General features: G+C 43.2%; 2 protein-coding genes across 2 annotated transcripts; one reads left to right on the plus strand and one right to left on the minus strand.

Annotated features, from left to right (window-relative positions):
• Window positions 1–24399: 24399 nt before the first annotated feature.
• Window positions 24400–45493, minus strand: KLHL42 (kelch like family member 42). Its single transcript, XM_012739491.3, has 3 exons — window positions 44367–45493; window positions 34527–34720; window positions 24400–29582 (listed from the first exon to the last, which is right to left on the minus strand). The coding sequence occupies exons 1-3, from the start codon at window positions 45236–45238 to the stop codon at window positions 29131–29133; spliced, it is 1518 nt and encodes a 505-aa protein (XP_012594945.1). The 5' UTR covers window positions 45239–45493; the 3' UTR covers window positions 24400–29130.
• Window positions 45494–53202: 7709 nt separating this feature from the next.
• Window positions 53203–59825, plus strand: MANSC4 (MANSC domain containing 4). Its single transcript, XM_012739585.2, has 3 exons — window positions 53203–53933; window positions 56757–56891; window positions 59152–59825. The coding sequence occupies exons 1-3, from the start codon at window positions 53705–53707 to the stop codon at window positions 59823–59825; spliced, it is 1038 nt and encodes a 345-aa protein (XP_012595039.2). The 5' UTR covers window positions 53203–53704.
• Window positions 59826–60948: the final 1123 nt, after the last annotated feature.

Here is a 60948-nt window from a genome sequence, read left to right on the forward strand (position 1 = left end):
AAAGAATTATCCTCATGTAAATTCTCCAGGAGGGGAAAAGAAAGAAATGCAAACATTAACTACCCGGCAAGTGTTCAGGTATGCAGTCCACCAAGAAAGTCACTGTGGATACCAAGAGGGTTGGTAGAGGAAGGACACTAGACTGACCCAAATCCCTTTCAAAATGAAAAAATCAGAGCAGCAGAAAGATGACCCAGAGTTCCATGCATTAAGTGTGGAGCACACATCCTAACCTAAATTACATCTGAGCTTCTTGTCGCCAGACCTAGCAACATGTATAAGTCACACAGTTAAGCCCCACTTCATGAAGGCAAACCAATTTCCACCCTGCTGCAATTCTGATGATTCTGATTTTTCTCTTGTCCTTTTTTTTTTTTTTCAATCGGGTTTATTACTTTAAGAAAAACCAAATCAAAATGAAAACTGGGTGGTCATGAGACATTTCAACCCCTCACTTCTAGTTCTCCACTGGTGTCTCTCTGACAGCTTTCAAGGCCGGGCCCCAAATGCTGCATTTCGTCCACATGGCTCCTTCCAGACCCAAGCTCTGAATTTACACACCAGGCAGAAGTGTTTCTCCGCCTGGGCATTCTCAGGACGCCAGGCTCGGCCAAATGGGAGCAGCCTTCCTTCTAGACCACAGTCTTGTGGCCCACCTTGGAGGCTGAAATAGAGCTACTGTACTCAGCCTCGCAACCTCACCCAGTGCTCACTAATAACATCTGCTTTATAGCCATCGTTCCTGCAACCTGCTCGCGCCTGGCCCTCTCGCCCTCTCCAAGAGGATGTGCTCTACTATGCGGCAGGTCTGGTGGAAAGTTGACAGTCTCCAAGCCAAGAGCACAAGCAGCCAGCGCTGGATAAATGACTTGAAGTGCTTTCTCCAGGGACCCTTTCCAGGTACAGGAGCCCTTCTTAACCAGGTCCGGCCGGGGGCTGGCAGACAGCCTCGTGCAGGAGCACATTAAAAACCAAAATACAGACACCGTTTGGAGAGCATAGAAAGCTCGACTCTAACATCTTATGTATTAAGACATTGTTACATAAAAATGACCGCAAAGCTCCAAATTCATACTTTCCTACCTTGTGAGACCAGTTGCCACCAAGAATAAACCTGTGAAAGTGTGAGGCCGACTGTGGAGCCTCAAGAGGACTGGGGAGGAGGCCGGAGCCACATTCCAGGCCCCCGGGGGCGAGATCAATGCCCTGGCCCTCTCGAGCAGCCCGGGCCGAGGCGAAGTGGGTGAGCTGGGGCTCTCCTCTCACCGCATGAGTCTGGGGGCAAACACCAGCCGGGGCCAGGGTGGAACCGATAGTCTCTTCCGAGGCCCCCTTTCATCCACCTCATAAAGCCCCAGACAAATTGGCACAGCTCGCAGTTTTTAATGAAGCGTGGGCTCCGGGCTGGAGCCAAAGGGGCATTACAGACACAGAATGAGGCTCTTTCATACCTCGGAGATGGCGACATAGGAGGCCAGACTCCTGCAATAGCTTTCTGCTGAGGAACCCGATGCTTGTCACTTCATTTTCTCGCATCCGATCCTAGTGACATGCAGGATGGAGCCTTTCCATCTTTGTTTTGAAGCAGATCTGCAGTAGGGCCTTGAATAATTCAGGGGGCCAGCCAGGACTGGGGCTAGGACACAAACGTCCTGAGCACCGGCTACTGAGTCCAGTGACGGAAAGCGAGGCAGAGGCGCTGCTAAACTCTTGTAGGCGTTGCCTCGTTCAGGCATGACAATGGCCCCGTGAGAAACCTGCCATTTCCCCCTTTTTTACACATGAGGGACACCGAGTGCAGAGAATTTAAGGTCCCTCCTCAGTAAACGTAATGCCTTTGACATCCGTCCAAATGCCAGTGAGTAAGATGCGTTGTGCGTGTTTGAACACTCAGAAGATAAGTTATTTTGGAGTCAGTTGGAGCTTGCTGAAATCCTGACTCGAACACTTCTTAGCTGTGTGATCCTGAGAAATCTCAGAGTTTGTTTGTTTTAAAATGGGGGCATCTTCTAAAGACTCGGGACCCCTGCACTGGGCAAGACAACACAATAGAATACGATGTAAACGGTGCCATCTGGAACTGTGTGGTTTAATGTTTCCGCCAAGACTTCAGTGATTCCACATTGTTAATAAATTCTGTTTGCCTTCTCTCCTCCAGAGACAGCATGGTGTCATGAAAGTGACACCATGAAAAGAAGAGGCATTTTGGTGTCAGGCATTCTTGGATCTGAGTCATGGTTCTTCCACACACTGGCTGTGCCCCTGAGTCACAAGCCTTCTGCACCTCCCTTTCCCAATCTGGAATTGGGAATAAATTGGGAATGAACAAGCTCATCTGGAAGAATTGTCGTAAAGATTTTGGTTCTTGTAAGTGGACTATCATAACAAAAATCTAAAATGTGGGAATGGCTTTAGAACTGAGCACTAGAAACTGTTAGCACTAACAGAAACAAATAGAAAACTGTAAGGACTTGGGGGAGAACGTCACTGAAAGATTAAAATACACTGAACACATGGCTTATATAATTCTGAACTTTAGCTATTGGTGAAGATTTAAAGGAAATTGAGGAAAATCATATTGGAAACTAGAAAAAGGAGATCCTGGTTATGTCGTGGCAGCAAGTTTAGTGACACTGTCACTTGCAATTATGCAGAAAGTAGAAAATACACCCAATGAACTAGATGATCTAGCAGAGGATATTTCCAGCCAGAGCGTTAAAGTGCCACCTGGTTTCTTCTAGCTGCTTGTAAGAGATAAGACTGTTATATAAAAGACTGTTGAACTGAACAAGCCAAGAAACCAGTAAAACCATCAAATACAATGGTTTTGAAAATTCTCAGCACCTTCAGTTGACACACACTAATAAATTTTAGAAAGGGGTTTCAAGCAAAAATAGAACCAGGACACTTCCAGGAAGACATTGTGCCTCAGGCTAAAAACCCTGTAAAGATTTTAAGGGTTTGAAGCATAGATTCATTCAATTAAACAATTGGACTTTTAACAAGTTTAAGGACATTGTCCCTCAGAAGAAGCTTATGGTAAAATGGGGGTGTCTCTTGAAGATATTTATGTATTTTTATCTAATAGGGTAAGTAAACCCCAATAGGATTCATAAAATGTTTAAAAGAATGAGATCAGCAGAAACACACCTGGCTTTGACGGAAAGGCACAGAGAAGATGACAAAATGAAAAGAGCCACTGGACTCCAAAAATTCTATAGAGAAGAAGCAGATTGAGAAAAACACTCAGCTGTAAACATGCACTAATTTTCATGAAAGAAGGATGAGTCAGGGGACAAAAACAAGAATCCAGAAGGCAGAGAGCCAAGAGGACATAGAACTTCTAGTCAGAAGTACGACAGAGACCCAGTCAAGGAACTTCCAGGTGTGCCCAGCTGGATTCCAGAGCTGGTAGGGATTGCTGTGTGCCTCCCACTCTGCCCGTCTTTTGGCAGGAATATCCCGTGCCCATCAAAACACTGTATGGTGAGTGGGGGCGGGGAGCAGATGATTGTCTTTGTCCCCAACAGGTCTACAGATAGAGAGGAACAGCACTCAAGGGACTGTTCACAGGACACCAGACCTGACAAGCCTCATCTGCACCCAGACCTGAATAAGAGGCCAATATTCTAGACTTTGAGCTTATGCATAATGCGATGAGACTTCAGAGGAACTTATGAGGGGTTGAGTGTATTTTGCATGTGGAAGGGATGTGGATCATTAGGACCCAGAGGATGGACTGTCGTAGCCAGCCTCCAGGATGGCCCCCTGTGATTCACACCCTTACTGATCAGTCTGTGTGATCAGTAGAATACAGTAGAAGTGGTGTTATCCCACTCCTGAGATTAGGTTATAAAAGGCGCTGTGCCTTCTGTCTGGTTTTCTCTCTCGGATCACTCATTCTGGAGGAAGCCAACTGCCATGTCCCGAGCAGCCCTACGCAACGGTCCACATGGTGGAAAACTGGAGCCTGCATCCAACAGCCACGTGAATGAGCCCAGAGGTAGAGGCTCCAGCCCAGCCAGGTCTTCAGACAATTGCAGCCCCAGCCAACACCGTGACTGAAACCACACAAGAGACTCTGAGCCCAAAATCACTCAGCGAGGTTGCTCCTGGTTCCTGATCCTTAGAGAGTATATGAATAATAAATATTTGTTAAGCTAAGCCTTGGGGTAATTTGTTACTTGGCGCTAGGCCACGAACATATAGCTGATATATATATTAAAAAACTTCTTTAAAGTGCTACATTAATGTGGTTAAAAACAGCAAATGTCTGTGTGGCTAAACGTGTATATATTTTCAATATAAAGATGAATTTTAGTAATAGACATGGAGTATGATAATGAAGGCCTGTTTGTCACATGTCACCATATACATGTAAAGGACATCGACATACAGAAAACGCTTTCGAGAGTCAAGGTGTACCAACTGGAGAAAGGAGCACAGACCTACAACATATTAGTCATTAGGGAGGTAAAAATCTTTTGTTTTTAACGGTGTGCCAAGAATGTCTCTTGAATAAACTCCTACCAATATACACTGGGTGCCAGAACAGCTCTATAATTGGGAGGAAATGATAGTGTTTATTATTTTGCATGCTTCCCACCTAGGAGTAAGGTGGTACTGGATTTTAAGCCACTTAAAAGAGCCTAAAAAGACATAGGAGTACAGGGTTTGGGCATTTGAGTTACCATAACTCAAATATTGGATCCCCAACCTTGGAAAATGATTTTCAAACCCAGAACAGTCCGGGTGGAGCCCGGGACAGCAGAGACAGGGGGCTGGAAGAACCTAAAAAGAGTAAATTCTGTAAACCAAAGTTTCCACGCTATTGAGGATAACTGAGGCATCTCCCTGGCGTCTGACTGTGACAAAACAAGCTGGAACTGACTGTAACTAAATAAAGCAACAGGAAAGGGAGGACGTTCTTGTCAGCAATCCTCAGTTTCGGCGAGATGTTTTGACTACAGAGCAAGTAGCGCTCGTCACTGAGATCTGACAAGAACTTGTCTTCTTCATAGTCAAAATACAACTCCTTGGGTTCTTTTATTTCAGAAAACTCCACCTCCTGCTTCATTCTGACCACATTAGAACCTGGGGTCATTGGACCAGAGTTATTTTGACCCTCTCCAAGGAGCAATTTAGATGTCTTTCTTTTTCATTACTCTCTCTCTTTCTTCTGAATGTGAGTTTAGTGCCAGTAAGAGGGGCCAGATGGACACTAAAGCTCTGTGTTTGTGACTGAACAGGTACACCACAAACAGCAGAGTAAATGTTCCACCCCGCTGCCTCCCACACACCCAGACTGCCCCAAACCCCACCTGGAAGGGCCAGCTTCTAGCAGGGGGATGATGGTTCCATTTCTATGCTCCTTGAGCCTGGCAATATTTGCTTAAGAACAACATTTGAATAGAGGCCCCTCAGAAAACTCACATTTCCATATTTACTGGGGGACTTTTGTTTATTACCAGTGAAGTTGAGAAACCATTCTATATACTTGCTAAGTGAAAAGAAGCAAGCTACTAAAGACCATGCCAATAATCCTAATACCCATTTTTTAGCATTACTATACATCAGGACCTGTGCTAGGCACATGAGTATGTGAGATGGGTATTGGAAATCGCCATCTTTCAGAGGAGAGAATGAGGTACAAAGAGGTGATGTAACCAACCCAGCTGATGATAGCTACCTCTAGGGAGTAGGGGAGGGGTGCAATGAGACGGATCTTGTCCCCATTTATACTGTTAGAAATTTTTTTAACACAGGCTTATATTATTTTGAAGCATTTGACAATATGTGGCAAGAAAATAATTGCTCTAAAAAAAAAAAAGCATTTGCCTAAAATCACAGAACTAGTAAGTGACCCAGCCAAACTTCAGAGCCTGGTTTACCCATGTCCCCAGCGTAGCTCTTCCTCACTGTATTGTCGGAAAAAACATTCTCTAGCCAATATGTGCACAGAAGTTACCCCTGGGAGGCAGAACTAGAGACTCTCTAGTAATAGAGTGACTACATAACCTATCACCCAAACTGGGACACTTCTGAGAGTGAAATGGTGCTAAGTGGACTGGCACTGTCTTAGGTACACTAAGACGAGCAGCCCGATTGTGGGTGACTGTTTTCATCATGCTGTGTACGGACAGTCCCCAATCTGTGACGGCTCTACTTACAATTTTCCAACTTGATGGTGCAGAAGTGATACTCACTCAGTAGAAACTGTAACTTCACATTTTGAACTTTTGATCTTTTTCCGTAGCTCTCAATAAGCAGTAGGCTACTCTTTCATGAGGTTGGTTAGGGGCAGCAAACCACAGCTCCCAAGCAGCCACCTGATCACGCAGGTCAACAAGCAAGACTCCAGGGCGCTGTTGCCAGCAGTTTTCTTGGATATTGTGTCTTCCCATCCTATCATATCTACAAAATGCCCATCTATGGTACAGTATTCAATAAATCACATGAGATTTATTTGTATACTTTATTGCAAAATAGGCTTTGTGTTAGATGAATTTGCCCAGCGGTAGGCTAATGTAAATGTTCTGAGCGTGTTTAAGGTAGGCTAGGCCAAGCTGTGATGTTTTCCACATCAGGTGTACTCAATGCGTGCTTGACTTATGATATTCTCAACTTACAATGAGTTTATCCAGACATAACCCCACTGTAACTTAAGGAGCATTTGTGTATCAAATGTTCTGCCTTGAGCATGCATTACTTTAAGAAGTCGAGGGGCAGCACTGCGCATCATTTGTTTTTTAAAGAAAGAAACCTGTAGTTCTAACTCCTGTGGGTCTCTATTCTTTCCCTTCAAATCATAAAGCAAAGTTCACATAATTCAAATTATTGACCACCACAATCGGATAGTGCTGACAGCCATACGTGTGACGATAATTCCTATTGAAATGCTTACGTTTAATTTATCGGGCATCGGGAGGGGGGGAGGGGGGAGGGGGGATGGGTATAGACAACCAAACGAGTAAGATGTGCAACGTTTGGGGGATGGACACGCTTGAAGCTCTTACTCGAGGGGGGAGGGTGGGCATGGGCAATATATATAGCCTTAACACTTGTACCCCCATAATACGCTAAAATTAAAAAAAATAATCATAATAAAAATAAAATAAATAGATGAAAAGAAATGCTTACGTTTAAAAAAAAAATAAGTGCTTGGAGACCACTCTGTAAGAGACCCTCACCAGCAGCTGGGAAGCGACCCTGGAGACGTAGTTTTTTCGCTGGACAGGTGGCAAACCCAGAGATTATGTAACAAACACCTCCCCGGAGGTCACCCTGCAAGTTAGTCAGCCTCTGCCCCACCTACTGCAGACTTCCGCCGCTCCCCCGAGCTGAAAGACACTTTCCAGTTCTCTGTGGCTATTCATAACTTTCTCCAAGAGAATAAAACGCCAGCTTCAGAAGAACATATGTGTTACCTTGGCCACACCGTGGGCCGATACACAAACAGCGCTCACACCCAGGCAGGACTATCAGTAAATAATGTAACTTGACTCAAAACAGAGCATGAACATTTCTCAGTAGGGGCAGCCTCGTCTGGGCCAGTGCAGATGACTAAGGGACCTCAGGAAGTGGACTGTGAATCAGAACGAGACCTCCTTTTCCTCTGACTCAAGACTGAGCTCATGAGCCCAGGTGGCATCAGAGGATACTGTGTTCCTGGAGGTGCCGGCCGTCTCACAAATAGACAGAGACTAAGGAAGAACGTATGACCTTTGCCCCTGACCCATAAGCCAGGCTCTGCGATCACATTGTATTGATTGCTTTGCCCATATTACTTACTCTCAGAATAGTATGTGTCCCAAATTATTACCCCATTTTAAAGATAATGCAACTGAGGCTCCGAGAGCTTGCCAAAGTCCCACAGCCAACTTTGTGCATTACCAGTGCTCTGTTGGCATTATACATTAGTATTAATTACACTGTCTCCCAACGAGAAGCAATAAGCAGGAATTTAAATGGTATAAAGCCTTCTGTGAGCCTCCTATTCATAATTTTTAATATGGTCCCATTGTCACTTCAATTTATTAATAGATAAGCTCTAGCAGTAGTGACGGAGCTTTTAAAAACTTATTTCGTCTCTTCCATTCTATTTGCAAACTTGGGGAAGTAGCTACCACACAATCTTGAGTACAGGTACGATAATTAGAGTATTATCTATTTTTTCCCCACATACAGACAGGTCTAACACATGTGAGCGAATTAAGAGGGAAATGAAGAGCCTACTTTTTCAGGAGGGGTATGAACTCCAGCCTCCAAGGCAGTGGATGAGTAGCCCATGTTTCTTTGGGTCCGCTGAACCCCCATAGGAATGATAGAGCTGCAGATGGCCACGCGTGGCCCCTGTGGGTTAGGTCGGCTGGAATTTGTCTGGCTAACTCCTCAAAAGCGGTTTGGAGCCTCTCAATTTACGTGCAATGCTTGCAATTTGGATTTTTACCACTAGGGGGATGGTAGTGCTTTGTATATTGATGGTTTTGCTGAATAACTAGTAAGCTTTCCCCAGCAACTGATAAACATTCAAGTTTATAAAGACAGTTAGACCATCCGTAATTAAAGACTATAAGCTCCACTGAAAAACAAGACTTTATAATTTAAATGAGGGGAGAGAACAATAAAAAACATGTGGTATAAAAAGTTTAATTTATAACACAAAATCCCAATTGAATTATGCTATTTTGTAAAAATAACCTCTTTCTTTCAAAAGCCTAAGAATTAACTAATCTGATTTTGGACAAAGAGAAACCTTTTTCAAATTGCTATAATTTGGTGCTTTTCTCACTAAAATTCAATTACTACTGGTTATTGCTGAATCTAATCTTGATTTTACTTGTGCGATTTTTAAGAGGGAAACTTTACAATTTGTTTTCCTGTTTCCTTTTTTTTTTTTTTTTTTATAAGTTGTCAGGAGAATCTCAGACTGCAAATGTGACTGAAGTTATAACCTACAACAGCTTCTCACGCTGCAGCTGATCCATACCCTGCACGTTCCTGGAAAGATCTTACTTCCCAGTTCCTCCCCAGCCTGGTACAGTTATTGCGTGGTGGGAGACTTCTTAGAGAAGAAATAGGTGGCTCCTTGATTTGTTCCACTTCCTGTGACTATCCCCACAACTGTCCTTTGCCAATCATTTCTTTCTGCAAGAAACTCCTTTCCATTCTAATTCCTAGAACTTTAAATAATAGAACCAGCATAAAACTATAATAATAATAAATATATTAAGTAACCCATTGCACTTAAGATAAACCAGTCACTATATTAATACTAAGTGTTTATATATATATATGCACACACTTCATTTTAAGCTACAACACACCAAATATTAAAGATGATCAGGCTGGGTGCGGTGGCTCACGCCTGTAATCCCAGCACTCTGGGAGGCCGAGGTGGGAGGATCGCTCAAGGTCAGGAGTTCGAAACCAGCCTGAGCAAGAGCAAGACCCCATCTCTACTATAAATAGAAAGAAATTAATATGGCAACTAAAAATATATAGAAAAAATTAGCCAGGCATGGTGGCATATGCCTGTAATCCCAGCTACTCGGGAGGCTGAAACAGAAGGATTGCTTGAGATCAGGAGTTTGAGGTTGTTGTGAGCTAAGCTGACACCATGGCACTCTAGCCTGGGCAACAGAGTAAGACTCTGTCTCAAAAAAAAAAAATTATCTATAAAACATCCCTAAACAACTCTATGCCTCCTTTTTAAATGCTTTGGCAAAACATCAATGATGCTAGTTTTAAACAAAGATACTTCATATATTTACACATCTTATACATTAATACATATAAATGCATAAGCACATATACCCATCCCTTCCCACCTCTTCTTGGCATACTATTTTCCCAGGTGGCTTGTGGCTCTCTGAAAGGTGATCTGCCCTTTTAGTTCCACCTCTTATCTCCCCACTATACCTTGCTACTCAAGAGCATGGTTCTCTGACTAGCAGCATCTGCATGAAGTGGGAGCATGTTGGAAAAGCAGAACCATGGGCTCCCTCCCAAGCTACTGAATCAGAACGTCCACTTTAACAAGATGCCCAGGGGAACTGTACACACGCTATCATTTGGGAAGTGCTGCCTTTCCCAATACATCTGATTGGGAAGATGATCGCATGATTAAGGAGTAAGGAACTGGGAGTGACCCATGGTGGCAAGGCTAGAAGAAGTTAATAAGTGGCACAAGAGTGCCAAATTAGCACTCAAAGGTGGTCATTAATTAAACATCCGTAGTACACTAAAGAGGAAATATACTTCTCCACAATGAGTAATAAGTAGGTAAAGGGGTTAAGTAGCTAATAAGTAGCTATAGTAGGGCCATTCATTTTAGGTCTTGGATAAAGTAAATCTCCTTGCCAGGATGCAAAGGAAAACCTAACACTAATATCAGAAAACCAGTAGTATGTTCCTCAAATATTTGATCCTATGAGCAAATATTGCACCTCAGCCATCTACTTCTTTTCAAAGGTATCTATTGAAAGTTATTCAATTGTCTCTCCTTTTGAGGTTAATGCATACTAAATGAAGCAGGAAGTATTCACAAACGGTCCCGTATCACGAGTGGCATTTGTTTCTGTGAACATCTCCCTTCCACACCTGAAACCTTCATCTAGAAATGTGGGAAGTGAGGGTGGGAATTGCAGAGAGACTCACTTGAGCATCTGGCCGTGGCTCATCTCCAGACTCAGCAAACTGCTTTCATATTTGAGATAGTTAATTAGAATCGAGCAGTCCTGAAATGCCTTCTTTAGGTGCCAAGAAGCAATGAGCGTTTTTAGCAACTGTTGAACTGTGTGTTTGCGAAATCAAGACTTGGAGAAAGAGGTGATTTTGCAAGAGGTTACAGCTGCTGCCACCCTGGCTCCTGCTGCCCTCCAGACTTGCTGCCAAGTTGGAGCTGACGTTTTTTGAACTTCAGGAGAAGGCAGGGAAATCACTGGCAAGAGGAGAGTGGGAGAGGACCGAAGTGCATGGGAATTGTGCAGCTATTTCCAGTCTCTCTGCTACACTATGGACAGCGACATGGACGTCTTGAATACCTATTCCAGAGAATGTCTTTCTGGAATCTCTGTCTGATGCTCTGTCTTAAAATGTAAAACAAATGTAAGAAAATTAATGACCGAAATTAGAGTTAATATAGGTTTTTTGACATTCTCAAATCTTGTTAAACGAAGGAAACAAAATTCAGAGGAGAGACAACTGCAATAAGTAACTTGGAGTGTGTGTGTGTGTGTGCGTGCATGCACGCACATGCGTGTGGTTGGATTTTAAACAATCAGCTTGGATTATTATTATATTATTATAATTTGTTTAAAGAATGTTTTCTAATAGGAAGCAAACGACTTCCCTAATTATGATCCTTTGTCTGTTCCTCTTGGCCAGACTGACTTGCAGATCATCTGGCCCAAGCTCCCCAGGAATGGGAGGTGTCTATACAGTATGGTCACTGCCATCTGATCTCAGTTCCACAGATTTGTTTTTTAACCACTAAAAGTACTGAGCACTGAGTAGGACCAGACGTTCTCAATGCAGACAGTACTGCCCCCTAGTGGGAGTTTAGGGAACTGGCAGGGTGTTTTGATTGTTAACAATTCAAACACACCGTTGCACAGTAGTTAAATGTTAGATATTCTGTAATAAACAAAACAGTCCTATACAACGAATTGTCCAGCATCCCATGCAACCTCTGTGTGGTCCAAGTACATAGGTGAAAAAAATATGTTTATAATTTTCCTACCTAGTACCTAAGTCCGTTTAACATATAAGCATCAAGGGCTTTTTTTGCATAGTGTGAACACACACTGAATTTTCCAGGAATACAGCAACTGCACAAATCAAGAGAAGTTTGTAATTTTTTGCAAAGTTTTTCCAGGAGTTGTTCACAACTGTGGAAATCCATGTCACTTATGGCAAAGCCACTGTAGGTATTTAAGTCACTGGTACAACACATTATCAGTCTGCATTTGTAACTGTCACAGGTGCAATAATTCGGTGTCTGGTTAAAATTATCTCACTACTCCAATGGCTCTTTCAGGATAGTTGCACCCAAACATTTACATATATAAACATATTATTCAATTATAAATTATTTTCCTTTTACTTCTCCTTTCTCTTACCATCAGGGCAAAACATTGATTTTTAATTATGTGTGTAGGGAGGCTGTATTATTTATAGATTGCATGTTAAACAATTAATGTAAAGGAAACATTTGAAAATATCATAAAAAGGAAATACGGAATCTGATAGAGTTGAAACTACTGGATAGACAATTTCCTTGGAACCTAAGTGCCAGAAGGGGAGAAAAAGACCAAGCCAATATGTCTGGAAGAAACACTAGAATGAGGATTTGAAAATGTGGATGTGCTTCTGTTTTGTGGAGAGACGGTTCTTGACGTCTTAGAGTCTCCATCTCCTTCAGTAGCCTCTTCCCCTGCCAGCCCCTTACATGTAGGTGTTCCCGGAGCTTCTCTGTGGCCTATTCTCTCACTAGGATCCTTATCCCTGTACCTATTTCTAAAGTTTCAACCACCATCTCCGTACAGCTGATTCCAAATCTGTACTCCAGGTCTGAGTGATCTGAGCACCAAACACAGGCTTCAATTTTTTTTTTTTTTTAGACAAAACACATGCACACTGAATCCCCCAAATTCATGTAGGCAATCACATTCGTCCTCTCTTCCCCAAAACCTAGTCTCCTGGTGCTCCCACCAATGGACATCCTCATCCTCCAAGTCACCCAGAGTTTAAATCTTAGATAAGAAACTTTAGAATCATCTTTAAGAACTTTCCGACCTCACCCCCACCCCATCCAATCATGAAGCCCTCTCAGTTCTACCCAAATGCCTCTCTGAAATCTTTCTCAGTCGTGTACTGGGAAAATGGTTTCTCAAAACATGAAATTTTTTAAAAGCTCTAATTGATAACATTTGCCTATTTCTGTGGTGTAAATATTCCCACTATGGCTACTTTCAAGCTACCAATGGTTTAAGATCTGGCTTATAAAATAATCTATTGTTAAATTTTAACAATAAGCTCTTGCGAGCCAGTCCTCCTTTCTAATTCTACTGCTGCCACCCTAGTTCAGCCATGTGTTATTTGTTTTCTGAACTATTTATTATAGAAGCTTACAAATTAGTTTCCCAACCCTGGCCCCAATGACATCTATGAAGAAAACACATTTATTTCTTTGTTGCTTATAAAAATCAATGTCAAGAACCCCAGCGTAGCGTGCAAAGTCTCCCATGAGAGAGCCCCAGTCTGTCCCTTACACTCCCCCCATTACCGCCTCCTACACACTCACATATGTGCATGTACGCACGTGCTCTTATGCTCCAATTCCACGGTGACACTTGGCATTTTCCACACAGTGCATGGTGCAGTTGAGTTCACCAGGCTTTTACTGAGTGCTCGCCATGTGCCACCTGAGGAGCTAGAGCTGACCACAGGCACCAAAGAACTTCTTGGCAGTTGGCTCTCTCCTGCAAGCACCAACCGCTGACAGGGAGAACAACTCTACAGCTCCTCACAGCACCTGCCAACTCAGTCAGACAGGTGTGCCTGATTCTTCCTCACGAGCACCACACACCATTTTGGAGGTGAAGCTGAGGGGCCCAACATAATTCTCACCGCTGGGAAGAGGTGAAGACAGCAGGATAGAGGGAGTCTGAGGGGACGCTGTTTATTAGGAGAGAGACAAAAGTTATGGGCAGCTCAGTCTGTGAGGGGGTCTCCCTCTCCCACGGCAGACCTCGGGGCCGATGGGGGAGGTGCTCAGAGTCTGTGCAGAGACACTCTGCCGGAGAGCAGGTGCCTGCCCATACCAGGCTCCTGCAACCGATGACATCCTGATCACTCTGGTGCACACAGCCAGCCCCGCTCAGGACTCAGCCATCCAGCAGTCACCTTAGCATCACCCCCGCCAGGTCCGGGAGGGAACAGACGCTCTGCCCTGTGGTGTTGAGCCCTGTGACTGGGTGGCTTTCTTTTTTTTCTTTTCTTTCTTTCTTTTTTTTTTTTTTTTTTTTGAGACAGAGTCTCACTCTGTTGCACGGGCTAGAGTGCCATGGTGTCAGCCTAGCTCACAGCAACCTCAGACTCCTGGGCACAAGGAATCCTTCTGCCTTAGCCTCCCAAGTAGCTGGGATTACAGGCATGCGCCACCATGCCTGGATAATTTTTTCTATATATTTTTAGTTGGCCAATTAATTTCTTTCTATTTATAGTAGAGACAGGGTCTCGCTCTTGCTCAGGCTGGTTTCGAACTCTTGACCTTGAGCAATCCACCCGCCTCGGCCTCCCAGAGTGCTAGGATTACAGGCGTGAGCCACCGCACCCAGCCAGGAGTAGATCCTATATCTGTTTTCTTTCTTTTTTTTTTTTTTTTTTTAATTCTATAACAGATTAACTATATCTGTTTTCATTTGCTATGTAACAATTGACCGCAAACTTAGCAGCTTAAAACAACACTATTTAGCTAACTCACAGTTCTGTAGGTCGGAAGTCTGGTATGGCACGATTGGGTTGTCTATTCAGAGCATCCCAAGGCTAAAACCCAGGTGTTAGCCAACCTGAGTTCTTATCTGCAGACTTTGGAGGAAAATTCACTTCCAAGTTCAGCATTTTTATTGTTGGCAGAATTCAATTCATAGCTGTAGGCTGCAGTTCATTTTCTTGCTGGCTGTCGGTGGGGCCATTCTCAGCTCCTAGAGGGTGTCCCCACTCCTTGCCACACGGCCCCTTTATCTTGAAGCCAGCAATGGCATGTCCAATCATTCTCATCCTCCTAATGATGAGACTGACTTCCTCCATCTCTGATCACTAGACCTGGATTCAAAGGGATTCTGTGGTTAGGTCAAGCCTACCTAGATAATCTCCCTCTCCTAAGGTCAACTAATTTGGTACAGAATCACAGGAGTGATATCTTGTCAGATTCACAAGTTCCACCCACACTCAAGGGGAGGAGATTACACAAGGTAAAGATCACTGGGGATACCTTAGAGCTCTGTCTACCACAGACTCCCAGCTGTTAGCTCAACATATGGGTCCCCTAATGAAGTCAACATTTCCTAGCCTCCCTGTAGCTAGGTGCAGCCATGTAAGTATTAATATCTGCCAAGGAAATGTTATATCACAGTTTCCAAGAACCCTCCTTAAAAATACTGCTGGTGTTCAATATTTGTCCCATTATATTTTGATTCCTTCTTGCCACCTGAGTGTATAAGTTAGTGGCTGGAACTCTTGCATTAACTTGGAATATGAAATGATGATAAAAATGGGAGTCACATACTAGCATGGTGGAGCAGAAGGACTTGGGGTCCCTAAACCTGTTAGAGAGCCAGCCCCAGTGGTGTGCTGCTAAGTGGTAAACAACTGGCTCTCTGGTAGGGAAAGCCCTGATTTGTAGCATTCGCTGATGTCAGTATGTAAATATTCCACCATGACTGATTTCAAGTTACCAATGTGACATCATTGACCTTAGGGCTGGGAGGAGATGCCAGCAGTGGGTTCTCATGGTCACAGTGAGCCACCTTAGTGCACCACTGGCCATCCCAGCTCTGGATTACTTGCCTCCATGCTTCTTTGTCCTTGAGCAAAAATTAACTTCTCTCTTAAGGTTCTGTTATTTAGGATTTCTGTGCAACCAAATCCAATCCTATGGTAATTTTCTCCAGTTTTCTCTTTCAACATTGAAATTGTCTTCACTCAGATTTTTCTATGTTGAATGCATTTGGACCTAGGCAGGATAGGGGGTGTGTGGCACCAGGTTTTACTTTACACAGCATTCGCAGCAGCTGCCGTTTCATTTTAGCTTCCCGCCGGTGAGATTTACCCTGCTGCTTATTATACAGTCGAGCCCGAATAACTTTACAAAGCTCAGAAGGAAACAGAGGGTGATTGTGCCAGAGAAACTATAACCACCATGCTTCACAGAGACCGCTGGGCAGGCACCGTGATGGGAAGTATTATATTTTGAAGCAAGGCAACGAATCCAGGAGTATGAGACATTAAAGCCCTGCTTTACAAAGCTGCTTCTGAAGGTTGGTGAAGTTGGAGGCCCACAACAGAGCAGAAAAGACTTCGGGACAAGTAAACATCAGCACTACTAGAAAACATCTCCTCGCCTCTCTGAAAACCGAGCTGAGAAAACACACAGACTCTTTTTCTTTAGGTTTTGGTGGCTCAGAATCACTCTGCATGAACCTGCGGCAGCGGAGGGGCTGGCCATTTACACACCCACAACAGGGGCCATAGATGGCCAGAAATCGGCACCCCCATCTCCATAACGGGCATTTGTACCAGCAGTACAAGCTACTCTGTGACAGGACAGCTTGGTGTTCATGCCTAACCCCAGAACCCAACAATGCCACCGACAATCCTAGGAAACACAGAAAGAACATTCTCTTTCATTGCTTCAGCCCTCCTCATTCCAGCATCTCTTCCAAATAAATGCCAACATAGACGTTCTCCTCTACTTCTTTGTTTATGCGTTAATTTTGAGTAGTGGCACTGACTACCTATGACCCACCTGTACTCCCTCACCGAATCCCCTTCTGCAGATGTGCCAGGTAACAGGGAAGGGAAGCCAGTCGTTAAATATCTGCATTTCCTTCAGGGCTGAGGCTATTACATTCATGACCTAGGAATCGTGATCACAAGAGAGAAGTGCAGTGATAGCGTATGGAAGGATCCAGCATATGTGAGATCTGGTGGCAAGTGTTTACAGACATTTTCTCAGGTAATGCTCACAGGAAACTAATAAGGTAAAAAAAAAAAATTAGCTAGGCATGGTGGTGCACACCTGTACTTCAAGCTACTCAGGAGATTAAGGTGGGAGGATCATCACAGCCCAGGAGTTTGAGGTTGCAGGGAACTATCATCATACCACTGTACTCCATCCTGGGCAACAGAGCAAGATCCTGTCTCTAAAAAAATTAAATTAAATTTTATACAAAAACCAATAAGGTAGCCAGTATTATTGCCTGCACAGCACAAGCAAGGAAATGAAGGTCTGTGGGATTAAATCTAGGCCACCAGCTAGTGAAAGTGAAACTGGTATTTGCAGCCAGGTTGTCTGGCTGCAGATATCAGGGATCTCTGAGGGTAGCGTTCTGGAACCTTCACAGCCAGAGCTGAGGCATAGGACAAGGTGGGCACGTCTAGGACAGACCAAGTGCAGGGCCACCTTATCTGCAAGGCAAAGCAGGCGCATGATGCTTTCAGAGGTCCACAGAAATGTTTTAATTGTAATTTCTTTTAAAACCAGAAGAAAAGGCCGGGCGCGGTGGCTCACACCTGTAATCCTAGCACTCTGGGAGGCCGAGGCGGGCAGATTGCTCAAGGTCAGGAGTTCGAAACCACCCTGAGCAAGAGTGAGACCCTGTCTCTACTATAAATAGAAAGAAATTAATTGGCCAACTAAAATATATAGAAAAAATTAACCGGGCATGGTGGCGCATGCCTGTAGTCCCAGCTACTCGGGAGGCTGAGGCAGGAGGATCACTTGAGCCCAGGAGTTTGAGGTTGCTGTGAGCTAGGCTGACGCCACGGCACTCTAGCCCAGGCTACAGAGTGAGACTCTGTCTCAACAACAACAAAAAAAAAATTAAGAAAACCAGAAGAAAAACACGAGTATAATAATAATGAATATGTAATAATGAGTCCAGCCTGGATTACAGTGGTCTTTATACCAACAGAGTCATAAATATAATTTGTGATAATTTTTTCTTTTACGGTGGAAGGGGCCCGTGAAGACAAAAGTGCCCGGGGTGGCCCACAGAAGTCTTAATGTGGCAGTGATCGAGGGTAAAGTAGATGGCATTGCTGTGGGCACCTACTAGATGGGAAAATTCCAGAATGTTCTCTCACAATTAGTCCGTTTTAGTTAAAGAACGTGTGTTCCAAATTAATGTCTCAAAAGGATTAGGGAATTGCCACAGTGTGGGGTATAAAATGGTCAGTGACGATAATAACAAACATTGTTAATGAATATTCCTCCATCTGTTCTTTCTCCCTTTAATGGCTATCCAGATAAGGGAACTGAATAAATCAGAGGCCTTTGTATGGTATCTAATATGCCATAATTTGAGGCCTGGCACTAGATCTGTTTTTCTTATTTTCTTAATATGGTAACAGAGCAGAACCCCCTGGTAACTTCCCTTTTCCCGAAAGTACCTCCACAGACCAAGAGGTTTCCAATGACTCTGGCACTCAGACCTAAGACAGAGGTGTCAGGTGATTCCCATAATTGGAACAGCACTGTCTCGACTCTGCTGCTTAACTCAGCTTTGCTCTAGAGAATCACCCTCCCTCAGTGGGGACAGTCTGTCAAGGTGCCCTGCCTTGTTCTCGGGGCAGGCATGTGACCCCAACTGGAAAATTAGGATGCTCACTACTTCAGCTTCCATTTTAAGCTAATGGCGCAAGGTCTCAACGTTGGTTAGAGTTTATTTATCCCATCTGTAGAGATCCAAAGAGATTTTCCTTGTGTTCCCAATTGCCAGAACTGCCATAGTTCCGGCTTCTTTGGTTTCCTTTTAAATATTGAGCTAAATCTTGGGAGGCTGATTTGGGAGGATTACTTGAAGCCAGGAGTTCAAGACCAACCTGGGCAACATAGCAAAACTCTATCTCTACAAAAAATAGAAAAATTAGCCAGGCATGATGGTCCACATCTGTAGTCCCAGCTACTCGGGAGGCTGAGGCAGGAGGATCTCTTAAATACAGGAGTTTGAGGTTAAAGTGAGCTATGATGATGCCACTGCACTACAGTTTGGACAACAAAGCAAGACCCTATATCAAAAAAAAACAAAAAACAAAAAAATGAGCTAAATAAAAGCTTTTAGTAACTTTGCCTTCTTTTTTTTTTTAAATTAGCTAGAGTCAGTGTCTATTGCTTTAACAAAAACAATTCTGATTGATAGGTACTATCCAGGTACCTGAGGGTGGCAGAAATTAGCCTATGTGGAAAACTGTACACTGATAGCATAGAATTCATAGACATCATTTATTGACATGTATACCTGCTAACTCATGTACTCAGGTAAAGAAAGATGCCATGTTTTGGCCAGGTGGGTGCAGTGGCTCATGCCTATAATCCTAGCACTTTGGAAGGCTGAGGTGGATGATCACTTGAACCCAGGAGTTCAAGATTGCAGTGAGCTATGATTGCACCACTGCACTCCAGCCTGGGTGACAGAGCAAGAACCAACTCTTAAAAAAAGAAAAACAATGAAAAAAAAAGAAAGAAAGATGCCACATTTTTAATTAAAAGTTGAAATCAAAGCATGGCTAACAGTATAAGACTCACCTATTTACCTATCCTTTTAGACTTGTAATTATTAAGATTGCATTATTAAATATATTAAAATCACGTGCATTATGGGGAGGAGGGGAAGGCATGCACCTTGAAGCAAACTTCATTTCAGAGAATGTGCCCCTTCTCAATGAATGGCATATGCAGAAAATAGCAAATTTAAAAAGGATTTTAAATAAGATTTAGTACCTGTTATGAGTTGAATTTTGTCCTCCCCCCTAAACAAGAAATGTTGAAGTCCTAACCCCAAGTACCTCAGAATGTGACCTAATTTGGAAGTAAGGTTGTTCCAAATGTAACTAGTTAAATTAAAATGAGGTCATACTCGAGTAAGGTTGGCCCTAATCCAGTACCACTGGTGTCCTTATAAGAAGATCGTCGGCTGGGCGCGGTGGCTCACACCTGTAATCCTAGCACTCTGGGAGACTGAGGCGGGCAGATCGCTCAAGGTCAGGAGTTTGAAACCAGCCTGAGCAAGAGTGATACCCTGTCTCTACTAAAAATAGAAAGAAATTAATTGGCCAACTAAAAAATATATATAGAAAAAATTAGCCGGGCATGGTGCATGCCTATAGTCCCAGCTACTCGGGAGGCTGAGGCAAGAGGATCACTTGAGCCCAGGAGTTTGAGGTTGCTGTGAGCTAGGTTGATGCCACGGCACTCTAGCCTGGGCAACAGAGTGAGACTCTGTCTCAAAAAAAAAAAAAAAAAAAAAAAAGATTGCCATGTGAAGACAGGACACACAGAGAATGCTGTGTGACAATGAAGGCAGAGATGTATTCTGTGACAAGCCAAGGGACGCCTGATGACCAGCAAACCACCAGAAACTACGAAGAGGCCAGAAAGGATTCTCTTTCGGGTTTCAGAGGGAGCATGGCCCTGCTAACACCTCCACTTCAGACTTCTAGCCTCCAGAACCGTGACCGAACACATTCCTGTTGTTTTCAGCCGAGCAGTGCATGGGGCGTTGTTACAGCGGGCCACACTAGCAAACCGATGCAGTACCCCCTGGACTTTCAAAACGGACATTGTTTGAATTGCAAAAACCTTGGTCAAATAAAACCAGCAGGCAAACAAGTACATAGACAGCAGCTTTTATTCGGAAAAACCACCTCCAGCCACAGACCATTTGTACTACAGTGCCTCTTTCGGAATCTCTTGCCTCTGACTTCTCGTTCTTGCACCTAGAAGACAGAGGTTATCTCTGCCCCCAGACTTCCTTTCCTGCAGGAAGCCCTTCAGGGGCTCAGCCCACAGGCGGGAAGCTGGCCCTTGTCACAGGCCCACACACTGGCTGCGACAACATCCCCTGCCTTTTCCTACATCTCTTTCCCGCTCACATTCAAATTCTGGAAACTGCGTGTTAGTGACATTCAGTTCAGATTTTAGGAAAAAAATGGTTCTCTAAGTAACAGGAATATCGTGCAAGCCCTACTGTTGATTCCATTGACAAGAAAATAGTGGCTCCATCGCCATTTCCCTGCAGCGCCCCTGAGCTCCTAGACATTAGCTTCACTATTGTTAGGGAGCGGATTTCCTCTCTAGCCCCAGCTGAAACTTCTCCCATCTGCTAGAAGGGTTATGTACATTGGTAGGAAAGTACACCGTTTTCCTAATAAAAGTTGTTCATCAAGAAAACACTATATTATTTCCTGTAAGGACATTTTAGGGCTATCTAAACCAAAAACCTATATATATTTCTTTCTAGAAAACTTAGGGAGACTTCAAAACCTTTCAAATTCAACAAATGTTAAGAATCTGCTGTGAACAAGGCCCTGTTGTATATGTCCTCACATAGGGTGACAAGAAGATAAATGAGACACTTTCGGATGAGCGCGGTGGCTCACGCCTGTAATCCTAGCACTCTGGGAGGCTGAAGCAGGATTGCTTGAGGCAAGGAGTTCGAGATCAGCCTGAACAAGAGTGAGACCCCAACGCTACAAAATATAGAAAAATTAGCCGGGCATCGGCATGGTGGCACACGCCTGTAGTCCCAGCTACTCAGGAGGCTGAGGCAGGAGGATCGCTTGAGCCCAGGACTTTGAGGTTGCTGTGAGCTGTGATGATGACACTGCACTCTAGCCTGGCAGACACAGCAAGACCCTGTCTTAAAAAAGAAAAAAAAAAAGAAACACTTTTTCTACCATTAAGGAAACCACTGTCTACCACAGTCTAGAACAGAAATAAGACAAGCACATAAGAACTGTTCTGTAAGACAAACACATGTGCCCTAAGAGGGAAACAACTGAGCCTGTATTCAAGAACAAGGGTTTTCATAAGACTCATCTTCCATAACACTACGAACCAACTAACCAGCTTACGTACCAAGGCTAACAGCTGACTCCTCAATACCAGCTTCAAGGCTTTCACTGCACCATACCCACAAAGTCCTGTGCCAGAGTTCTTCTACCATGAACTCTGCCCAGTCTTAAGACCTACCTTAAAATCACCCAGCCTGGGCCCCAAAACCTGACCTTCCCCCTTCTGAGATACTGCTAAGGCTTTTTCAAGGTGGTGTCCTTCCTTACCACACACAGTAAGCAAAACAAATTTAGCTTTGCTTGATCAACAGGATGTTTGGCTGGTGTGTTGGAGAGTCAACAGTCAACATCCTTTTCTTCTGGGAAGCAGAACCTCTATTACCTGAGATGAATTCATTCCACATGGTGGAGCTGGAGCTTCTTCTCCTTCATCCCTCTGGCCATGTGACCTGAGCTGGTCCAATCAAAGTCTTAATATAGAGTTTGGTACTTGGGATGGGATGTTGCACAGATTTAAGGCTGAAATACACAAGCTAAATCTAGGCAGGATTCTCCCATCCTTGTCCTCCTGTGGGAAGCAAAGCAACTGACGATACTGATATATCTTAGGATTCAGACCATTCGAGCCAGCTCTTTGGGAAAAGTGATAGAAACATGCCAGGATCCTAGAATTTGTTAGCTTCCTCTTCATGGCTTCAGTATGGTGTTTTAGGAAAAGCATAAGCTTCCAGCCCAACTGGCCCATGCGAAGGTGTAAAGGAAACAGCCATCGGCTTTGGTAATAACAACAGCTCGTGTTGGTTACATGCTATGCGACAGATGCCACTCTGAGCATTTCACATGGATTTCCCCATACAATTTTTTAAACAATTCTGGAGAGTGGACGCTATTGTTATCTCTATTTTATAGACAAAGAAACTGAGGCCCAGAGAGATGAAGTAGTTTGAGCAGAGCTACATAGCTGAGAAAGTGGCAGAATGGGGAAGCAGAGTCTTGCTCTAGCGTCCATGCTTTTAACCTTTCTGCCTGCAGACAGCAGAGGATCAGACAGTGCATGCCTTGCAAAACTGCAGGAGCCGGGTTCTTGGCTTATCAAAGATGCTTACACGAACACCTTGGACTGGGCCCTTGCAAGAAGCAAAGAAACAGGGTGGAAATGTCATTCCCCAAACCCCTCCTGCCACACAGAGGTAATCACTTCTACTTAAAGCAGCCTTGCCTGGGATGCAGTCTGGCAAGGGCAGAGCCCTACTGTTCCAGGTGTCCCAAAGCTGAGGGAGAGATTGGTGCCACCAAGCTGAGGGTGAAGGTATGAGCAGGAAGCCTGTGGCTAAGAGACAGAAATCATATAGGTGGACCCTAAATTCAAGCAGCTGGACGCCACTACATCTTGGCTTTTAGTCCAGAGTGGCCAGAAATCATATCTACCAGCATCTAGCTGGGTTTTTTAAGGGGTTTTATTGCCAAGGAAATGTTTATGGGCTGCAAACAGGAGCCTGGGATTCCTCAGCCTCTACAGAAATTTCCAGGCTTCCCTCCTAGAACCATGCCAACAGGAAGCAGCTACCGCGTGGACACACCCTGCTCAGGCACAGACATGGAACACCCTGTTGCAAAGCAGAACCAAAGCTTTCCAGATTGGCTGGCCCCAAAGCCCACTCCTCTACCTGGGCAGGGGGGTCCCTGCTAGTCCCAACCAGCAGGGAGAATCCCCACATTTTGGACCAGTGAGCACTGTCCATAGTTTTCTTTTTTCCCAAATGGCAATGTGTTACCTGCAGTGCCTCAGTTTCCTCAGCTGTAAAGTGGGGATAATATTTATATTTACCACGTAGGATTGACGTGAGAATTAAATAAGTTAAATACAAAATGCTAGATGCTATTCCTGGCGTAGAATAATTGCTCAATTAGCACTGGGTGTTGTTTTTCTGGGCCAGTCATCATCCTCCTCCACCATGTCCTAGGTGTGAGGGGAATGGTTATTTATTCGTGGGTTGTCAGAACTGAGTGGCCACCCATGGACTTAGCAGGGATGAACATCCCCTAATAATGTTGGCCTTGGGAATCAGTGAGGCATATCACCCTTAGATACAATAGCTGGTTCAGATTTTTAATTGTCCCTTGGTGAGAAAGTTGGGTATATCTTTGTATTTTTATGGGGCAGTAGCATTATTTAACAGTGGGATCCCTGTTAAAATTGTATGTATAAGAAGAAGAATGTGTGTGTATGCATATATGTGTTCCCACACATTGGGCAATCAAAGACTGGAAAGAAATGAACATGGATGGGTAGTAACATGACCTAGTAACTGAACCTTACTTTGTGGCACTGTCCCCCACACCCCCTCCCAGCCTCATGGCCAGAGTTATAACAAACAACACAAAGGCAAAGAGCTTTGTGTTTCTGTGTCCTGGAGTGAGGGGTGCTTAAAAGGTGGGAAAAGTTTGAAAATGTAGGAGCAGATCATGGTGGGCCATAATTGCTAACCTGTGGGATTTTGGCTTTATTCTTTTATTCAGAATTATAAGGACTCAAGGACTATACCACAGGGCTAAAAAAAAAAGATCCAGGGATGCTAAGGATCCCAACTAGTCTTCCCAACACATCTATTCGTTGCAGATCCCACTCTTCCAAGCAGCTCTTGTTACCTGCGCCACCCAGTTTGGCTCTTCCTGCCAACGGGGCTGCTCTCTCCCTCACTGGCTCCTGGGCGTTCCTCTTTCATCCCCTGTGAAGTAGGATCCTCACTGGAAGGACCATCTCAAGCTTCCCCTACACGGCCCTGAGCAAGTAGCTGGTACAGAGAACACACAACAAGAACGGATTTAGAACTATTTTATTTGAAGAGATTTTCTTCTACAGCTGTAGTTATAAACACAAAATGAATGCTATTACAGTGAGTGCTTCACAGGCGTCATTGTATTCAAATGAATCATACGATAATGTTTATATTTTTAAGCTACACTTGAAATTAAAGACTCAATATAACCTTTGAACAAAGTATCAGTCATAACAAAACGTAACTATTCGTTCTACAGAATATCATTTTCCCTAACATGACTACTAGATATGAAAACAGTGTAGGGGCAGCTAAAATGCCCTCTTCTTAAGGTTGTGTTATAGAAAAAAAAATGACACAATAATACAAATCACATTTTCCTTTTCTTTGCTAGTAATAAACGATGGCATCCATTTGAGAAAGCACCAGCCAACACTACAAGTCATTTCAGCACCCTTCTGCTCTTCAAAATTGACCATCTTTTATAGTGTTTCCTATAGGAATGAATAAAAATGGTTATGTCAAGTATAAAAGTCGGCATGTGTCAGTGTGAACTTCGTGTTCCTAAGTTAACATAAGAAAATACAAAATGAATACTCTTACGTGAATGAAACATAAAGATGGAAAACCACACGCTTCATGATCATCACAAAGGCAAATTCAACTGATGCTTAGGACCATTTCTTTCCCTTTCCTTGCCCCTCCGCCTTTTCACTCAGCACTTTTCAAACTGTTGAGCCCTTAGCTCAGCTGTGCCCTTGGCTGCAAAGGCTGTGGTGCCTGGTGAGTATTTTTTAATAAAGCAGATTACATGTAATTTTCTTTTTTTTTTCTCACAAAAATGAAGTACAGACAAGACTATGAAAAGTAATGAGGGGAAAAAAGCATACAGCAAAAAACTAAAACATAAGATATGGTGTTCATGTGAAAAAAAAAACAAAACTGGTTCGTGATGATTGTTAATAAATCACAGAGCAAAAGACAGATTTGGCTGACACTGAAGAGGCCACCAGACCAGAGAGCTCCAACGTGCCTGACAAAAGTAGGCATCTTTGAGAAGGATGCCCTGGTAAAGACAATGACACTGAACATTTTTACAAGGCGGTAAACTCTTCAAGGTCATGGACTGTGGCTTATTTCCATCTGTATTCCCAGTTCTTAGCACTGTCTTGCACATGACAGGCACTCAGTAAGTATTTCCGGCTAACAGGGAGCTGAGCTGAATCCGCTCAAAGTGTACCCACCTAGGTAATCCACTCCTGTACCCGAGGCAAGGATGACAAATAGGCTACATTTTGCTCTGACGTATTGGAAATAGATGGCTAGGAGCATGGATCTGACACAGATTCTAAGACCAAAATCCTAGCACACAGGAAAGGAGTGCTACACTCTTTCATAATGCCACCCTGAAAGAATGGTGGCACAGATGTTATATATGCCCTATCCCTGGTTTAGGAAAAAGGCACCCAACACTCACTGGTATTCCCTTTACGTTGCTATACTGCCTCTCAAGCGAATGGCATTAAGCCACCATTCATTAAAATGCTGGTTGATCAGGAAGACCAGGGCCTTTCTTTTCAATTTAACTCTTTGGCCAAACAGGTAGGGTCATCATTTTACCTGGAAATCTGAAAACACGGCATGCACAATGTTCAATAAGCATTGTTTACTGAAAGAGCATAGGCATTTACTTGATTACTCCCTTTACAGAGAAAAAAGAACTTTCTCTATCTCGGTACTGTATAGCTTTAATCATCTAAGGCATTTGGAATTACTTGGGATCTTGGTTGTTTAAAAAACAAAAATGGCAGAGTTAAATTCTCTTTGGTTTTCTTGCTTCATCTTAAGCCTTTTATTTGTTTCTTACTAGCATCCATAACCATGTCAGTGCTTCATTGTATGACTACTTGACCAATGCTGTTGAAATAACTCTCATAGTCATCAGAAAACCTTTTTAAAAGATGCTAAGGGGAGAGGCCTCTGAAACTAAGGGAGTCGAAAGCCAGCAAGAATGGCAGGAAGAACCAGCAACCTCCTTCTACCAACCCACACTCAGGTCTCACTCACTACCACTGAGACCATTCTCTATGGTGGTTCAGGCCAGGGGGCTGCCACGGGGGTCCTCCCGTCAACTCCCTTTCACAGAGTGGGAAGTCAGTGTCCCTCAGAAGCATCTTAGAAAAAAAAAAAAGGTAAAGCATTTAGAGAAGGGGAATAGGAATGAAATAGAGAGACATTCTCAAGAAGTAAAAGACAGTCCTGGGGAATGAAGGGAGATGTTCAAATAAACATTGCCTTCATCACCATAGGCTGAGTCTTCACTGTAACACTGGCACCAACAAGAGAGCAGAGCTAAACTAGAACTACCCTAAAATCTCAACATAGCTGACAATGTCACAAAACGCACAGATCAGTTCCTATTGCACATTCCACCTTTTCCAAGTACTACTGGCAGCCTAGAATAACAAAAGCTTGTTAGAAGTCTGTGTATCTTAGAGAGAGCTACAATATGCAAGCATATACACATACACACACACACATATATGCACATACACACACACACACATAAAACCTGGTTTGTAAAAAAGCTTTGTGGATCAGAGTAGACCTTCACTGGGTCCAAGAATCTAATTCTCAGCATTAAGAAAACAGACCCAAAGACTATCATCAGGAAGAGAACTGGTTGGCAGGAATAATAACATTGTAGTTTATACAATGTGGTTATTTTTACAAGCTAATATCCAAGTGTTTGTCTGGTACTAATTCAACTGTCTGGAGTCTTCCAAATATATAGGCTTAGTTACACCTTTAAAAAGTTAAGCTCTACAGCAAAGGAAGTTAACACCATCTAAAATAAATTAGATTTTTAAATATACGTAATGAAATTATAGGTTACTGGAAATTCTACAGTGGATATAAATTAATATAAATCTATTATTTAAGTACTATTCCTGGGAAGATTTAAGTTCAGACTTTTTTTTAAAAAAAAACCATAATATTTGGGAATAAATGGGCACAGATTAGAAACCCTTAAAAAGTGTTATAAGTTGACTACTGGTGAGGTTATTTGGTGACAAGATACAAAGATCTGTTTCTATGTCCAAATAAAGGCTTACCTCATTTTACCGAATACAAAATATACCTGCAAAGTTATGCAAATAGGATTTTTATAACTAAACCTTTATTTTAAATATACTAGAGGCTATAGTAGCAAAGAAACCCTGTAGTGACTCCTCTAACAAACTGAGAACTCTGTTCTGTGATTAGCTCCCCAGTCCTACAACTGCACAGTGAATGGCATACTGCAGGCACTCAGTTAATGTTTGCAGAAGGCATGAATCCGCTACGCATTGTTGTTTTTCTACGGGACTTTCTTAGCGAGGCACGCTGTAACTCACATGGTTCTGCCTGCTGTTCGTGCAGAAAGATGGAATCCAGCTCACAGTTTCAACTGATTCCATTACAAAATATCAGATAGTTTCAGAAAGTGTTTTCCAATCAAAATAAAATTGCCATAAGCATGAGTACAAACATTTTTAGGGGATGCTGATCTAAGATTGGCAGAAGCTTTGTTAATTGACTTAGTGAAAGCAAATGACTGCATGAGCTGAGTTCTATTTAATAACCAAGGAAGCAAAGCGCTTTACCTAACTCCACAAATACTACCAGAGGCCACTCTACTTCTGTTAGAGCTTCTTCTTCTCTCCAGCACAAATGTTTTTTACAGCTGTCCTCACCTTAGCCCACAAAAGCAAAACATGAATTACAAAGCTAAGATTAAATTAGAAAACTGCCTGACTTAAATATGATAAAGTTGTTTTTTTTTTCAGTCTTAAATAAGAACTAAGTCAAATACATTCAATAAAAGTAACTCTTAAAGGCGATTTTGTTTTCTTATTTGGTATTTCTTTCCCTTTCCATTTAAATTTTAAGACTTAAGTTTTAAAAATATACACACATCCATCCTTTTACACAAATGCTCTCTTTTATACAGAAGGCTTTAGCAATGCAACTTATGTGACCTCATAAATATGTAATCTGCCACATAAACAAGAAGTTATATCAGTCTATTCAACCAGCATTTGTAATCACAAAAAAAGACTGGAAGAATAGCTGATAATGTTTTTATGCACGTTTTTGGGATAAGTGAATCCTGCAAGGATTCACTGTAGGCTTCCATTGCTGTAAGTTTCCTGAAAAGTCGTGTGCAAATAAAATATCTGAACATAGAACCCTATTTTAAATATGCTGGAAGTATGTACAGAAATACGTACTTCTATATGCTGAGAGAAAGGAGGGAGAATGACAATGTCATTTTTGTCAAGTAAACTGATAAGAAAAAAGAAAATCTCTCTCTTAAGGTGCTAATGATATTTCAAGGGACCTATATAAAACAGGTTTTAAAATCATCTTTACCATTCATTCTAACTGTTGACTTTGGCCCTTTACCAAGCAGACAAAATAAATCTACTTTTTGATGATCCGTTTTAGTCATTGGCCCAAGGGTGTCATGTCTGGAAGAAACACCATCATGGATTTGCTCCCATAATTTAAAAAATAACAAAGCTGGTCTCTTTTGTCCACAAGGTTTCAAGTAATTCGTTCAAGTAAGCTTATTTACAGCTACCACTGCATGTAAGGTGACGTACTTCAACCCATATTTTCCCTTTAGAAATCAGTCTCCCTTGAAATGGGACATCACGCTTTTGTGGTTTTTTTGTTGTTGTTTTTGTCTCAAACCAGGTTTCTTTTAAATACTAAGTCACTCCAGTCATGTTTCTGTTTTATTGGGCAGATAAAGAGAAGAAACCAGCAAGTTATGTCCAAAGGCCGGGAAACGCCTGAATGCTTCCCAGCTATCCGCAAAGATGTTGTACTTGAGGAACACGCGATGCTCCAGGCTGGTGGACAGGGTGACGTCTCTGCTCATGATGTAGATGCCGTCGTTGTGGAGCGCGCAAGTCAGGTTAAGGCCCGATTTGGACGTGTTCTCCTTGAGGTAGAGCCACTGCCGGGTGATGGTGTTGTAGGACTGCACGGTGAGCGTGTCCTCGCTCTGGCTGCTCCGCCGGTTGGGCCCCGGTTCGTGGAGACACCCCCCAACGATGTAGATGGTCTCCTCCACAGACACCATCTGTTGCTTGCGAATGTGAACGTCGCAAGTTTCAAAGAGCGTCCAGATGTCAGAAGAGGGGCAGTACTGCAAAATGTTCATGTTCCGGTCTGAAACAAAGAAGCCGAACAATGACACCGCCACCAGCAACGCCAATGACTCCCTGGCTGTAGCAGGTAAACGTTTACCTCTCTGCATGCATCATTTCCTCACAAAGAGGCAAAATTATTTCAGAAGAGCAGAAGTAGGAGAAACATTTAGGTTCATCCCCTATCCGCCTAGGCGTGTCCCCTCCTTGGGAGACTTAAGAATCAATCAGTAAAGCAGCTGTGGGTGGCACACAGCCCCTCCTCCTGGGCACTCTCACACCTCCGAACCACCAGGTCAACGTGAAAGAACAAGAGCTTCAGAACCCTCCTCAAAAGCTACAGAATTACTCACTACTTAATACAGAAAATAAACTGTGCCTAGAGGGGATCTATTCTTGACAGCTGATCCTAAAAAAAACATGACAAGTAGCCATTTCAAAACCAGGATTTCCAGGAGCTATCTAGACAAACGGACACAAAGTTACAAGTCAGGAGAAATGCAAGAAAGTTTCACCTCAGGCCTTCCGACAAACCATGGAATCAGTTGGCAATTCTGTTTCCCAATTGTTAGCACCCCAGAGACACTTACAAAGTCCCTCTCCCCTTGCCTGTTCCACCACAGATGGGGTTAGTTGTTGTGTGAATGGAACCAAAGACTAGATGAAAGGCCACTCAGATGTTATTTTTAATGAATAGCAATTATCCTTTTTTATTTTTTAATTTTTATGTTTTTAAGAGGCGGAAGTCTCGCTCTGTCATCCAGGCTAGAGAGCAATGGCACAATCATAGCTCATTCCTTGAACTCCTGGGTTCGAGTGATCTTCTTGCCTCAGCCTCCTGAGTAGCTGGGACTATTGGTGCACACCACTATGTTTGGCTAATTTTTTTAAATATATTTTGTCAAGACAGAGGTCTCCCCACACTGCTAGGCTGGTATCAAACTCCTGGGCTCAAGCCATCCTCCTACCTCAGCATCCCAATGTGCTGGGATTACAGGCATGAGGTGCCACACCCAGCCAACAGCAATTATCATTAAGGAAAAATGCTACTTAGTCTCTTTTTGAAAAATGCTTGTGAAATTTAGAATATCTAGCTTTGCTTTTTTTTTTTTTTTTTTTTTCTTTTCCCTTCTAGGAAAGAATAAATAAGTAGTTTAGCCTCAGCAGGAAAAAAAATGCTCTGAGTTATACAAAGAATGAACTAGGAGCTGGCATACAACTAAAGACTGCAGCATTTCAATTGCTGCAGAAGCTGGTAAGAGAAGACAGCTCATTTTCTAGAAAGGCTTTTGCCTCCTTCGGTACTTCTGCCTGAGACAGAAGGACACACCCATAGTTAGCAATGCGTGAGAGGAGCTCCACAGCCAGAGCTGGTACCAACTAAAGAACCTCCTAAGAGGTCCGAGAGACCAAATTCTATGTCTGCACATGTCACTATGCCTGTCGAAATTTCAGAAGTGTTATAGCTTTAGAAAACTGTCCTTCTGATTTCCACCCACATTAATACCTTTCCATATTTCTTTTTACTGCAGCTGTCGTGGTAAAGACCATTCTAGGAGATAGCCTAAGGAGAGTTTGGTTACTGATCTATCAAAAAGTGCTCCTTGGTAACCTGGCTTCCCACCGAATGAATAAAGGGCTCATCTTGGTGAAGCTTTCACGTATTTCTCAGTTCCAGGACCAAAGGTCTTTCCAGGTCTCCTGTAAATGTTTTCTCTCCTCACTCAACAAGGGCTCAGACCACGATGAGGTGGTTGGAGCTGGTGGAATGATTTTTTTGTTTTCATATTTAAAGTTGATTCTCAAGTTTGGCAAATCACCCTTCTCCTCTTGCCGGTCACTATTACAGTCTATTGAATTTTTTCAGTGCCTGCCAAAGAATTAAAATGACTACCATCGTCAAATGACTACCATAAAATTCATGAATATTTACTGAATTTTAAGAGTCTCACCTAACTTAAGTCAGCAGCCTAAAAAAAAAAACCACTTTAAGTCCTGATTTCTTTTTTTCTTAACAGTCATGATGACATGTTTTAAATACAGGGAACTGTTAGAAAATGCTGGGGAAAGCCCCAGGAGAGTAGGAAGAGGGCTTCAGAGTACAAGGAACTGCCTTGCTCTGTCATCTTGGAAAACTAGTTTTCAGCCTTTACACAAACAGCCATCCATCCACGTCACCTAACAGTCCCATCGTGGGTATTTGGCTCAGAAGTCCAGGAGAGAAATCACAGTGGGTGGCCCAAGTGGGGAAGGTACATTAGCAGTGGCTTGTGAAGCTACAAAACACACAAGAAGGGTTTTCTAGGTCAAATCTAAAGAACATTTGCTCAGCCAGGGTCATGGAAAAACTAGGTAATCTAGCAGCAGAGTACTCTTCAGGTTACAGTGCTGCCTGTCGGCGCTTTACAGCTCCTGGTTAAAAGAGAAGTCGAGAGACACATGGACGTCAGCCCCAGGATGCATTCTGTGTCACTCAAACTACGGAGGAATCAGAATGTTTAGAAACGTGCATAGGTAAATGGCTAAATAGCTGCGTTTAATTTCCTAGAAGAAAAAACACACACACACACACACACACGGGAGGGAAAATACATACACACACAGGAGTTCTGGGGGAAGGGGGCTCTATGCCTTAGTCTAAGAATATGAAGTTGGTCCCTACAACCTGAACACCAATGTTGAAGGTAAAGGAAATGACTGCTAAGGCTCATAATTTTTTCAATTATTTGTTAAAAAAAAAAAAAAGTGGCAATTATCTTCAGTGGAGAGTCACTAGAGAAGGACACTGGAATAGGTCCACAAGTGATGAAAACTTGAGTAGGGGTGGGGTGGGAGGAAGGCTCCTTGCTTTCAGTGTACTCCTCTTCATCACTGCCTCTCCTTATGAGTATAAATACGCAAATCACCTGTGGTGGGTTGAGTGGTGGCCCCCAAAGAGACATGTCCTCTTCCTAATCCCTGGAACCTGTGACCGTGATCTTATTTGGGAAAAGGGTCTTTGTAGATGTAATTATGGATCTCGAGATAAGATCACCCTAAATCCAATGACAAGTGTCCCTGTAAGAGACACAGCAGAAGACAAGACACAGAGGAGGAGGCCATATGAAGATGGAGGCAGAGACTGGCATTATGCAGCCACTAACCAAGAACACCTGTAGCCACCAGAAGCCGAAAGGGGCAAGAAAAAATTCTCCCCTGGAGCCCTCAGAACGAGCACAATCCTGACAACACCTTAATTTCTGACTTCTGGCTTCCAGAACTATGAGAGAATACATTTCTGTTATTTTAGGACACCAAGTTTATACTAATTTGTTACAGCAGCCACAGGAAATGAATATACTGCCCACCGTAAGAGGTACTCCAAGAAATGTTAATCAAAATCTTTTATGCTACAAAAAATAAAATCAGATGCTCATAAAATATTTCATGTTTAACTTCTTCCTCTAACAAAATTCCCCAAAACATCAATTCACATTGTATACCTATATCAAAACATCACATGTACCCTATAAAGATATACAACTCTTATGTATCCATAATTATTTTTTATTTATTTATACTAGATTTATTTTTTATGTGAATTTAGTGAACCTTGAGCTTTATTTGGGGGACAATTTTTTTTTAATTAATTTATTTTTTCAGCATATTATGGGAGTAGAAATGTTAAGGTTACGTATATTGCCCTTGCTGTCCCTCCCCCCTTGAGTCAGAGCTTCAAGTGTGTCCATCCCCCAGTTGGTGCGCATCACGCTCATTATGTATGTATATGCCCATCCCCTAATAATTTTTTTAAACCCAAAACAGGACATATTTGGATATGATGAAAAGAATTTTTTGTCACCTATTGAACACTATTTTTGCATGTAGATTTCTGTCCTTTATGAAGTTACCTATGGCCACTTGCAGCCTAACATGGTTTTCTTCACACTTATGTCAGCCAGGGTTGGAATGCTCTGTCCTGACCACACTGTACCATCAGGGAGTGTTAGGTTACTTCATACTGTCAAATACAAGGGCGACTCTAATACTTCAATGCGGCTAAAAGTCCGAAAAGAGTCCGGCTATACTTTTTCTGTAAGTCCGGGGCTCTATACCGTCAGATAGAGCAAATGCAGAAATACATTTCCTTGGCCAACAGACAACTTGGAAGCAACTGCTTCGGCAGGACGGGGGAGGCAGGAAACCACCTCTCCGCTTGGCTGTCCACCACCGGCTGCCTTCCCACAGTCATGCTGCTCCCATCACCATTACCTGAGATGGTTCCCTACCAAGAACAGCAGTTTCAAACTTGCTGGAGAAAGATTTTATTTCCAAATTATTAACTACATAATGCCCACACATGTGCAGTTTAATAAATAACATCCACCTCCCACTGCTGGTCAGGAAAGAACCCTCTTGTATTCATGTTCTTGCTCCTCCTATGATGCATGAACAGTGCCCTGGAGCTGGGTTCCCGGAACCTCTGTCTGTCGTGTTGGTGCTCACGAAGGGAGAAAATGAAAACAGGGACCTGCCAGGATGCTCTGGCACCAAGTCCACAGTGTTGGATGGGGGCGGATCTGGCGTATGTTGGGAAGATGGGAGTTACCTGGTCCTCTTAAGACCTACGAACCTCAGAGAGCAGCCGGGAGACCTGAGCAAACCTCACACACCAGGCCCGGCCCAGTCACAGGACAGCTGACCAACAAGGCTGGTTTTCCAGAAGCAGAAAGAAAATACAATGTTTTCTTCACAGCTCTTCCTACCCATTCAATTCTCATGCTCACACAAGCTCATCAGTGGCCCCTCCTGTCCAAACCACTCCTGCCAGGAAGGACTCTCTTCCTTCCAGATGTGTGAATATACAGGACTCGATGCATCCAATGACACCCGTGTACACCAGAGAGTTTCCTCTGGCGCCCTCCCGCCCTGCCCAGGCTCCTGAAGCCCACACACAAGCAGACGGCGTACTCGGCCGTTCACTTACCTCTGGTAGTGTATCCTCCAATGACATAAACTTTCCCCTTGCACTCACACGCAGAGAACTCGGCCAGAGGGTTTGGTAGGGGCGCCACAAAATTCCACGCGTCCTGCTCGGGACTGTAACACTCCACGTTAGAAACGGCCTGCCCGCCGATGGCATAGAGCTTTGAATTAACAGCCACAAGTTTGAAGTTAGACCTGAAAGAGAGACACGAGGGCCCACAAGGTCAGTTCCTCTGCTCAGGAAGAAGCATGAGGGTGGCATGAACGACTACAGCGTAGACCCTTGCTGGGTACCTGAAGAAAATCAGCCCTTCAACTTGGGGGCCATTCTGCTGAGGACAAAGGAATGGAAAGGATGGTTTCTCAAATTTCACTCCTTCTGTCCCCAAGACTGCACAGGAATGGCGCATTGTCCAAACGTTAGCAGCTGAAGACAAGCAGTTCACTATAACAAGAAGCAATCTTGCTCTGCCTTAGGCCAGGAACCAAAGACAACTGTGTACACTAAACTCAGTACCTTCTTTCAGGGGCAGGTGCAAATGGCAATCTCCTCTCGGAATGGCTATCTCACTCTTCCTACTGAGTGGGAAGGTCCCATCTTAGGGAGGACACACAGGTGCTGCCTACACAGATAGGCAGATGCAAAGGCTGGTCCCTGAAGGGTGGTTTGGGAGACCCCTTTTCCACGGGCCCTGCCTCCTCCACTCAGGGCATCTTACCTATTGCTTCACAGCATGTAAGACAGTTGAAAATATTGTGATCCGGCATTCTTAGGGCATGCATGCATGTTTAACTTAACAAATACTTATATCAACAAACACTCATCTGTCATAATAGTAAATAACTTTAAAAAGAGCAATACATTGGTTTCAAGCCCCACAGTCAGTCTAGAATCAAATGCTGCTCTTTTTTTTTTCTTTTTTTTCTTTTGAGACAGAGTCTCGCTTTGTTGCCCAGGCTAGAGTGAGTGCCATGGCGTCAGCCTAGCTCACAGCAACCTCAAACTCCTGGGCTCAAGCAATCCTCCTACCTCAGTAGCTGGGACTCCCAAGTAGCTGGGACTACAGGCATGCGCCACCATGCCCGGCTAATTTTTTTCTATATATATATTAGTTGGCTAATTAATTTCTTTCTATTTATAGTAGAGACAGGGTCTCGCTCTTGCTCAGGCTGGTTTCGAACTCCTGACCTCGAGCAATCCGCCCACCCTCGGCCTCCCAGAGTGCTAGGATCACAGGCGTGAGCCACTGTGCCCGGCCCAAATGCTGCTTATTAGCTTCTGACACTAAGTAAGTCTCATGACTTTTGAATTGAAAAGTAGGCCAAAATTAAGTTGTTTCGATGAAGCATACAGGGAATTAATTGGTCCTTTGAAAGCCAGGAGGCTAAACATTTGGGGGTGTTGGGTGAGCCTGCTGTGGTAAGTGCCACGGTCACAAATCTACAGGAGCATAAGCGGCAGCGTGACGCAACAGGAAAAGACCTGAGCACAAATCAGGAGACCCCGGTCCTAGGCCTAGCTCTGCTGATAACCTGCTATCTCTGACCCTGGCCCAACCACTTCACTTCCTCATCTCTAAAATGGGGATAACAGCCACCACGAAGTGGTCGAGAGGATTAAATCAAAGACTTCATTAGAAAGTACTACACAGAGATAAAATACTATCACTGAAGTTTCTCATTTTCGAGTATTTGAAATAAGGTTGCTAGACCGAGTGAGTTTCGAGGCCACATCTGACTCCAACACAACAATCTCCTCAAAAATAACAATATCCTAAGAAAGAATGGAGGTAGAGGCTTACAAACAAACAAATTACATAAGAGGGTAGTAAAGAAGAAGCCGTGAACAAGTAGACCATGCTTGATCTCCTAATAGGTGTTCGATAAACACTGATGCATTATGATAAACATAGAAATTATATAAGTGATAGCCACTTCCTAAAAAATTAAGATTTTTTTTTTTTTACGACAGAGTCTCACTCTGTTGCCCAGGCTAGAGTGAGTGCCATGGCGTCAGCCTAGCTCACAGCAACCTCAAACTCCTGGGCTCAAGTGATCCTCCTGCCTCAGCCTCCTAAGTAGCTGGGACTACAGGCATGTGCCACTATGCCCGGCTAATTTTTTCTATGTATTTTTAGTTGGCCAATTAATTTCTGTCTATGTTTAGTAGAGACAGGGGTCTTGCTCTTGCTCAGGCTGGTTTCAAACTCCTGACCTTGAGCGATCCACCCACCTCGGCCTCCCAGAGCGCTACGCTTACAGGCGTGAGCCACCGTGCCCGGCCTAAGATTTTTTAAAAGGTTCCTATAATGTTTATATTTAAATGTGTTTTCGTTTTGTTTTTCAAATCAGAGCAAATAGAGTATTCTTCATCAATAGACTCGTCCTGTCCATTAAACCCAGCCAGCCACTCAGTGTTTCATGCCAACAGACTCCACCAGGGTGGCAGTCACGGGGGGTCCCTGATTCATGCTGCTTACCTTCTACTGCCAATGGTCCTTACAGTCCGACCATGATGCCCTCTATGTGTGTGCAAATTTGGGGAACCAAAGGAAATAAAGCTTGTAAATAAGCACTAAATTTTAGCAGCCCACAATTTGTTTTTGCTCCCCAAAGGTACACAGATAGTAAATTTTGTAAGATCAAAACAGTGTTTAGTATTTATCCAGAATAATCATTTGTCCTAAGCAAACACGTAAGGGGCTTCTTTTTGAGGCTGAATGAATAGGCAGTTAAAAGTAAAAAAAAAAAAAAATTCCATCTCTCTAGACCCCAACATGCTCAAATTCACTTGAAGAGAAACACTTTTTAATGCTGAATTTATTTCAAGATGAAATTGCCACCTAAAAACAGACCATTTATTAAAGAGGCATACTGCTGGCCGGGCACTCTGGGAGGTCGAGGCGGGAGGATTGCTCGAGCTCAGGAGTTCAAAACAAGCCTGAGCAAGAGCGAGACCCTGTCTCTACCAAAAATAGAAATAAATTAGCTGGACAACTAAAAATAATATAGAAAAAAATTAGCCGGGCGCATGCCTGCAGTCCCAGCTACTCGGGAGGCTGAGGCAGAAGGATTGCTTGAGCCCAGGAGTTTGAGGTTGCTGTGAGCTAGGCTGACACCACAGCACTCTAGCTGGGGCAACAGAGTGAGACGCTGTCTCAAAAAAAAAAAAAGCTGTGGTGAGGCTGAGGTGGACTTGATGAAATTTTGAAAAGCAGAACAGTACCACAAACTCTCTAGGCTCTACTTCTTAGAAGCAAATCATTTTCTAAAAAAGTGGGAGGTCAGCACAGCGGCTTACACCTATAATCCCAGCACACTGGGAGGCTGAGATAGGAGGAACACTTGAGGCCAGGAGTTCAAGACTAGCCTGGGCAACATAGCAAGACCCCATCTCTACAAAACAATAAAAATAAAAAAGAGATAAAATGTTTGGTATGAAGATGGTCACTGCAAGTTGATAAGCCAAAACTTATAAGTAATTTCAATGGTTATAACTACTCAATGGATATTTACATTTTGGTTACTGTACTTATTACACATCCTTGAGCAATTTACTTAACTTTTCTGTGCCTCATTTGCTGTTTCTGTAAAATGGGAACCTGCCTAAAAGAGCCCTTGTGAAGAATAAGTGAGATACTACATGCAACGCACTAGAAACTGCACCTGGTACAGATTTAAGTGTTCAATTAAATGCTATCTATTGTTATTTCTCAGCTACTCTAAATAAATATAATGAGTGTGACAGGTAAAAATGTTCACTAGAATATTACAAAGAAGAATATAAAATTATTAAATATATATTCACATTTGTTACAATAATGTAAAAATATATTGCGTCATTGTTTAAAAACACCCATGTATTGTAAGCACCTACTCCTTGTTAGCAGCAGGCATACCCATAAGCATTGAATAAGTCCTAGTTCCCCACTGGTCAGAAGGTAGAGAGACAAGGAAAACAGAGAATTTCAATTCTAGGTGGGGAGTGCGCATGAGAGATTACGTATAGAGGAACACAGCGTTGAACATGTAGCCCAAATGTGAGTTCAGGAAGGAATTCCTGGGAGAGATGATGTCAGATGTGAAGCAAAGCATGAGGAAGATAAAGAAAGGTACAATTTCCAACACCACCGATAATCAATTAGAAAATATTATGAAAAAAAGTATCTGGACAGGAAAAAGTAACCACAAAGTATCTAAGAATAATTCTAACAAAAAATATACAGACTACATGAAGACAATTAAGGAAACCTTTCCTAAAGGATTAAAAAACCTAAATACATACACACACACAAAACCACATTATTTTTCTGGCTACAAAGTATTATAAAACTGTCCTCACCTAAATTAAGCCATAAATACAATGTAATCCCACTCGAACTCCCAACAGGATTTGACAACCTAATTTTTTTTTTTTTGGATACAGAGTCTCACTCTGTCACCTGGACTAGAGTGTAGTGGCATCATCACAGTTCACTACAACCTCAAACTTCTAGGCTCAAGAGATCCTCCTGCCTCAGCCTCCAGAGTAGCTGGGACTACAGAATAGCTGGGACTACAGGCACGTGCCATGAAGCCTGGCTAATTTTTCTATTTTTTGTAGGGTAACCCTAACCCTAATTTATTATTTTTTTCCAACTCCAGCCTTGCTTTATTGCTCAGGCTGGTCTTGAACTCCTGACCTCAAGCAATCCTCCTGCCTCGGCCTCCCAAGAATGCTAGGATTACAAAGGCATAAGCCACCATGCCCAGCAACAAGCTGATTCTAAAATTTATCTGAAGGAAAAAATGTACAAAAAAATAGCCAAGAGAATTAAAACAAAAAAAATTGAACCAAAGGGTCTCAGTTCTATCAGACAATTAAATATATTACCAAGCTACTACAATAATTTTAAAATGTGTTATTAATGCAGGAATGATCAATCTGCCAATTTGTAAACAAGAAAATTAACATAGGACAATTTATTTTGCAAATCATGGTGAGAAGGATTGGGGACTGTTGGAACATTCAGGAAAAATATTATAACTTTACACTACACATGAAAATAAATTCTAGGCCAGGCACGGTGGCTCACGCCTGTAATCCTAGCACTCTGAGAGGCCGAGGAGGGTGGATCCTTCAAGGTCAGGAGTTCAAAACCAGCCTGAGCAAGACCCCACTTCTACTAAAAATAGAAAGAAACTAATTGACCAACTAAAAAATATATATATACAAAAAAATGAGCCAGGCATGGTGGCGCATGCCTGTAGTCCCAGCTACTTGGGAGGCTGAGGCAGGAGGATTGCTTGAGCCCAGGAGATTGAGGTTGCTGTGAACTAGGCTGATGCCAGGACACTCATTCTAGCCTGGGCAACAAAGTGAGACTCTGTGTCAAAAAAAAAAAAAAAGAAAGAAAAGAAAAGAAAAGAAAAGAAAAGAAAAGAAAAGAAAAGAAAAGAAAAGAAAAGAAAAGAAAAGAAAAGAAAAGAAAAGAAAAGAAAAGAAAAGAAAAGAAAAGAAATTCCAAATGGATTCAGATCTAAATGTAAAAAGGAAAAATTACAAACGTAATAGAACTAGATACAGATGAGTATTTTTATATTCTTGCCTTGGAGAAACATTTCCTATGCAAGAGACAAAACTCATAGGATACACATGACAAATCTGACTACAAAAATAATTTAAACTTCTTCATACAAGAATATACTATAAACCTGAACTCCAAAACTGGTGCTCTTGAGGCCAGGCCTGGGCAACATTTTGTTTGGTCTACGACAGGGGTCCCCAACCTATGGTGAGTTGTATAATCATTTCATCACATACTGCAATGTAATAATAATAAAGTGCACAATAAATACAATGCATTTAAATCATCCCAAAACTATCCCCCCACTCCCCAGTCCGTGGAAAATTTGTCTTCCATGAAAACAGTCCCTGGTGCCAAAAAGGTTGGAGACCACTGGTCTACAGGTTTTTGTTGTTGATGATCATTTGTTTTTTAAATGGAGTAAGCTGCCAACATTTAAAAATTGTGATATTTGGATGTATGGCAACACCATTTCCTCACTTTCACTTGGAAATAGCCAGCTGTGGCTGAGAGGCGGGGCAGTAGAGCTCTGGTTCATCATAACTCCACCCACCCCTCTACTCCCTGACAGGCTTCACCTGCCTGGCCGCTTTGAGACTTCATTTTTGCAATCTACGGAAAAACAGAGGCATGAGAAAACATATGCAAATGACATAACAGACAGGACTTTAATATCTGGTAAACATATTTAGATCTTCTAAGATGAATGTGAAAAAGATATGCCAATGTTTAGAAAACTGGAGAAGACCATCAACAAAAGAAATACAAATGGCCAATAACCGTGAAAGAATGAGTAGTCTCTCTTCTAATCAGGGAAAACCACACCAGTGTTTTTGCCCATTAGATTCTGAAAAAACGATGATACTATCTTGTCTTGGCAAGAGTATACGGGACTGGCAAGCTCAGACACCGTTGATGAGAGAGGAAATTAGAACAATGTTTTGGTGGGTGATTTGGCAACAAATTTAATCATGCATACACTTTGCCCCATCTACCCAGGAAATGTAGGAATTTGACATATGGAACTAACTCCTATATGCCTACTTACTAAGATATATACACACACACACCAGGATGTTCAGTATAACATTGTTTATAATGCTGAATGGAAGGGCCAGGCGTGGTGGCTCACGCCTATAATCCTAGTACTCTGGGAGGCCGAGGTGGGCAGATTGCTCGAGGGCAGGAGTTCAAAACCAGCCAGAGCGAGACCCCCCCCCCCATCTCTACTAAAAATAGAAAGAAATTAATTGACCAACTAAAAATATATATACAAAAGATTAGCCGGGCATGGTGGCACATGTCTGTAGTTCCAGCTACTCAGGAGGCTGAGGCAGTAGGATCCCTTAAGCCCAGGAGATTGAGGTTGCTGTGAGCTAGGCTGACGCCATGGCACTCACTCTAGCCTGGGCAACAAAGTGAGACTCTGTCTCCAAAAAAAAAAAAAAATGGTGGATGGAAGCGACCTAAATGTTCATGTATAAGTGAAATGCTAATTTTCAGTACTGCCATAGGCTGGAGTGCTACACAGCCATTAACTGGAGTAAGACAGATCTGCATTTGTTGACACAGGGAAAACTCTCAGATACAATATGCTATTAAGTGGAAATAGCAAGTGTCATAAAAAATTAACATAATCTAGTCCATTTTAGAGAAAAAATAAGTATGTATAAGGTGATACACACCTCCAAATGCACATGAATATACATATATATTTTTGCCCCGTTGTTAAGCACCATCAACATACTTATACAGTTAACCCTTGAAAACATGGGTTTGCACTGCAGGGATCCACTAATACCGATTTTCCTCCACCTCTGCCACCCTGGAGGCAGCAAGACCAACCCCTCCTCTGCCTCCTCCTCCTCAGCCTACTCAACGTGAAGACGACCAGGATGAAGGCCTTCATGATGGCCCATTTCCACTTAAGAGTAAATATATTTTCTCTTCCTTATGATTTTAATAACATTTTTTTCACTAGCTTACTTTATTGTAAGAATACAGTATATATAATACACAAAATATGTGTTAATCAATTGTTTATGTTACCAGTAAGGCTTCCCAGTCAACAGTAGGTTATTAATAGTTAAATTTTGGGGGGAGTCAAAAGTTATATGCAGATTTTTGACAGTGCAGGGGTGAGTGCCCCTAACCCTCATATTGTTTAAGGGTCAACTGTATTTATATAAGCATATAGTTTATAAATGTTTGCACATTTATAATACATAAATAGAACATACATCTGTAGATACACTTAATGCTTTTTATTCTGTAGTTTTTTGTGTGTGTCATCTGCAGTTTTTCTAAGAAGCATGTATTCATGCATTACTTGAAAGCTTGTTTTTTTTGAAGAGGACAGAAAGGGCATTCTTAGGGGGAAAAAAAAAAAGACAAAGATGACCAAGGATTTCTGAAGAAAAAAAAAAAAAGAACTCTGTGAGGAGTTTAGAGTTGTGGCGCTAAGGGTGGCATGTTGAGTACCAACTGACGTCACTGGAGACGCATGTTGAAAAGGAGACAGAGGACCCAGGACCACTATCCTGACTTAATCTGAGCACCACCCCTAACTACTGAACGTTTCTTAGTTGTTTCAATTAAAGCTCTTAGAATGTGTTTGATAATAACACTTGTGGCCGGGCATGGTGGCTTATGCCTATAATCCTAGCACTTTGGGAGGCCAAAGCGGGCGGATTGCTCAAGGTCAGGAGTTCGAAACCAGCCTGAGCAAGACCCCGTCTCTACCAAAAATAGAAATAAATTAATTGACCAACTAAAAATATATATACAAAAAATTAGCCGGGCATGGTGGCGCATGCCTGTAGTCCCAGCTACTCGGGAGGCTGAGGCAGTAGGATCGCTGAGCCCCGGAGATTGAGGTTGCTGTGGGCCAGGCTGACGCGCCACGGCACTCACTCTAGCCTGGGCAACAAAGTGAGACTCTGTCTCAAAAAATAAATAAATAAATAACACTTGTTATACCAAATTTTAAATACAGTATCATCTCAATGATGTAATTAGTGCATTGAGAAGGGGCTGGAAGATGATATGCCAACCTCTAGTTATGGCCTCTAGGCGGAGGGAGTAAGAGTGAAAGCCTTTCTGCTTCTTCATCCTTTTTCCAGTTTTTTATAACTGTGTATTATTTTTATCAGAAAAAGAAGCATACTTTCCAAAATGAATTTTATATTATAGTAGAAATGAAGCCAACATTCCCCAAATAACCCCTGGCCTAGCGGGACCCTCAAGTAACTATGTGTAAAGGATTCTCCATTACTGCTGGGACTCTGCCTAGCTGTGAGTCCCCCCTTCCTCCAACATCAGGGCAGGGACCAGGGTGGGGCTAGAGATGGAAGCAGGTGGATGGGAAGAAAGGGTATCCAGTCCTTTTTTGGGACGGGTGGTACATTGATTCTTCTCCACACTTCTGAATGGCTCTCAGGCCCCCTGGGCCCTACCATCTTTATTTCCTACCAACTTTTCTTTTATTTGTTCTTTGCTCGTGTTTTCATACTCCTTTCCTAACTCCTTTCCTTACTTCCCCGACCCCCTCCCCAAGCTTCTCCTTTTCTTTCTCTTTCTTCAAATTACTCATGTTCATGGCTGGAGAGATTTGCAGGATAGGAAGGGAGAAGGTTGGGGTGGGTGGAAATACTCCAGTTCTGCAGTTGACCACTGCCAGGCTCAAGCTTTGGGTCAATGATACCTGTCTGGGAAAGAAGTGAGAAGCAAAAGAGAAGATAAAAAAATAAATAAATAAATAAGAAAGGCAATCCTACAGGGCAAATATTAATCACTTCCTAATGATTATCTCCTGATCACTGACTTGTGCCCAAGTGTGGAAGGCTTCAAAGTCACGGACAACAAAAACGTCCCCCAGAGTCAGTGCCACACACTGTTCAACGTGCCATCATAATCAGGATCAGATCCTAAAAAGTGAACATAAAAAAAAAATTAAGGAGTTTTCTTTTAAAGTATCCTTCTTGGAAAACGCAGCATCTTTTTTCCACTAGGATAATGGAGGCAAAGAAAGCAGTTTTGCTAAAGGCACAATACCTGCAAGGAAACCACTCAGCTAGTTGACCTCACTGGGGCCTCCTCCTTGTAAGTTCTAAGTTCACTGGGAACTTTGCCAGGCTCAAAGCCAGCGAACTCCTGAAGATGTCATTCCCACCTCAGCACAATCTCCCTGACCGCTCAGTAAACACTGGGGGGGGAGTGGATTCATGCACAAGTGAATGGATGAGAAAGCAGCAGCACTCTGCAGGGGTGCTTACCTCTTCTGGTTCATGGAGGCCACCTGCAGCCACTCATTGGTGCTGGGGTTGTAGGAATGCGCAGCAGAGATCTCCTGGCTAGTGATCCTGTACCCGCCCACTATGAAGAGGTAGTTGTCCAGGATGGCGGACCCATAACCCCTGACGTTCACCAGGTCGGGAGGAAGGTTGTTGGCCAGCGGGAACCAACGCTCAGTCATCTCCTCGTACCTGAGCATGGACGGGGGCTCCCCCTGGTAGGGGTGCGGGGCCAGGGGTCCTCCCAGGAAGTCCCCCAGTGCCACCAGGACAGGGGTCCCAGTCATCCGGCCCTCCCGCAGTCTCTGCTTCAGGCTGACGTCCCCGGGGGCTTGGGGAGGAGACCCCAGGAGGTGGAACTGGGGCTTGCACAGCACCTCGTGGAAGTGCACCACCATGAAGCGCAGGCAGGCCTCCTGCAGGTCGGGCAGCCCGTACACCTGCGCCAGGCGGTACATCTCCAGGCAGTTGTTGAGCCGCACTTGGGACAGCAGCAGCTGCAACAGGGACGTGACCTGCAGGAAGGAGGCCGCTTCCACGAGCTCGGACAGCAGGCTCCCCTCGTCCATCTCCTCCTCCTCCTCCACGGCCCCGCCCTTGTCCCCCCGCGGGCCCAAGAGCCAGCCTTCCCGGGCCCCGCCGGTGTTGATGAAGTCCAGCACCAGCCGCAGGCCCGGCGCGCTGAGGCCGCGCAGCTGCTGCACCTCCGGGCCGCCGGCCTCCTGGCCCCGGGCCTCGCGCATGCCGGAGCGGTAGAGCGCGCGGAAGTAGTCGCTCTGCTCGATGAGCTTTCTCTTGCTCACCGGGTAGCAGCGGTCCTCCAGGCGGATCTGCACCATCTCCTCGGCCGACATGGCTGGGGGCCGGGCGGCTGGGCTTCCCGCCCGCGGCGCGCGAGGAGCGGGGAGGAGAAGGGCGGCCCGCAGCCGCGCGCGCCCGGCCGGCCTGGCGGCCCCTCCTCCTGTGCCGGCGGCGGCGGCCCTGCCCTGCCGGCCTCCCTCGGCGCCAAGAAAGGGCGGCTGGCGCGCCGGGCGTCCTGGCTCGGGCGCTCCCGGGCGGCGGCAGGCGGGGAGGGAACCCCAACCCCCAGCCCGCAGCCTCCTCCTCCTCCTCCCCCGCCGCGCTCCGCACTTCCGCCCGCGGGACGCCGGCCGCCCGCGGGACCTGCCGGCCGGATCCGGCTCTCGGGGCGGCCTGGGAGGCTGCAGGCCTCGGCGCCGGGGCTGCGGGCGCGCGGGCGGCGGGGAGCGGGAGGGCGCGCGTGCCCGCAGCCTCCCCGCACGCCGGGGCGCACCGCGGGGCCGGGGCTGCGGCGATGCTCGGGGTACGGGAGGGAGCGTGAAGCCAGCCTGCTCGCTCTTCCACGCTGCTTTACTAGGGCGAAAGAGAAAAAAAAAGAGTGTTGGGGGAAAGGGACGAAGGGAGGCTCGGGTGGAGAGAATCAAAAAGACATCACACCTGGGGGCGCCCTCCTGGCCCCGTCTGACATCGTGTCTCTGTGGGCTGAGGCACGCAGGCCGTCTCTGGGCAATTTGGTGGCACCTAGAGCTGACTGTCTGATAGGGTCCTTGTGTAGGAGCCATCTCCCAGACGGTCCAGGCAGGTGGCAGCAGGGTCTGCAGGGCCCAGCGCCTGGGTGCGGGGCGCACACACGGACAGGGTTGGGAAGCAGGGAAGCTTGCATTTGCTGCTGCGGGTCGCTGTCCTCTCTCTGTTATTGAAAGAAAGATGAAAGTACAGCTCCACTAAATAAAGTTACATCACGTGCCTTTCTGTTTTAAAATCATATTTTGTAATGGCCATTGCTTTTCCTACTCCAGTTGGGTCGGGCTAGCCATTAGGGAATGCTATCTTGGGCAGAAGGTGTGGCCGCTTTTGCGCTATTTGCCTACAGAGGTGGCTTTTCTTGCCACCTCTTACTCTACCTGCTGGCCGCATTGTCAGGACTACCAAGAGACACCACTTCTTCCCCATCTTCTCTCACTGAACATTGCAGTTAGAAGGCTTACCCCAAATAATAATAGGAAGGATTATTATGCTCATGGATTAATCCCATAACAAAGGAGAGAAAAATATTGTCAGACTACCTTTGGGTAGAAGGAGAGACAAAGACTGGGAGGAAGCAGAGGGTGTGTTCGCTCTTATTTTACAAAAATATCTTGAAGAAATGTTCACCAGACCAAAGATTTGAGAAACATCTAGAATAGTCGTTGGAGATGTGTTTAGATTTTTTTTTTTCTACTTACAAGCTTCAGCTTTCTTCTTGAATGATCAATTGTTAAATAGGCTGGGTGCGGTGGCTCACGCCTGTAATCTTAGCACTCTGGGAGGCCTAAGAGGGAGGATCATATGAGCTCAGGAGTTCGAGACCAGCCTGAGAAAGAGTGAGACCACGTCTCTACTAAAAGAATAGAAATTAGTTGGGCTAATTTCTAAAATTTCTCTGATTTCTAAAATTTCTCTAAAAATATATAGAGAAAAAATTAGCTGGGGATAGTGGTGCATGCCTGTAGTCCCAGCTACTCCGGAGGCTGAGGTGGAAGGATTGCTTGAGCCCAGGAGTTTGAGGTTGCTGTAAGCTAGGCTGATGCCATGGCACTCTAGCCTGGGCAACAGAGTGAAACTCTGTTTCAAAAAAAAAAAAAAGTTGTTAAATAATCTTTTCTTCATAAGTACATTTCCTCTATGCTGATTAACATTTTATATTAGGAAGGAGGAAGGATTAACAACCAGAGAAGAAAAGAAAATCATATAGATAAAACAGAAAGCCTTTCAACAACACACTGGTTACATTTGTGCTTTTTTTTTTTTTTTTTTTTTGAGAGTCTTTGTAGGCCAGGCTAGAGTACAGCCCTGCAATCAATCACTGTTCACTGCAGTCTTGAACTCCTGTACTCATCCCATTTCAGCCTCCAGAGTAGCTAGGACTACAGGCATACACCATCACATCCAGCTAATTTTATTATTATTGTTATTATTATTTTGTAGAGAAAGGATCTCATTTTGTTGCCTAAGCTGGTCTCGAACTCCTGGGCTCAAGTGATTCTCCTGCAGCGGCCTCCCAAAGCTGCACCCGGCCCCATCTGTGCTTCTTACTATGTAATTGAGTGGATTCACAGTAAGGTGTTGTCATCCATTATCTTCCTTATAATACAACAGGGATAAGGAACTAAAATTTATAAGAGAAAAAATTCTAGTAGATTCCGGCCTCCTTGAAAAAATTGAAGGAAACAAAAATGGATCTATGACTGGTCTAATTAAATGTCCAGCTCTTCACCTTGTTCCACCTGGCCTTTAAATCATTACTGATAAGACTCCATTTTCACAGGGACTTCTCTCACACGTCCATTCTCAATGACGGTGCAGTGAGACATTGTAAGCTTTGGTGGGAAGGGGAAATGATCATGGATTTAGCAGCCTCTTTGGGAAGGGAAAGTATAACATCTGGTATTAGGCATTAGGCTGGGGGACTTTTGCTGGGAGGTGCCCCAGTATCAAAAAGGCTTGGACCTGGGATTTGTTTGTGCCTCAGTCAGTGACAAATGCCAGATTCAGTGGGTCAGCCATGAAGAACAGGCCCTTAGTCTCCTCTGTCTCTAGAATCTTTTACTAATGGCTGCTTTTGCTTCCCGACTGTCATAGATATGCCTCAGACTGGTATTTTCTTGCCTTTTTAAAAGAGGCCGAAATCATCCCCAAAGAATGACGTGCTTTAGAAAGCAGTTCAAGCACAGTAATATTATCAGCTCAAAATCAGATTGGACAGGGAGCCTGGAGTGGTAGTCCGACAATACTAGGTACTGATCCTACAAGCTTTCTGGCTCCTGACATGACAATAACGTCACTTAGGCCTAGGAGCATCTTAAACGATCAGATCATTTTAATAAGTTACACAGTAAGCTTTCTATTAAACTAGAAATGCAAAGCCAAAGCAATGTAAACTACTTTATTTACAAAGACCTACAATAACTACAGGCATACACCATCACATCCAGCTAATTTTATTATTATTATTATTATGTTGTAGAGAAAGGATCTCATTTTGTTGCCTAGGCTGGTCTCGAACTCCTGGGCTCAAGTGATTCTCCTGCAGCAGCCTCCCAAAGCTGCACCCAGCCTTCAATATTATTTCCAGACTTCATGAAAATATTGCTTTATGTAACTGGAGATATAATTTTATAGATCCATCATTGATAATTGAATACTAAAGACTGGCCTTTATGATACTATGATCAAGCACTTTATATCACCATCTGCTTTACAAAAGACTAAAGTCAGAGTCAGACTCAGGCAATTTTTCAAAGAATTTTTGGAAAATACACCTTTTTACCTGGCGAGTGCAAAAAAATCTTAATACAAGATATTTTTCACAGTATTGCTTTTAATAATAAAAAACTGGATGGCCGGGCGCTGTGGCTCACGCCTGTAATCCTAGCTCTTGGGAGGCCGAGGCGGGCGGATTGCTCAAGGTCAGGAGTTCAAAACCAGCCTGAGCAAGAGCGAGACCCCGTCTCTACTACAAATAGAAAGAAATTAATTGGCCAACTGATATATATATAAAAAAAAAAAATTAGCCGGGCATGGTGGCGCATGCCTGTAGTCCCAGCTACCCGGGAGGCTGAGGCAGAAGGATCACTCGAGCCCAGGAGTTTGAGGTTGCTGTGAGCTAGGCTGACGCCACGGCACTCACTCTAGCCTGGGCAACAAATCGAGACTCTGTCTCAAAAAAAAACAAAAAACTGGAAAACAACAATGTATAATAGCTAATATTTATTGAGTTTACTATGCGCCAGGCACTGTTGTGCATGCTTTACAAGAATTACAACACTATTTTTATAATATTTTATGGCATGACAGGGTGTGGTGGCTCATTCCTATAATCCCAGCACTTTGGGAGGCTGAGGTGGGAGGATCACTTGAGATCAGGATTTCGAGAACAGTCTGGGCTAAAGAAGGAGGCCTTGTCTCAAAAAAAATTTTTTTTGCAGCTGAGGAAGCTAAGTTGCAGAGTACATTTTGGTATAGTAGAATGAAATACCATAGAGCCATTATAACTTTTAATGTAGATCTTTCTTTAGAGGAACTGAAAAATTTTATATTAAGTTGTATTTAAAAAAAAAAAAAGATTCTGGAACAGGATAATTCCATTTAGGTAAAACTATATACTGTTAAATAAAATTTATAGGAGAGGCCGGGCGCGGTGGCTCACACCTGTAATCCTAGCTCTCCGGGAGGCCGAGGCGGGTGGATTGCTGGAGGTCAGGAGTTCGAAACCAGCCTGAGCAAGAGCGAGGCCCCGTCTCTACTATAGATAGAAAGAAATTAATTGGCCAACTAATATATATAGAAAAAATTAGCCAGGCATGGTGGCACATGCCTGTAGTCCCAACTACTCGGGAGGCTGAGGCAGAAGGATTGCTTGAGCCCAGGAGTTTGAGGCTGTGAGCTAGGCTGACACCATGGCACTCACTCTAGCCTGGGCAACAAAGCGAGACTCTGTCTCAAAAAAAAAAAAAATTTATAGGAGGTCATTGGTTTAAACTGACTCCTGCACTAGACCCAACAGACCAAACCAAAATGAAGTTAATTATGCTGCAGTTCCTCACCACTGGCCAAGACTAAGATCTCATCAGAAGAGAGATAATAGCCAGATCCCCAAACCCACCAGTTTTAGCCAGCATGATAAGGAAGGGCCCTCTGCTTTAACTTTTACCAAAATGTTACTTTAAATGACCGCTCTGCTTTTTGTTTTCCATTTTTGCTTTCCTTGGCTCTTTTCTATCAAAAAAGCCCACCTCCTCTGCTGAGCTCATTGGATTTTATAGGATGAAGTGTTGCTCAATTCTAAAATCACAAATAAAAGCCAATTAAAATCTTTAAACTAAATTTGTTATAATTTTGTCTTTTGACACTTTACATATTTTTAAGTAGCAATATCCAGAAAAATGTTTGCCAAGATGTTAAGATTGTAAGAGCTTGAATAGTTTTTATTTCTTTTTGTAGTTTTCTCTGTGGTTTGCATTCTTAAAGTGAACATATACCAATTTATTATAATAAGAGCAAAAAAGATTTTAAATAAAAATTAATGACATAATTAAAATTTTGAAGCCCTATTTTAAAAAGTAATAGCCATGGGCCGGGCGCGGTGGCTCACGCCTGTAATCCTAGCTCTCTGGGAGGCCGAGGCGGGCCGGATTGCTCAAGGTCAGGAGTTCAAAACCAGCCTGAGCAAGAGCGAGACCCCGTCTCTACTATAAATAGAAAGAAACTAATTGGCCAACTGATATATATATAAAAAATTAGCCGGGCATGGTGGCGCATGCCTGTAGTCCCAGCTACTTGGGAGGCTGAGACAGAAGGATCGCTCGAGCCCAGGAGTTTGAGGTTGCTGTGAGCTAGGCTGACACTCACACTAGCCTGGGCAACAAAGCGAGACTCTGTCTCAAAAAAAAAAAAAAAAAAAAAAAAGTAATAGCCATGAATTTTATCACAAATGAAATGAAAATGTTAAGCATATAATATAATTTGCAATTTTAAAATACAGGTGAAATATTGTCTATTTTCCAAATGTCTTTTGAATTTAGTAAACCTATGCTATTACTTCACTACCACTCAAAAATTATTTATTTCTGGATTTTTAGTTCCTCCAGTATTTCTAAAACAACTTTATTTCTTTTTGTTTTTTAACAAGCAAAACTGAAATACTTTCCATTTGTCAAAGCTTACAAAGTAATTTAAGTGAGATAAAAGTAGTACGAGGTCTTAAAAATGGCTCTATTTAGGCAAAACTTGTTAGGCAAAACTCATTAGGCAAAATTTCCATTTATTTTAGTCATCTATATCAATGTTTTCCAAAAAATATTAAGAAGTCACTTGGGACACTTGTAAAAAATAAGAATCCTGGTCCCTCCCCCCACCACCCCCAGGAGCTATAGAATCAGGCTATCAGTAGTTTTTAAGGTATGAATCATATGTTTGAACCCCTCCCAAAAGCACCCTCTTAGAAATAAATATATTAATAATATATTACCACATTGAAAACTGTAATGGTTCTGGGTATTTGATAAGATTTGTAACTAAGGCTGTATGCCAACTTTTGACTTAAAGTTGCAGTTGCTCCTGATTTCTGCAATTTCATCTCATATAGATAAGTTTGAAACTGTTGTGGGAATCTCATATGGAAAGTTTGAAACTTTCTGCCCCTGCATTCCAGTTTCTACCATTCCTTTCCAAAATACTTAGCCCCAAGAAGTTACCCATTTCAGACTTAATGTTAATGCAATCACCGCAAAAATATATTTTTAAAATTGTAAACCATGCTTTCACATTGCAACTTGTAGATCCTTTAAAATGAAACTTTGACCTCCATTTTTTAATATTATTTGGCAGCAAAAGGGTTAAACAATTGTGGATTGTTCCATTATTCCTGCAGGGAACATGAGAACTTCAAGGGATTATATATTACACAAAAGAAGTTACATTTACTGTGACTCAAAGACTAAGAGATCATTAGATTAGAAAATAGACCATCTAGTGTATGTCTCAAGGGCATTTTCTAATAGAAATAGCTATAGAATCTCACAAAAAACAGAGAGTAATTTTTTGTTACTCATCTGTCCCATGCTTTGCCATTAGAAAATCTCTCTTCCCTTCAGAACAGATGGAACAGTCTGAGTCTTCGCAGGTAAGCAACTGAAACTTGCTCTATATAAGAAGTTCATTAGAATGAAATATTTGTCATTCTTGGTGTATTTTATGTGGCTTGTGCAAGTTTAGGAACTAGTGCATGATATAATTTTTTTCTCAGAAGAAAGTGAAATGTTTCATTTTTAAAGTTATTCAGTCTTAAATATTTTCCTCTTCATTATCGATTGTTAATACAGTATGTTTCTAAAAATCAAAAGATATGTGATAATTAGGGTGCCTATTATTAGGAAACAGGTGGAAAGATAAAAGTTCAAAGAATGTTAACATTTTTGTGTTAAGGAGGTGAATGAGTCATTGTACAAAAAGGTATAAAAGAAACACAGATCACAGGTTAGAAAAAGTTTCATCTTTGTTTTTTTTAAAGGAACAGTACTTCATGCCAAAAGCTGATTATAACTTATGCTTCATATAAAAATGGATACAGAAAAGCAACAGTCCTATGCTTTGAACTAATGTGTTACCTTGGACATCATGGGATATGGAACCCACAACATTCACAAAAGCAAGAGGATATTTTTCACTGCCTTTTCAAATGTTTTGGCATTGCAATTGAACTGATTTTATTAATATTTAGAAATTTAAAGCTATTTCATCATTTCTCTAATGCATATTTCTTAGCAACTACTTCTGTTGTATGTATATATTTCATGAAGAAGTCTCCTTTATAGCTTGCAAATGTAAATATCAGAAAACAGATTAGACAATCCCCCACCTTGAACCTGTTCACAATTTTCACCATAAATTACATTTTTTATCCTTATTTGAAAAGTATATACCTTAATGGGTATTGTATTCCATTATTAGCATATTCTTTTGGAGGAATCTTTACTCTTCTTTCAAGAAGGAAGTTTGTGACTGGCCTTTACAAAAAATACCTTGCCCCAAGAAGTAACTAGGATCTACATTCAATGTTTTCTCAATCACTGAAATATTAAAATTTTAAATTCTAGTTCATTTTCAGATTTTATTTACTTTCACGGGCTATTTTTTTTTAGTAAGGAAAAAAAAAAACCTAAACCAGTGTACAAACTGATTTTCTTATAACCTGAATGCCAGAACTTAAATTCAAAGAAATAAAGAAATGATTTAAAAAAAAAAATCTGCAGTCACAAGTTCTTTAAAAACCATACACAAGTGCCCTCACAAAAAGATGTCTTGTTTCTAGTGAATTGGATCCTTCCTTTATCTGACGTCAAGTGACTGAACCATTATTTTCCTCAGAAAGACTCTGGAGTAGGATTTCCACTTGTCTTTATATTTACTTAGCAAAAGGTGTCTGTGACTATTCACTTTCAAGAGAAAGAAGAAAAGCGGAGGAGAGAATCCACATCTTCAAGAGGCTAAGGGACAAGGTATTGAAATCGCCTGGAAAGTGTCCAGAAAGAACGGCAAGAAGTCAAATGTTCACCTCCGGCTCAATTGGGAAGAAAGAAAAGAAGAATCAATATGCAAAGAATGGCCTCCTTTTTCTAGATGGTGTCCCTCCAGAAAAGCCCCAAGGACGTTCTCCCTTTAGCAACAGCCCAGAAGTTCCAGAGACTGTCCTAAACCCTGATGTTTAGCTTCTACCTGGACATCAGACTTCTCTCTGAGTCTTCCTGCACACCAGAGAAATGCACGCGGCAGTGGTGGCAGCAGATGTGATATTGCTCCTGAGCATGGGGTGGACATCAGACTCTATCTGCTCACCCACCGTTTTTTACAGAGACTGCTGGATCCGTCGCTTCCCGGGGCTTCTGATCAATCTGGAGGAGTCTCAGAAGCTGGGAGCCCTGTTCTTGAAGTACTATTCTGAAAGCACTGGCCAGAAATGCAGCAGGAGCTGCTGTCTCAGGAAGGATGGTAAGTATTAACCATATGCTTGAGCAAAAATAAGAGGAAACGTCCAAGCCTGCAGACCTAAGTAAGGAGTCCTAGGCAGAGGCCAGTGAGTAGTTGAAAAGGACTAGAGAAAATGCCCTGAAATGAGGAAGGGGGGAGGGTGGGAGGAGGAGAGAAGCCCCATTGAAACTGACTTTGCTGTCTGCACCCAAGCAGGCTCTGTTTACAAATCTAATAACGACCCAGAATGCTATAGAACCTGCAGGAAGCAGAGAATCCTTTCTTCACCAAAGCGCTAAATGAAAATATTTCCTCCAGGGTTAACTAACAATAGTTTTATGGCCCAAAATATAACACATATGATTTCAAAAATGTTTATAATAACTTCTTTTTTAAAGTACCTTTTGGTGATGTTAGTGTCACATCAAATTTTTAAAATGTGCTTGTTTGAGTTAAACAAATGTGGAATGTATTGAACAGGAATTTTGAGTGTGATTCATGTTTTGAAAGAATCGGGTGATATATGTCAAATAGCAAAAAGAAAACAAAATCCTATTTTCAAATTTTCCTAATAGATATTTTGTCTGTCATATAGAATCCAGGTATAGGCATCCCTCAGACAATATGATCAAGGCCTGCTATCAGGAAAATGTTTCACTGTTGTAGAATTTCAAGTTACCATTGCCTAAAGACTTCTTTCATTTCTTTTTCATTTTTCCAAGGTTTTAAAGCTACTTAAAAAGAAACAACAAAAGCAACCTAGCACTTTAAAATAATTCCCTTGGTTGTGCCACACTTTCTGTGCATGGTTTGACACAAACTTATTAATTGCCCACACCTCTTTTCCAGTGATGAATGTGAGATTTCCAAGATGAAAATTAGAGCTCCTTGGAGAATATAAAAGGGACCGTCAAGAGACCACAATGTGAGAAGCTGTCATAGGCCAAGGCCTCGAAAGTTATCAGGCACAAAGAGAACAATTGACTTAATAAAGGGGAATCTTTTTCCGATTTCTAACTTCCAGATGCTTCTAACTCCCAACTGGGGAAGGGGCAGTACGGTTTCTGAGTCTCCCCACGGCGTGAATTTACCTGACTCTCCACACCAGGAAAGCTGGCCTCTGGACTGTCAGGGACACTCCCCTGTAATCATCCAGTACAATCCCGTGATTTTAGAGCCTCTGTAACTTCCAAGTTGTGTGGCTTTCTTCCTTCAGAACAAGAAAGGGCAGGAAGGCACAGCCCAATTTTTATTGGAAGCCATAACTTTAAAATGCCACAATCCTGCTCAGAGCTGGTACTCTGAAATTTATGTAAGGAGTGTAAAACTTCTTTCCAAATTTTTCTCTACAGAATCAACTACTTTATCAGAAGAGTAAAGGTCTTAAATTTGATTTTTTTTAAATTATTCCTTTCCCTTAAACTTTGTAACATAGTCCTCGGGGAATGTATTTGTAAACTATAATGTATTAGCAATGTATTATTAACTAGCTTTTGCCCCGTTCTTCTCCTTCTGGAAAAATAAAGGGTGTGAAACATGAGGCTATCTGAAAGTAAGGGTGGAGATGTAACTCCCTCACACAGAACCAGTAAGGGTTATGCCAGCAGCAATTCCACAGAGCCGTAGGCGTGCTGAGGTCTGGTCGTCAGGTGCCATCCCTCTGTAATCTTAGTTTATTAAAGAAGCCAAGGCCGGGTGTGGTGGCTCACGCCTGTAATCCTAGCACTCTGAGAGGCCGAGGCGGGAGGATCGCTCAAGGTCCGGAGTTCGAAACCAGCCTGAGCAAGAGTGAGACCCCGTTAAATTGGCCAACTAAAAATATATATAGAAAAAATTACCCGGGCATGGTGGCTCATGCCTGTAGTCCCAGCTACTCAGGAGGCTGAGGCAGGAAGGAGGATCGCTTGAGCCCAGGAATTTGAGGTTGCTGTGAGCTAGGCTGACGCCATGGCACTCACTCTAGCCTGGGCAACAGAGCCAGAATCTGTCTCAAAAAAAAAAAGAGAGAGAGAGAAGTCAATACCTTTTGGCCCATGGATATTTCACATCACGTGGTCCTACTGCACTGCAGCAGGAGTAAAATCTGTGTTGCACTTTAGGGAGGATAGACTGAAGATCTGCACTTGACCAAGGTGACTTCAGGTTTCCCACAAGTAAGAGAACATGTTTTAAATAGCAAACTTGCTTAGAAAAAGGGAGACAGCACAAGACAGTTGTGTGCCCCTACCCTGTAGAATTCTACCTGCTAACATCCTTGCCTGTCTACTCCCTGCCTCGTTAGAGGACACTCACTAGGCTTTTCCTCGGATGGGGTTTTGCACCTGCAGTCGGGGGCGAGAAGGACGATCAAGTGGTCTGCTGCACCTGGGCCTCTCCCAGGAGTTACTCTTTCACCCTTCCTGTTCCTCCCTCTTCTTCTACAGCATTTATCCCTTTATTTTCTTATTTCTTTCTCTGGTGATTCCCAGGCCCTCAGGGTTCTGAGAGGGCATTGCACCTAGAAACCTGATATATAAGTCCCAACAGGTTTTGGTGGCTAGTTCAAGTTTTCATGAATGTAAAATACGGGGACTAGAAAATAATGATTCCAGGTATACTGTGTGGAATGGAAGGCATGAAAGATTATTTAGAGGAAATCTGTAGCTACTTTCTTTTAAAAAGGCATTTTCCACATTCACAGAAGCAGTTACGGTAGTCCATAACATTCTGTAAAATGTCTTAACATAGCCCTGCCACGTATTGTTAATCTGGTGTTCCTAAAAGAAACTGTAAGTTACTCAGAGCTCATCACACTGGTGGAAACCCAAACCATCTGCAGATGTACTCTGCCTGTTTCCCTTTCAGTTTCCTGTAACGTGGCTGTCTTCTACCACGATCCTGTTCATGACAATGTCAACTGCCTGCATGTCCACTGCCCGACACTAGAGAGCTGCATTTTAGAACCTGGAACCAGTGCCATTTTGTACAACATAACAGACGGTAACGATTATCTGTTTAAAGGCTTTTGAAGAATGTTAGTAAGACTCTAGTAGAGGCATGTAGCCTAGAAATTGGCCACCAATAGCCATGTATAAGTCTTTAAATCATCATTTTCCAGTGACTCTGCCTGGAAAAGTTTTGGATAACTAGGGCAGAAACCTGAAAGAAAATTCCCTTTAGGCCGGGTGCAGTGGCTCAAGCCTGTAATCCTAGCACTCTGGGAGGCCGAGGTGGGCGGATCGCTCAAGGTCAGGAGTTGGAAACCAACCTGAGCAAGAGCGAGACCCCGTCTCTACTAAAAATAGAAAGAAATTAATTGGACAACTAACAGTATATTTAAAAAATTAGCTGGGCACAGTGGTGCATGCCTGTAGTCCCAGCTACTCGGGAGGCTGAGGCAGAAGGATTGCTTGAGCCCAGGAGTTTGAGGTTGCTGTGAGCAAGGCTGATGCCCCAGCACTCTAGCTTGGACAAGAGAGTAAGACTTTGTCTCAACAAACAAACAAAAAGCACTGCAGATAGAGTCTGGGGTTGACTTTGTCAGAAACAGGGAACCACAAAGACCTTTAATGAGAAAACACCATAAAGCAATGTCTGGTTATCTTAGTCTAGGAAAACTATATGTAGGACACAGGGGAGAAACTCTAGTTAGGGAAACATAAAGGTCAGGACGATGTGCTCATAGTTGTGATGGAGAGGAGGGATAATTATCAGAATACTGGGAAGAAAGTGCAAATAGGACATGGTTAACTTTTGAATGAAGGAAATGAAGGAGGGAGGAGTCCAAATCACTCTGCAGCACAGACTCCGGCAGGGAATGGAAAAATGGTGATGTCAACGAAGGAGACGGGATGCCGACGTGATGATTTTGGCTTTGGGCATATTCAGGTAGAGATGATGTGAGATGTCCCCGGTGAAAATCTCCAGTAGAGCACTGGAGAAATGAGATCAGAGCTCAAAAAGGAGGGGAAAAAAAAATCAGCGATATGGATTTCAGTGCCATTTATGTCGTGGTGACAGCTGAGGACAATCTCTTTGTGGGTGTGTAGGGGGAGGGGCGGTGAAGAGAAAATACAGCTGAAGACCAAGGAGTGAAGATCGCGGAAACTGCACAACCGGTTAGGACAAGAATAGAACTAGCAAAAGAAAGTGAAAATGAGAGGCAGGCCACCTGGGGTAAAATGCAAGGGAGGGGGTCTGTGGTCCAGGGAGTCCTGGGAGAAGAATCTAAAGGACAGGATGGCCAGAGGTGTCATGGGCAAGAAAGAAGCCGAAGCAACGAGAATCAAGTGATCAGGAAATAAGGACACAATTCCTCAGAAGCAATGGATGTGGGCATGTTTGCAGGAAGAGAGAGAGAGAAATGGTCACCAGCAGGGACCACTGGAAAGCTGCCGGGAGGCTTTTTTCTTCCCCTTTAAAGACAAAGCAGTTTGTGTTGCACGTCTGAAGTCAAAGGGAAAGAACTTTAGTATAAAGAAGAGAGGAAATACTAAAGAGAAACCAGGACCCTCAGGAACTGAAAGGGGATGAGATTTAAGGCTTTGCTCATGATTTTGAATACAGGCACCATTCTCTGGCCCTGTTTTAACTTTATTTAAAAATGCAATATATATATATATTTTTTGAGACAGAGTCTCACTTTGTTTCCCAGGCTGGAGTGAGTGCTGTGGCGTCAGCCTAGCTCACAGCAACCTCAAACTCCTGGCCTCAAGCGATCCTGCTGCCTCAGCCTCCCGAGTAGCTGGGACTACAGGCATGCGCCACCATGCCCGGCTAATTTTTTTCTGTATATATTAGTTGGCCAATTAATTTCTTTTTATTTATAGTAGAGACGGGGTCTCGCTCTTGCTCAGGCTGGTTTCGAACTCCTGGCCTCGGCCTCCCAGAGTGCTAGGATTACAGGTGTCCGCCAGGCCATAAAAATGCAATATTGTATCTCAAATGTTTACTGTTTCTGCAGCATTCACACTAACACTCCCTGTTGTTGTGCAAAAGCCCTGACAGACAGACACAAAGCCTTCTCCTTGGGTGTAGCCACATTTGTTCATAACTTGCAAAGTGCCCTAGGAATTTCAGATACATTCAAATGTAGCCAGCATGTTTCTAAGCCTTTCAGAAGTCTGCAGTGGGAGAACTTGAATACAGAACTTAGTTCAGTAACTCATAACCGCAAAATCCAACACTTCTCCAAACTGTGCTGTAAAGTTTTCTCTTCAAAATTAAAAATAAAATGACTGATGCTTTATTTATCTTACAGGTATAGATCCGGATTTGCTGATTTTTGGACAATTACCTTCTACATACCTAAATACCCGCTCTTCATCTGATAGGTGGGACAGACTAAGGATTCTAAAAGCTATGAATTTAGATAAACAACAAACCACTGTGATAAACCCTATGATGCCGTCAATGGAGGCTCCGTTGTCCACCACACATCAAGATTTGGTTGTAAATACAAACGGTACCAGTTATTCCAAGGAGTTAACCACAGATTTTGGGGCAAGCTTCACTTCCCTGAATGACTCCATTACCACAAAGGTAAATACGGTGTCACCAAGTACTGATTTCATCAGCAATCCAGATAACAAGACTATTTCTCCTTTCTTTGTGCCCATAGACACAAAACTTTCTCATAAGCCTGTCCTATCCCAACTCAACAGTAGCAAACAGTTACTGAACAAAACCAAGGGGTACAACAGCAGAAACCACACATCTGCGAATGGAGAAGAGACCTCCGATGGGGCATCTGTGACTCCAAAGGCCTGGCTGGTTCCGGCGGCCCTTTGTACCTCTGTCATCTTTCTTTGCTGTTGTATGGCCGTCCTTGCTTCTGGATGCTGTCAAAAGCAGCAGGGCCAATATAAGCTAGGGCGGAGGAAGTCAGGATCCAGGCAAACCAAAAAATGTAACACTCTGAAGGAAAACTCTTAAAAGTTGTAGCGTGGCCGGGCGCGGTGGCTCACGCCTGTAACCCTAGCACTCTGGGAGGCCGAGGCGGGCGGATTGCTCGAGTTGAGGAGTTGGAAACCAGCTCTGAGCAAGAGCGAGACCCCATCTCTACTATAAATAGAAAGAAATTAATTGGCCAACTAATATATATAAAAAAATTAGCCGGGGATAGCAGCGCATGCCTGTAGTCTCAGCTACTCGGGAGGCTGAGGCAGTAGGATTGCTTGAGCCCAGGAGTTTGAGGTTGCTGTGAGCTAGGTTGACACCATGGCACTCACTCTAGCCTGGGGAACAAAGCGAGACTCTGTCTCAAAAAAAAAAAAAATAGTTGTAGCAAGATTGTAAGCTTTCAAGGGTTATCATTTCTAGATTTCTGCAAGACAAGGGCAGTTTGATTAAAAAAAAAGTACATTAGGATACCCACTCCTGCCAATCTCCGAAAAAGGCTGATACTTTATACACCTAACTTTTTTTTATTATTTCCATTTTCATTTTTTTTTTTTTTGAGACAGAGTCTCGCTTTGTTGCCCAGGCTAGAGTGAGTGCCGTGGTGGCATCAGCCTAGCTCACAGCAACCTCAAACTCCTGGGCTCAAGCAATCTTGCTGCCTCAGCCTCCCAAGTAGCTGGGAATACAGGCATGCACCACCATGCCCGGCTAATTTTTTGTATATATATTTTTAGTTGGTCAATTAATTTCTTTCTATTTTTAGTAGAGACGAGCTCTCACTCAGGCTAGTTTTGAACTCCTGACCTCGAGCGATCCGCCCGCCTTGGCCTCCCAGAGTGCTAGGATTACAGGTGTGAGCCACCACGCCCGGCCTTCCATTTTCATTTTTTAAGAGACAGAGTCTCTGTCTGTTACCTAGGCTGGAGTGCAGTGGTGCAATCACAGCTCACTGCAGCCTTGAACTCCTGGGCTCAAGCGATCCTCCTGCCTCAGCCTCCTGAGTGTCTGGGACTAGAGGCAGATGCCACCACACCTGGCTAATTTTTTTTTAATTTCTTTACAAGACAAGGGTCTTGCTATGTTCCCCAGGCTGGTCTCAAACTCTTGGCTTTAGATAATCCTCCTGCCTCAGCCACCTGAGTGGCTGGGATTACAG

This window comes from Microcebus murinus, chromosome 10, assembly GCF_040939455.1.
Source record: "Microcebus murinus isolate Inina chromosome 10, M.murinus_Inina_mat1.0, whole genome shotgun sequence".
NCBI lineage: Eukaryota > Metazoa > Chordata > Mammalia > Primates > Cheirogaleidae > Microcebus > Microcebus murinus.

Bases quoted from the DNA above. Each gene is read 5' to 3' on its own strand.
- KLHL42 (XM_012739491.3), bottom strand. From the start codon at position 45,238: ATGTCGGCCGAGGAGATGGTGCAGATCCGCCTGGAGGACCGCTGCTAC. The intron at 34,721-44,366 runs GTAAGCACCCCT...TCTCTCTTTCAG, and splicing joins GCCTCCATGAACCAGAAGAG to GTCTAACTTCAAACTTGTGG. The intron at 29,583-34,526 runs GTAAGTGAACGG...TCTTTGTTTCAG, and splicing joins TGGAGGATACACTACCAGAG to ACCGGAACATGAACATTTTG.
- MANSC4 (XM_012739585.2), top strand. From the start codon at position 53,705: ATGCACGCGGCAGTGGTGGCAGCAGATGTGATATTGCTCCTGAGCATG. The intron at 53,934-56,756 runs GTAAGTATTAAC...TTTCCCTTTCAG, and splicing joins CTGCTGTCTCAGGAAGGATG to TTTCCTGTAACGTGGCTGTC. The intron at 56,892-59,151 runs GTAACGATTATC...TTTATCTTACAG, and splicing joins TTTGTACAACATAACAGACG to GTATAGATCCGGATTTGCTG.